Below are 72,089 nucleotides of genomic sequence, written 5' to 3' on the forward strand. Positions count from 1 at the left end.
ATCCTCAATTTTGGCTGTTTTCTCTTACCTTTTATTTAAATGCCATTATATCTTCCAATTAGTAACTATTCACTGTCTATAGTATATAGAATAGTATTTTAATTGTTCACAGCAGCATATTTAAAACTAAGTTGAACGACACTATAATTGCTAAGTGTCTATGTAGGCTATCACATTGGGCTAGCTATGGCCCAGGTTGGTACAAACCTTTTTTTTTTTTTTCCTGGCTTATCACAGCTGTAAGTCTATAGCCAGGCCACAGGTCAGACACAATTCAAAAACATGGAATTTTCTCAGAGACCAAGGCATGGAATTGATATCCATTCTTGGTCATGTCCAGGGTGAATTTGCGCAGAAAGACTAAGGGCATCTTCAGGTCAGTAACTAACAAGTCCCTTGATCCTAATACCAAATGGTTGTACACCTCTGCTGCTGCTGTTGCGAAGTCGCTTCAGTCAAAGTGTCTGATTCTGTGCGACCCCAGAGACGGCAGCCCACCAGGCTCCCAAGTCCCTGGGATTCTCCAGGCAAGAACACTGGAGTGGGTTGCCATTTCCTTTTCCAATGCATGAAAGTGAAAAGTGAAAGTGAAGTCGCTCAGTCGTGTCCGACACATAGCGACCCCATGGACTGCAGCCCACCAGGTTCCTCCGTGCATGGGATTTTCCAGGCAAGAGTACTGGAGTGGGGTGCCCTTGCCTTCTCCTCATACACCTCTGCTAAGTCACTTCAGTCGTGTCCGACTCTGTGCGACCCCAAAGACGGCAGCCCACCAGGCTCCCCCGTCCCTGGGATCCTCCAGGCAAGAACACTGGAGTGGGTTGCCATTTTCTTCTCCATCGTACACCTCTAGGTGTGAGCAAATCTTTCTGACCTGTAGCACATCAGAGACAGAAAAACTTGATGAGAAAGGAAAGAGAAATTATATATAAATAAAGCTAATGTTTTCATTCTAAGCATTTAATCAACTAAGTCCAGCAATAAGTTAGTGACAAAAATAATGAATCTCCAATTTGAATACAATAAATACAGGCATCTAAGGATTTTTCATATCATAGGAAAAACTTACACATTTTGCAACATTTCAAGAGCTTGAATGCCTCTTTTACTCAGTGATATTTAAATTTCTTACAGGACTATGATCATTAACCAAAAATCAGCAAATAAATCAAGGGACAAATGAAAAGACAAGTTCAGCTATCCTTTGATATAATAAAATCAAATAATTATCTGATTTAATAGAGAAGATCAATTATCAGATAAAGATTTGTGTCCCACATTGAGCTTTGTGCTTTGCCAAAGAGCTTACTGTAGGCTACCTTTTTTGGCTACACCACTAGGCACAAAGGATCTTAGTCCTCTGACTAGCGATTGAGCCCGTGCACCCTTCAGTAGAGCATGGAAGTCTTTAACCACTGGACCACCAAGGAAGTCCTGGGCCACATTTCGGTTTTTGTTGTTGTTAAGCAGGTTTACTGAGTCTTGAAATAAAAGTGAAGTCACTCAGTTGTGTCCGACACTTTGCGACCCCATGGACTGTAGCCTACAAGGCTCCTCTGTCCATGGAATTTTCCAGGCAAGAGTACTGGTGTGGGTTGCCATTTCCTTCTCCAGGGGATCTTCCAACCCAGGGATTAAACCTGTTAGTTACATACAATAAGGTCGATAAATTTAATTATATAATTCCATAAGTTTTGGCAAGTGAATTAAATCATGTGCCTACTGTCACTGCCTTGATTTTAATTACACCAAAAATTTCCCTTATGAAGTCATTTTCTCCCCTCTCTGCCTGACCTCTGGCAATCACTTAGTTTGGGACTCCAAAACTGGTGTTTTTTTGTTTGTTTGTTTGTTTTTAAGAATCATACAGTATGTAAACCTTTATGTTCTCTTATTTAGCACAATGTCTTCTGACCTGTAAAGTTTTTGATGGAAAATTTACAGTCATTTTTGTTGTTCTGTATGAATTATGTCTTCTTTAAGCACTTTTAGTATTTTCTCTTTATCACCAGTATTCATCAATTTGATTATATGACTTGAGATAATTTTATTTGTACTTATTTGTTCATGGTCATTTAAGACTCTTAAATCTGTGTGTTTACAGATCTCATCAAATTTGAAGATTTTTTCAGCTATTATTTCTTCAAATATTTTTCCTTTTCCTCTTCTTCTTCGACTCTAGTTACACAAAATCTTGACTGAATGCTATCCTCCTTAGTATTATCCACAGATCACCCTTTTATTTTTCTGTCTTTTCTCTCTGAATCTCTTTTTGGATAGTTTCTATTACTACGCCTTCTGGATCATTGATCCTTTTTTTCTGTAATGTCTAATCTCATGTTTATTTTAATCAGGGTTTAACTTTTTTTAAATTTGGGTAAGTTTAGACGTTCTATTCCATTTTGTTGTTGTTGTTGTCTTCACTTTTTTCTCTTCACCAACACCAACTTTTCCTCTATCACTTAAATATAGGGAGCATATTAAAAAAAAAAAAAACAACTGTTTTTAATAGCTTTTTCTGTTAATTTCACAACCCCTGTCACTTTTGGGTCTGTTTCTATTGATCAGTTATTTTCTTTGTCATGAGTTAAACATTCCTGTTTATTTGAATGTTGAGCAATTTTTATTGGATGCCTGACATTTGTGAATTTTAAGTGGTTATGTTCTGGATTTTGATATATTTCTTTAAATAGTGTTTGACTTTGTTCTGTTATGTGTTGAATTAAAATTGGTTGTATCATTCTGTGGCTTGCTTTATTAGGACAGATTTGGAGTAGCCTTTCAGTAGCTAATACAGCCATAATGTTAAGGTGGCATATTTCTGAGGACTACACCTGAGGTCAAGTGTACACTGAGGAATTTCTATTCTGGCTCATGGAAATGCATACCCATTTTACCCCTGAATGAACTCTGGGAATTGCTTAGCCTATTGCTGAATGCTGCGTCTTTCTCCAGCTGGTAGTCATATGACTCCATGGGGCCCCTGCAGATCTCCACAACATTCTGTCTTTGTAGCCCCTTCCTCTCTTGTACTCTGCCTCACAAGTGTCAGTCATTGTGGTTTCCCTCTTCAGCTTACATCTGTTTCTCTTCAATTCAATGCTGCTACAATGCTCTGCATGTGTTCTTCTCTCTATTCTGTGGCCTAGAAATTGCCCTCAGGCCTTAACTTAAAGTGATCATAAACCCCATCTAGTTTTGTTTTACTTCACTGAAGGATCATTTGTCCTGCACTTCCCATTTTTCAATGTCTGAAAACCAATGCTTTAAATATACCTTCCCAACTTTCTATTTATATAATGTGGGACTGTAAATATGGTCACTGTTCTCCAAACGACCAAAAAAAATTTTTTTAATAAAATTTCATAGACAGAAATTTGAGTTATTTGTAAGCTTTCAGTTTTTTCCTCAGATGTTTCTCCACATAAACGCCATTACTATGGTCAATTTAATCTAGAGAGATTAAGTTTACAGGGCCTGGTGGAAAAGGTAACCAACAGTTACTAATCAAGAGGCATAAAGTTTCAGTTAGGAAAGATGAACTAACTCTTGAGAACTGCTGTACAACAGTGTACCTATAGTCAATAACACTGTATTATACACTTAAAATCTGCTAAGAGAATAAATCTAATATTAACTTATTTTATGACAATAAAATATTTTTAAAGAGTACATTAAAGAGATAGAGGGACCCCACTCTTTTTCTTTTAAGTTGTCTATACACCATTCCTTGCAACCCCTGCTCTCACAGTTTCCTTCCTACTAGAACATCAGGTTCCTAATGTAGCATTTGACGTGAGTATTTCTGCCATCCTATTTAGTATTTTGCAAGGAGTTTTACTCTCTCCATCCTTTGCCACCTTCCACTTTGTGAATGTGAATCACAATTATCCCCTTGACAACCTGTGAGACAGACAGTTATTACAAGTTCAATTTCAACTTACCTCCTGTGCCCTTTTCTTTTCCATGACACTTACACTGACAGTTTCACAAAAAAACATTTCTGTGAGAAGTTATTTCTATTTAGAATAAAAATATTCTTTGTACTTAACTAAAATTTTAAAGTGCTCTGGTATCTGCCCAGTAAATTCTCTCTGAGCTTATTCCTTAAATAGTCATTTTCAAGTGTATTTGCAAAGACGGCATTAATTGATGAATTTATGATATCAATTAGCACTATATTTCTTACATGTTATTTCATTTATTTTTGTTTTCTTCTGAACCATTTGGAACATATACAAATATGAATGTAAGATAATTGCTATTTAAACCCACTCAGTTGATATTTTTTCAATCTAATAGAAAAGCCAAAAGGTCTATGACCTTCATCCTTTCATATACGTTCTTATAAGAGTTACGACTAATATTTGCTTACTTTAAAGGCAAGGATATTATTACAAAGAAATGATAGAAGATAACTTATCTCCTTGAAGACAAAGTCTATTTTATCCGACTATATATTCAGTGCCTGGAACACAATTGGCCCTTGATAAAAGTCTATGAAATTGCTTTTGTTAAATGACTGCTTTAAATCAGGATTTCATAATACTGTAACTATTGATCTTTGGGATCAGATAATGTATTGTTGAATGGAGCTGCCCTAACTGTGCATTGTAGGATGATGAGTAGCATCTGTGGCCTTTTGTTGTTGTTCAGTTGCTAAGTCCTGCTGAGTCTTTGCGACCCCATTGACGGCAGCACACCAGGCTTCCCTGTCATTCTCTATCTCTCAGAGTTTGCTCAAACTCATGTCTATTGTGCCAGTAATGTCATCCACCATCTCATCCTCTGTTGACCCTTCTCCTCCTGCCCTCAGTTTTTCCAGCATCAGGGTCTTTTCTAATGTGTCGACTCTTTGCATCAGGTGGCCAAAGTATTGGAGCTTCAGCTTCAACATCAGTCCTTCCAGTCAATGTTCAGGACTAATTTCCTTTAGGATGGACTGATTTGATCTCCTTGCAGTCCAAGGGACTCTCAAGAGTCTTCATCACCACAGTTCAAAAGCATCATTTCTTCAGAGTTCAGTATTCTTCATGGTCCAACTCTCACATCCATACATGACAATTGGAAGAACCATGACTTTGACTAGACAGACCTTTGTCAGCAAAGTATTGTCTGCTTTTTAATACGCTGTCTAGGTTTGTCATAGCTTTCCTTCCAAGGAGTAAGTGTCTTTTAATTTCACGGCTGCAGTCATCATCTGCAGTGATTTTGGAGCTCAAGAAAACAAAATCTGTCACTGTTACCACTTTTTTCCATCTTCAGTGGCATAGTACCTTCATTCATTCTCAATCTTAATCAAAAATGTCTCCAGACATGGCCAAATGTCTCTGGTAGGGGAAAAAAAATGTTATAATTTGAGAATTGTTACTCTAAATATTTTGATTATGCTCGTGTATCCTATTCACTTCAGAATATTCTAAAGTATAAGTTTTCAATATTTAAAGTTAGTAAGATACATACAAGTGGATTTTGCATTCAACATAATGGCCTTTATAGAATCATATATAATTCATATAGACTTTTACAACTATTTTTTTAATTTAATTTAATTTTATTTTTTAACTTTACAATATTGTATTGGTTTTGCCATATATCAAAATAAATCCACCACAGGTATACATGTGTTCCCCATCCTGAACCCTCCTCCCACCTCCCTCCCCACACCATCTCTCTGGGTCATCCCAGTGCACCAGCCCCAAGCATCCAGTATCGTGCATCGAACCTGGACTGGTGACTCGTTTCATATATGATATTATACATGTTTCAATGTCATTCTCCCAAATCATCCCCCCTTCTCCCTCTCCCACAGAGTCCAAAAGACTGTTCTATACATCAGTGTCTCTTTTGCTATCTCGTACACAGGGTTATTGTTACCATCTTTCTAAATTCCATATACACATGTTAGTATACTGTATTGGTGTTTTTCTTTCCGGCTTACTTCACTCTGTATAATAGGCTCCAGTTTCATCCACCTCATTAGAACTGATTCAAATGTATTCTTCTTAATGGCTGAGTAATACTCCATTGTGTATATGTACCACGGCTTTCTTATCCATTCATCTGCTGATGGACATCTAGGTTGCTTCCATGTCCTGGCTATTATAAACAGTGCTGCGATGAACATTGGGGTACACATGTCTCTTTCAATTCTGGTTTCCTCAGTGTGTATGCCCGGCGGTGGGATTGCTGGGTCATAAGGTAGTTCTATTTCCAGTTTTTTAAGGAATCTCCACACTGTTCTCCATAGTGGCTGTAGTAGTTTGCATTCCCACCAACAGTGTAAGAGAGTTCCCTTTTCTCCACACCCTCTCCAGCATTTATTGCTTGTAGACTTTTGGATCGCAGCCATTCTGACTGGCGTGAAATGGTACCTCATAGTGGTTTTGATTTGCATTTCTCTGATAATAAGTGATGTTGAGCATCTTTTCATGTGTTTGTTAGCCATCTGTATGTCTTCTTTGGAGAAATGTCTGTTCAGTTCTTTGGGCCATTTTTTGATTGGGTCATTTATTTTTCTGGAATTGAGCTGTAGGAGTTGCTTGTATATTTTTGAGATTAGTTGTTTGTCAGTTGCTTCATTTGCTATTATTTTCTCCCATTCTGAAGGCTGTCTTTTCACCTTGCTTATAGTTTCCTTTGTTGTGCAGAAGCTTTTAAGTTTAATTAGGTCCCATTTGTTTATTTTTGCTTTTATTTCCAATATTCTGGGAGGTGGGTCATAGAGGATCCTGCTCTGATGTATGTTGGAGAGTGTTTTACCTATGTTCTCCTCGAGGAGTTTTATAGTTTCTGGTCTTACGTTTAGATCTGTAATCCATTTTGAGTTTATCTTTGTGTATGGTGTTAGAAAGTGCTCTAGTTTCATTCTTTTGCAAGTGGTTGACCAGTTTTCCCAGCACCACTTGTTAAAGAGATTGTCTTTAATCCATTGTATATTTCTGCCTCCTTTGTCAAAGATAAGGTGTCCATATGTGTGTGGATTCATCTCTGGGCTTTCTATTTTGTTCCATTGATCTGTATTTCTGTGTTTGTGCCAGTACCATACTGTCTTGATGACTTTGGCTTTGTAGTAGAGCCTGAAGTCAGGTAGGTTGATTCCTCCAGTTCCATTTTTCTTTCTTAAGATTGCTTTGGCTATTTGAGGTAGCAATTTATAGATTCAGTGCAATCCCTATCAAGCTACCAACAGTATTCTTCACAGAGCTAGAACAAATAATTTCACACTTTGTATGGAAATACAACTATTTTTTTAAAGAGCAGTTAGGAGAAAGAGAGACAATGAGAGAGATTCATTAGCCTACTTCTCTATAACATAGGCAAAACAAAACAATGCAAGAGAAAATAAATTGGGGTTGCAGGAAAACAAAACAAAATAACACAAGAAAGAAACAAAACAAGAAACAAGAACTTTAACTTGAGCTCAAAGAAGTGCTGCAATGAGGGAGACTTGGGTTCAATCCCAGGCTTGGGAAGATCCCCTGGAGAAGGAAATGGCTATCCTCTCTATATTCTGACCTGGAGAATTCCAGGGACAGAGGAACCTGGCAGGCTACAGTCCATGGGGTTGCAAAGAGTTGGACTGGACTGAGTGACTTTCACTTTTACTTTCATTCAGGTTTTTAGTCAACAAAAATGGTTTAGAATCCAGACTTAGTGATTTGTAATCCATTACTATTTCTACCACTGCATTGCTTTGCATACTTCCTTTCCTGTACAACTTGTACTGACAATAATAATGACAATAAAGACTAATATTTATCAAGCTCTTATTATCTTCCAGGCAATTTGCTACATAATTTGCACATATTTTCTGATTAAACTCAATAGCATAGGAGATAGGTGAAATTACCATCTGCACTTTATAAATTAAGAGATTAAATGGTTAGTCCAATGTTACCAATCAGGTAAATGTTATTTAATTTACATTTAGAGGTCTTCAGAGGTATCCCCTGTACCTGTGTCTATAGTATGATCATTGTCATACTTTCCCTAGTACACTTATTCATCTTCTGGTCAATGTTAGCCTAAAATATACAACATGGCCATCATCAGAACAAACTTCATTTCTTTTCAGAAGATTCTGCCTTCACCAGTAACTAACACAGTGTTATATATCTTGATTCTTTTAAGGTTCTCCCAAATGTAAAGAACAGTGAATGGAAATTAATGGAAACTATTTCTGCCAAGTGATTTTTAATGAACCCACTGATCCATATTTCCAGGCACAGAGATTCCCTTCAGTGTCACACAAGTTCTTTGTAATTAAGGCAGACAGCCACAACCTGTTTCAAAAAGCATTGATTCACATTTTGTTTTGCTTGACTCTGAAACACAAATAAGTTCTGCAAAAGTCATAAGTATAGTCAATATCCAGTAATGCTGGATTAATTTTCTCTGAAATGTCATTTCACATTCATCTGAAACTCAAAGAAAACAGGCCGTAGAAACATTGGGTAGGGAGGATGCAATAATTCTTCTGTATTAGTAGAGGACGTGATGCTGAATCACAGCTGCCATACTGGAGGTGGTTCATAAGGAATGTCCTCTCCAACCTACAATTTTAAAAAGGGTGGTGTTCTGATTCCTGCTATTGTTACTGACTCCCTTCCCTTAATAAAAGTTGTTTACTGTGTTCTACATGGTAGTCTCATGAATAATTCAATTGCACTCTCCCTTTTCACATATCAAGCCATGGTCACAATTTTGCATTTGTAGTTTGTATTTTGACAAATGCTGAAAGGGCAAGCTAAAGTATTTGTGGTATGCGGTGTTTTCAAATTTCACATAAAATTTGATTTACATGACTTACATTAAAAACTCTATTATGTCATTAATAACAGCCTACAGTACAGTGTAACTTGTAAAGGAGCTAGAGAAAATAGGCAGAAGAAACCATAAACTCCTATAAAGTGTATAGACTTTGAAAGCCACTCTCCTCCTCCAAGGTCTAGAATACCTACATATTTCCTGTTTTAATATTTCTAGTCACCTAGAAGTTTATAGTTCATTTAATTGTTAAACGACTTTGATTGTTAGGGAAATTTTTATTTAACAATTTTTTATCTTAAGGCACATGAAATTCCATGTGCTTCTTTCCAGTGGAGGGATTGTGCAACTAGGAAGAGGAACAAGAGTGTCTGAAAATTCCTGCTTAATGCTCCTAAGTTTACAAATCACATATGCTTTACTTTTAAGTTCCTGGAAAAGGATAGGAAGCTATATTTCAATGTCCCAAACACTAAATCTTAGAGCCTCTTTCAGCTCTTGGCTTGGATGAAACTCTGAATTTTGCTATCTATTTTTTTTCCAAAGCATAATAAGATTTTCATGAATGGAACTGTAACTGTTTACTAGAAATAAAAAACTGAAACATAAAGAGATTGTGTCATACAGTCAACTTATTATACCTAGCAATTGTGAAGTCAAGAAGACAACTCCAAGTGAAGCAAGAAAGAGACCATGTTCAAAGCTGGTAAAGAAAACTACCCTCATTTCCTTTTTTTTTTTTTTTTTGCCCATTTTTTTCCTTTTGCTGAAATTCTCACAGAAATGCCAGCCAAAGAAAAGTTCCTGCCTCTTTGTACAGAATCTCTTTGTAAAAAGTTGGCACACCCTATCCAAATATAATGACAAGTGTTATAACGACTTCCAAATGCCATAATGTAGTAAAAGGAAAAGGGAAAAGGAAACTTCAGTTTTTTCCTTTATGTTTCTCTTTTACAAGAGACTCTCATTTCTGTGCACATTTTAATGGCAAATAACACATGCTGGAAGATTTCAAAGGAAAGGAGTCAGTTATTTCTCTTTTCATCCATTCAGTGCTAAATAAGGCACAGATTTCTATTCTCCAAAGGTACAATCTTACTTCTCTTTATTTAGAAACCAGGGAAGCATTAAGAACAATGTTTATTTTCTTGATACTAACGACAATGGCATGAAATTGCTTGTGCCAAAAATTAAACTTACTCTCCCCTGCTGCTATTGCTTATGTGACAAAACAGTGTTAATTTAATAAAGTGAGCTTTGCTCTTTTTAAAATTTTTTATTGAAATATAGTTCAATAAAAACAGTAAAAACAGATATCAATTAGGTCTAACTGGTCTATTGTATCATTTAAAGTTTGTGTTTCCTTGTTAATTTTCTGTTTAGTTGATCTATCCATAGGTGTGAGTGGGGTATTAAAGTCTCCCACTATTATTGTGTTATTGTTAATTTCTCCTTTCATACTTGTTAACATTTGTCTTACATACTGTGGTGCTCCCGTGTTGGGTGCATATATATTTATAATTGTTACATCTTCTTCTTGGATTGATCCTTTGATCATTATGTAGTGACCTTCTTTGTCTCTTTTCACAGCCTTTGTTTTAAAGTCTATTTTATCTGATATGAGTATCGCTACTCCTGCTTTCTTTTGGTCCCTATTTGCATGGAAAACCTTTTTCCAGCCCTTCACTTTCAGTCTGTATGTGTCCCCTGTTTTGAGGTGGGTCTCTTGCAGATAGCACATGTAGGGGTTTTGTTTTTGTATCCATTCAGCCAGTCTTTGTCTTTCGGTTGGGGCATTCAACCCATTTATGTTTAAGGTAATTATTGATAAGTATGATCCCGTTGCCATTTACTTTATTGTTTTGAATTTATACACCGTTTTTGTGTTTCCTGTCTAGAGGATATCCTTTAGTATTTGTTGGAGAGCTGGTTTGGTGGTGCTGAATTCTCTCAGGTTTTGCTTGTCTGTAAAGCTTTTGATTTCTCCTTCATATTTGAAGTATTGTTTTAATTTCAGGTGTACAGCAAACTGATTCAGTTTTGTTCTTAATACAAAGTACATCTCAAAAACTGGATAATAAATATTTCTGTCTAATAACCACACTGATAGCTAAAAGGCCATGATTCAGTTCAGTTCAGTTGCTCAGTTGTGCACAAATCTGCGACCCCATGGACTTCAGCAGGCCAGCTTCCCTGTCCTTCACCAACTCCCAGAGCTTACTCAGACTCATGTCCATCGAGTCAGTGATGCCATCCACCCATCTCATCCTCTGTCATCCCTCTCTCCTCTGCCTTCAGTCTTTCCCAGCATCAGGGTCTTTTCCAATGAGTTGGCTCTTCACATCAGGTGGCCAAAGTATTGAACCTGAAGCTTCAGCATCAGTCCTTAAATGAATATTCAGGACTGATTTCCTTTAGGATGCACATCCACACATGATGACTGGAAAAACAATAGCTTTGACTAGAAGGACTTTTGTCAGCAAAGTTATATCTCTTTTTTTTTGGGGGGGGGGGGCAGGTGAGTAGATACTTGACATTTAGGATTCCCTGTTACACAAAGACAGTAATTGGAAAAACTGTATTTTTTTATTATTGGAAAATACATCAAATCTAAATAAAATGAAGTATTTTAATATGTGCAAACCATGAAAATAAACTCTGATAATTGCATTTTTCTGAATCTGCATTTCTGAATTTTCTGAATTGCATTCCAAATTTCTGAAAATTGCATTAATCTGAATTTTAAAATGTTCTTCATCTTCAACATGTTCTATGTGGTGGGTTATAATGATTTAGTTTTTAATGCTTGGCAAGCCTTGCATCAGTTCAGTTCAGTTCAGTCGCTCAGTCGTGTCCAACTCTTTGTGACCCCATGAATCACAGCACGCCAGGCCTCCCTGTCCGTCACCAACTCCTGAAGTTCACCCAGACTCACATCCATCGAGTCAGTGATGCCATCCAGCCATCTCGTCCTCTGTCATCCCCTTCTCCTCCTGCCCACAATCCCTCCCAGCATCAGAGTATTTTCCAGTGAGTCAACTCTTCACATGAGGTGGCCAAAGTACTGGAGTTTCAGCCTTAGCATCATTCCTTCCAAAGAAATCCCAGGGCTGATCTCCTTCAGAATGGACTGGTTGGATCTCCTTGCAGTCCAAGGGACTCTCAAGAGTCTTCTCCAACACCACAGTTCAAAAGCATCAATTCTTCGGCGCTCAGCCTTCTTCACAGTCCAACTCTCACATCCACACATGACCACAGGAAAAACCATAGCCTTGACCAGAAGAACCTTTGTTGGCAAAGTAATGTCTGTGCTTTTGAATATGCTGTCTAGGTTGGTTATAACTTTCCTTCCAAGGAGTAAGCGTCTTTTAATTTCATGGCTGCAGTCACCATCTGCAGTGATTTTGGAGCCCAAAAAAATAAAGTCTGACACTGTTTCCACTGTTTCCCCATCTATTTCCCATGAAGTGATGGGACCAAATGCCATGATAGTTTTCTGAATGTTGAGCTTTAAGCCAACTTTTTCACTCTCCACTTTCACTTTCATCAAAAGGCTTGTTAGTTCCTCTTCACTTTCTGCCATAAGGGTGGTGTCATCTGCATATCTGAGGTTATTGATATTTCTCCCGGCAATCTTGATTCCCACTTGTGTTTCTTCCAGTCCAGTGTTTCTCATGATGTACTCTGCATATAAGTTAAATAAGCAGGGTGACAATATACAGCCTTGACGTATTCCTTTTCCTATTTGGAACCAATCTGTTGTTCCATGTCCAGCCTTGCATACCTAGAATAAATATCTCTTTGTTATGACCTATGTTCCTTTTGTACATTGCTGAATCCAAAATACTACTTTTTTTGAGAGTTAGTGTATCTGTGGTTGGTCATGAGAGATACAGGTTTGCAGTTTTAACAGTTTTGTTTGTTTGTTTGTTTGTTTTGCTATTAAGGAAATGCTGGCCTCACAGAATGAATTAAGAAATAGTTCTTCTGCTCTTATTTTACTGAGAGATAGTATAGAATTGGTAATAATGTTTCCTTAAATGTTTGGTAAAATTCCTCTCAATTTTTGAAATCTGAACCTGCGATTTTTCTCTTTTATAAGATCACTATTGATTAAATTTCTTTAATAGATAAAGACCTATTCAACTTGATTCCTTTTTGTGTAAGGTTTTTTAGTCTGTCTTTCAAGTTGTTGTTCCTTTGCATCTGATTTATATGTGTGCGTAGAGTTGTTTATATTATACCTTTATTTTTAATGCCCATGAAACAAATAATTATATAAAATTTTCAAATTTCAATAGTATAACCTGCAGTTTGACCTCTGGTAATGGGTTTTATGTGCTGGATTTTAATATCCTTGAGCCAGGGCAAGTACACAAGACTTTTCAAAAGAAGCATAGTTTATTTGCACAAAAATGATCAGTTTTGAAAGATCTTGAAGTGGTTTCTGTGGGAGTTATACAAATGGTGAGAATTTTATTCCTTTTAATATAGTATTAAAATTGTCTACTTAATTTTTCAAGTCAGATTCATGCCCTGATTTTATACACTTGTATCTATCAATGAACGCTGTGATAATTGAAAAAAAAAAATAAACTGTATCTCCTCTCTTTTAAAATTTTTATCTGGTCTGATTAGAGACTACTTAATTTTACTTATCTTTTCAAAGATGGAGCTTTTGGTCTGGTTGAAAAACCTATTTTCTCAACTTCATGATTTCTGCTCTAATTTATATTATTTTTTTGTTATGTTAACTTTTTTTTTTCCCTTGGAAAATGTAGTCACTTGAAAGAAGTTCAGATTTCACTAGCCAATCATATCTGCTTTCCTCTTGTATAGCATTACTCTGATTTAGCAATCATTATAAGATTGCTAAAGATTATTTAGCAATCTTATAAGATTGCTCTGAGATTATTAAATACAATAGAAAAATAGTCACAAGTAAGATTTATTTTTAGGAACAAAAATAGTATCTTCTTCCCTAAATTTCTGCCCAAATTTTTGAAGTTGTTGCCATGTCTCTTTGCTTGCATCATACAAGGACTAGCAGGAGAAATTTTACTGACATGTTATTTTACTAAGTTCTACTTCGGTAGAACTGAGTGGTCAATTTCCTGTGTTTCCTTCATGTATTTGTATTTGGATGACTTTATTAGCTATAAAATAATTGATTAACATAATCCTTTGCTAGAACAATATTGACAGTATAGTATACCCAAGCATAAAATATGTTTTTATTTAAAACTGTGGAAGTAACATTAAAGGGAAAAATACTTGTAAGAAAGGGGTAAAAGTCAGTGATTCAGTGATAAAGAATCATCCTGCAATGCAGGAGACACTGGTTCAGTCTCTGGATTAGGAAAATCCCCTGGAGAAAGAAACAGCCACTCACTCCAGTATTCTCACCTGGAAAATACCATGGACAGAGGAGCCTGACAGGCCACAGTCCACGGGGTCACAAAAGAGTTGGGCACAACTTAGCTACTAAACAGCAACAACAAACTATATTTAATTTGCTCTTCTCTCATTAGTTTCCTAAGGGAAATAGATTAGTAATCTTAGACTGTTGATTTTATGTTTTTACCTTCTCTAGTAAATGCATTTAAAATTATATATTTCCCTCTGAATATGAATTTACTGCATCCTGCAAATTTTAATAAATTGTATTTCACTTTCATTAAGTTCAAAAAAATTTTTTTAATCTCTTGAGATTTATTTCTACATGGGTTATTTAGAAATTTTCTGTTTAAACGTCCAACATTTGAGCTTTTTTCAGCTGTCTTCTTGTTGTCGATTTTTAGTTTATTTGCAATATAGTCTAAGACATATTTGAAGTGATTCCTATTTTTAAATCTGTTAATGTATATTTTGAGGCCAAGAATGTGTTCTGTTTTGGCCAATGTTCCATGTAAGTTTGTTTATTTTTTTTTAATTTTATTTTATTTTTAAACTTTACATAATTGTATTAGTTTTGCCAAATATCAAAATGAATCCACCACAGGTGTAACTGTCAGATTAAATTGATTGATAGTGCTATTCAGGTAAACATTAATCTTACTGATTTTCAGACTGCTCAGTTTATCAGTTATGGAAGAGTTTATTGAAATATCCAAATATAACAGTGGATTTGTCTGTTTCTATCAGTCTAACAATTTCTGCCTTATGCACTTGATGTTTGATTGTTAGTTGTGTACATATTAAGGACAGTTATGGTTCCAAATAGGAAAAGGAGTATGTCAAGGCTGTATATTGTCACCCTGCTTATTTAACGTGTATGTAGAGAACATCATGAGAAATGCTTGGCTGGAAGAAGCACAAGCTGGAATCAAGATTGCTGGGAGAAATATCAATAACCTCAGATATGCAGATGACACCACCCTTATGGCAGAAAGTGAAGACAAACTCGAAAGCCTCTTGATGAAAGTGAAAGTGGAGAGTGAAAAAGTTGGCTTAAAGCTCAACATTCAGAAAATGAAGATCATGGCATCTGGTCCCATCACTTCATGGCAAATAGATGGGGAAACAGTGGAAACAGTGTCAGACTTTATTTTTTTGGGCTCCAAAATCACTGCAGATGGTGACTGCAGCCATGAAATTAAAAGACGCTTACTCCTTGGAAGGAAAGTTATGACCAACCTAGATAGCATATTCAAAAGCAGAGACATTGCCAACAAAGGTCCGTCTAGTCAAGGCTATGTTTTTTCCAGTGGTCATGTATGGATGTGAGAATTGGACTGTGAAGAAGGCTGAGTGCCGAAGAATTGATACTTTTGAACTGTGGTGTTGGAGAAGACTCTTGAGAGTCCCTTGGACTGCAAGGAGATCCAACCAGTCCATTCTGAAGGAGATCAGCCCTGGGATTTCTTTGGAAGGAATGATGCTAAGGCTGAAACTCCAGTACTTTGGCCACCTCATACAAAGAGTTGACTCACTGGAAAATACTCTGATGCTGGGAGTGATTGTGGGCAGGAGGAGAACGGGATGACAGAGGATGAGATGGCTGGATGGCATCACTGACTTGATGGACATGAGTCTGCGTGAATTCTGGGAGTTGGTGATGGACAGGGAAGCCTGGAATGCTGCAATTCCTAGGGTTGTAGAGTCGGACACGACTGAGCGACTGAACCGAACTGAACTGATGTCTTCCTTTCTCTTTTTCTTCCTTCTCAGCTTTCAGTAAAACTGAGATTGTATGATACTTATTTATCTTCTGTATGATCACATCAATTATACTTCTTTTGAATTTTTTTTTTATTGTTTGTCTTAAAGTTGGCAATATACATTTGTAACTCATCTGAATTCACATTAAATAATACTACATTTCTTTACTTATAGTATACATAACTTATAATGGAATATTTTCTATTCTCTCTCCTTTCCCTTATGTCACTGACATCATTTATTTCACTTATCCACAGACTACAATCATCCAATATGTGTTACTGCTACTATTAATGCTTTGAATTGTTCTCTTTTATATCAATTCTAAAATATAAAAATGATATTTTACTTTCATTTATTCCTTTTCTGATGTTCTACCTTTCTTTATAGAGATCTTTTATAACCTATATTATTTTACTTTTTTATAAAGAGCTGCTTTTATTTTAATATTTCTTACAGGTTAGGCTTCCTGACAGTGATCCTTTCAGTTGTTCAACTGAGAAAATTTTAATTTCCTTGCCTTGGCTCCAATTTTCAGAATGTTCTTTTGTATGTGTAAACATACATTTTTTTTATTTCAGTGACTTTTTATTTTAGAATCCCTAAAGAATTTTATTCCCCCTTTCCTCATTTCTTTCTCTTGTCTAAATTTTATGTTTTTTTTCATCATTTTATATTGTGTTATTCTTTATTTATATTTGTCATATTCTTTTTTAATCCTTTAAAGTATTTAATTATATTTATTCCTTGGCATTTTTCTGCAGATTATTTCCTCTAGTTTTTGTGACTGTTAATCTCATAATTATTGTGATGAGGCCAACTACTGTGGTCACACTGATCAACAGGTCTGTTCCCCAAACAAGTCCTGCCTTGTGAGTTGCTGCAGTCGTGCTGGTGAGCAGGGCAGGCTCTTGGTGCAACTGGTTGTGATTCCTGGCAGTACAGAAATGTTGTGAGCCAGCTGGTGAGTAGGGCAGCCTTCTAAAGTAGCTGACTTTGTGACCTAGCAGAGTGCTTCTGCTACAGGCTTGCTAGTGAGCAGGATAAGCCTCTGGTGTTAATTGAACAGAGGAAGTATTCTCTGTCCTGCTAAAAGATGGTATTTTCCAATACCAATGTAGTAGTGGTAGAATGCAATCCCCAAAATGGCTGCCACCAGGGTCTATGCCCTCAGGGATAGTTCTAGCTGATTCTTGCCCCTCCAGAAAACCTTTCCAGAAATCTATCTCTATGATCAGCAAGTGACCAAGGAGCTTTTCAAACTACTGCCTCTGTGCTAGGACTTGGAGTATGTAATATTTTGTGCACACTCTTTAAATGCAGAGTCTGTTTCCTATAGCTCTCTGACTCTCTCTGAAGATAAGGGCCATTGGTTTTCAAAACCAGACATTTTGGGGGCTCCTCTTCCTGGTGAAGAACCTCCAGGCTAGGGAGCTTGGTATGGAGTTTGGATGCTTCACTCTTTGGAAAGAACACCTGTGGTTGGAGTCCCACAACATCTGTGGTTGTGTGATCCCTGTTAGTGAGTGGCTGACCTGGGAGTATGAGTCACCTCAATGTAAATAGATGGGGAAACAGTAGAAACAGTGTCAGACTTTATTTTTTGGGCTCCAAAATCACTGCAGATGGTGATTGCAGCCATGAAATTAAAAGACGCTTACTCCTTGGAAGGAAAGTTATGACCAACCTAGATAGCATATTCAAAAGCACAGACATTACTTTGCCAACAAAGGTTCTTCTGGTCAAGGCTATGGTTTTTCCTGTGGTCATGTATGGATGTGAGAGTTGGACTGTGAAGAAAGCTGAGTGCCGAAGAATTGATGCTTTTGAACTGTGGTGTTGGAGAAGATTCTTGAGAGTCCCTTGGACTGCAAGGAGATAAACAAGTCCATTCTAAAGGAGATCAGTCCTGGGTGTTCATTGGAAGGACTAATGCTGAAGCAGAAACTCCAATACTTTGGCCACCTCATGCAAAGAGTTGACTCATTGGAAAAGACTCTGATGCTGGGAGGGATTGGGGGCAGGAGGAGAAGGGAACGACAGAGAATGAGATGGCTGGATGGCATCACCGACTCGATGCACATGAGTTTGAGTAAACTCCGGGAGTTGGTGATTAACAGGGAGGCCTGGCGTGCTGTGATTCATGGGGTCGCAAAGAGTCGGACATGACTGAGCAACTGAAATGACTGACTGACTATCCCTCCTACCATCTCATTGTGGCTCCTTCTTTGTATCTTAGTTGTGGAAAATTTTTGTTTGTCTTCAGGTTGTTCTCATGAATAGTTGCCTAACAAGTAGTTGTGTTCTGCCCATAGGAAGAGGAGAGCTCAGGATTTTTCAAGTCCATCATCTTGATCTAGCCCCCTCCTATTTTTAATTTACTTAAGTAAAGGGCTATCTCTTTCTAGAGGGCTGCTGTGCTCAGGGTTCTAGTAAGAAGGATGAGATGGTTGGATTGCATCACTGACTCAACGGACATGAGTTTGAGTAAACTCTGGGAGTTAGTGATGGACAGGAAGACCTGGTGTGCTGCAGTCCATGGGGTTGCAAAGAGTTGGACACGACTGAGCAACTGAACTGAACTGAAGTAATAAGTATTATCATTTAATCGGTGTTTTTATATGCTAATTAACAACTATTTTTATATTCTTTTAGACTAGGCTCTATTAAATATATTGTTAACAGAGCTCCTGATAATGCCTGAATTCAGAAGTTATAAATGTATACTTTTAATAATCCATATATTGCTCTTTTTAAATTAATTCAGTTTAAACATTACCATTAATCTGAATTAAGGAAAATGTTCCATGCACTGTTACTCTACTCACTCAGAGCTATGGCTTTGGGTAGCACATTAACCAGGATAGAAAAAGTTATTATACAAATAATTAATATTATACAAATTGCTACCTACTACTTCTTTATATCATACACTGAGTTTTACTCTTTAAATGTATTGTATAGCTTAATCCTCTTATAAACCTTATGACTCCACTTCTAATATATCCTCATTTAATAAAGACTCAAGTTAAGTGATTTGCCTGATGTCACTATTTTAAAAGGGGCAGAGCTAGTGTTTAAATGTAGCTCTCACTGGTGGAGATATTAACCACAGCATTCTGCTGATGTGAGATTTCAGTGTGAAGAATAAGGAAAGATTTATAAGTGATATCATTCCTTCCAGGCTCAGTAAATGAGTATATGAAAAATATCTGGCATTTAATCAGTGTCTGGTAAATATGGGTAGGAGACATAAATTGAAAATGGGAGGCATGAAAAAAAATTTCAGAAGTAATGAATATGCTCATTATCCTGAATCTGGTGATGGTTTTACATGATGTAATCAAATTGCACACTTCAAATAGGTGTAGTTTGTCTTATACAATTTATTCTTCCATAAAGCTTTTTTTTTAATGTTTTTTTTTTAAATAGGTGAACATCCCCACTATAAAATTCTTCATATTTAAATTATCTGAAGAATACCTGGTCCTGATAATGTTGAACTTTACATGAGCTTTGTGATCTCAGAAAACAGTGATCGTTATGAAATCCTCTCACCCTTTCAGCTTCATAAGTACCTCCATCTTCTGTGTTCTGTGAGACAGCCAATCTCAGAGGGCCACTTTGTCTTGCATGCTCCAAGAAAATACCATTCCTTCCATTCCTTGTGATGCCTATAAGATGCATGGATGAATCCATCGTTTACCTGACCCTATAAAACCTTTCTTTTCTTTGAGATGTTCCTCACTAATAAGCATTCTCCTTATTACAATAGCCTGAATAAAATCATCTTAATGGTCTAGTGGTTTTGTCTTTCTCAGTATCAAGACAAGTTCACGGTGACTTAAATACATCATATATAATTCTGATATAATACTATGTCTGGGTGGATGCAAAACTGACTTTGCTTCAGGAGACAGTAGTATCAGGGCTCTGGTCAGTTGTTAATTGTTTACAAGTTCCTGTGAACTCCTTCTGTCTGTATTTTCAGACACTGATACAAATATACATATTTTTTAATTTGGAGAGGTCAATATCTTTTAGTCATTCTTTTTTTCATTCTTCTTTTCTCACAGTGCCTACACACTATGTGGAGGGGAGAAATGAAAACAGAATTAGAAAATCCAGTCTGTCTAATGTTCTGTTTTATGTGAGTGAGGTCGAGGAAAAAGCTAAATGTTTGTGCACTAGCTGTGCTAGCTTTGTTGAACTCATACCTAGAAGTCATTTAGTCCAACTACCAAGGAGACAGACTGAGACATTATTTTTTAGGAGAACTAAAATGGCAAGTTGGAGATGAGAGCAATAACTGTTTGTTTGTAGTCTGGTCTATTAAGCTGAACTGAGATTCTTTGTTATAAGAAGCCTCATTTCAGGTCAGAATAGTCTCTGATGTCCTGTTAGCAAAAGAATAAAATGTATCTCTTTTTTGAAAAGTCATCTCTTGTCCTTCCTGTATGACAAGAGAAAATTCCCTGGGATATCCCATGTATAGGCTGTCATTAATTTGAAACTTCTACTCACAAATATACTTAAAGATATTTTATTTACTGCTCTGAGACAAGAATATTAGTGTTATAAAATGCTCCCTCTAATAAAATCACATTGTTTTCTATTAATAATTAACACTTTGGGCACCAAAGACAGTAATTATTGCAACTCTCTTAACTATAAGCACCCTTTTCTATTTTGTGCTGAGGTTGACCCTGATTTAGAATTGACATATTAATATAACTATAAACAAACCGTTCTTAGCAGGGTGAATTCAAAATAAGAGACTTCTTCCTAAGATAACTTCTTGTAATAAAATACAGACTAAACTAAGGAATTATAGATGATTTACAATCTCAGATGTAAACAATGAGAAAGGTTAGAGTAACTCAAAGTCATTGCCTCAAATCACTATTTTTTTATGTGATCTTGGAATAAACAATCAAATCAGAAATAACTAAATATATATATATTAAAAAAAGATGATTTGGCATGAGAACAAATACCATGAATACCCACCAATTATACAGAATAGGAATGAATAATATTTACAAACCAGGTAAGTTGCTTTTATTTAAGTAATGAGCAATTTCATAAATAATTACAAACTATTGCAGAGCTATATGACATACTGGGTGCTAAGAGTTTTAAAAATTAAATTTTAAACCATACTAAATCTCCTTGCTTTCACATACTTTCTAACTCCAAGGCACCATAGAATCTACTGTAGAAAAAGAAAAACCTGGTAATTTGACCTGCTTTTAATATCAATAAATGCAACATCTACCAATGATACATACATATACAAATGTTTTAAAAAATAGAATAAAAATGTGTTTCATCCTGAAATAAAGTGAAAAGCAAGGGAGTAATTAAAAAAAACAATAGCAATTATAATGCCAACAAATACAAGGTTATCCTATTTTTGGCCCTAAAGTAACAGAACCTAAAATATGTCCCATTACTTGGACTTCCACAGAAACAAGAGTTGATTCTGGCTTTGCTAATGTCTAGACAAATTTGATATGACCTTTGTAAATGTGATCTCATGTGGTTGCCCTATCACTGTTTTCTATTATAAACAAGCTAACTGGTTACCTTGGCAACTTCTGAATGTTTTTTCTTTAAATTCTTATATTTTCAACTGGGCTGGCCAGTCAACCTGAAGGGTGACTCACATTCATTTATATTTAATTTAATTAATTTATTTATTAGAGCTTAACAAATTTATTGATATTTTAGTGAAGACATTCATCTCAGTGGTTTCTCTTTCCTGCTTTGACCTTAGGTTAATATCTAATTTGAGTAAGAAAACAAAATGTAGGAGAGGGATGCTATTTCAAGAGAAACATTAAAGTGAACAAAAATGGGTAATATACCTATGTTAAAGCAGTTAAATTCATTATCTTGATATAATTATATCATGAAGTAAGAAAACTAATAGTTGTATATACATTTCATTGTTTTCCTTAGGGATTATTTTAAACTCAAATGCAAGTGAACAAAGTATTAATAATATATACAAGCTGCTTCTCTGGATTTATTACCTATTAAAATAGCTCAGCAAGTAGTTTCCCCCAATCAAACAGTCTGAAGGTGCCTCTGAATCTAACATTGTAGGAGTTTTCAAGGAAATCATTATACTGTAAGTTTCTTTTATGTATGACTCTGCTTTTAAAGATGTAACTGTCACAAAAAATAATTCATATACTGCCGGGGTCCAGCCCCGGTGGATCCAGGGAATTCGAAGAGGGGACAGCGTCGGCGAGGATCAGGAAACAACTGCTTAATTAAACGTTAATTAAGGATATAAAGAGTAATAGAATAAGGATAGCTCAGTAGGAAAATTCAGTGAAGAAAAGAGGCTGAAATAAAGATAGCTCAGTGAGGAAATTCTTTGGAGAAAAGAGGCTGAATAATTCTGCCTGAAGGTGAGAGAAAGAATGACATGGGGAGACCAAGTTTCGGTGAACAAGGCCCGCACTTTATTTTCCAAAGTAGTTTTTATACCTTAAGTTATGCATAGAGAATAATGGGGGAAGGGGTAGAGTCATGTAGTAAGCCAGGCTTTCTTCCTGCAAACTTATCATATGCAAAAGTTTAGGTGATTTGCATCATCTTCTGGCCCAGAGGCCTGTTAACATTTTAAGACCCTTTCTTCAGAAAACTTATTTTTCTCTAAAGGTGACTAGTCAGGCGCCACACTCCAAAAGCATTAAAGTTGCATTCCTAAAGGGCAAAGGTGTGGTGGGCTACAACAAGAAAAAGAATTAACTCAAGGGTCCAAGGTTACAAACATTAAAACTACTACTTACACCAATCATATTAATCAATACACTGCCAGGGACACAGCAGGTAAGGGATATGGAAACTTAGCAGCAAACATTGGCCCAGTAAGTGAAAAACCTTTCACCAATACAATTTCTAATCAATCTTTTAACTACTCAAAGGAATCTGTGTTTAGATAGTTTAGAACATCTCCTGCCTCTCACAGTTGGGAGGCTCTGAACAATCACATGTGGCCAGAAAAACCTATTCAGGCAGGCTAGAGGATTTCCAAAGGAGTTTGTAGGTTGAAACACTGTCACACCCAGGAATTATTAACTGGAGCTGTAAGCTAACTCTTTTTTCAGAGAGAGGTAGTAGGGGACAGCCCTCCTGTGAAGTCAGAGGTGTAGGTGAGAGCACAAAGCAGAAAGTAGGCAGACTCTGGTTTGGGGGTAGATGCTCAACTCCTAAGGCTCGATCCCACCTTTGCGTATGCTGAGCCTCCCTCCTCATGACCTTTGCCACAGGAGGAGTTCCTCACGCTGGCTCCTGGCAGTGATAGACTTCCAGTTGAGCCATTCCAGACCCTGAAAGATGGTGCTGTGGAAAGTGCTGTACTCAATACGCAATATGCAATATGCAATCAATATGCAATAGGCCAGCTCCCGGCAACATACAATACAAAAGAAAATGCAATTCTACAACACATATATTAACAAGGTATATGTAATCAAAGATTCCGTAAAATATGTTTAAAGAAGCATTTTATTTCCTTTTGTTTTCAGTATGTAAAATGTGCTTTTGAGAGGCCACTGGTTAATATATATGCAGTTAAGCCATGTTATTCTGCTAAATTTTGTTGTTCAGTCACTAAGTTGTGTCTGACTCTTTGCGATCACATGGACTGCAGCACGCCAGGCTTCCCTGTCCATCACCAACTCCCAGAGCTTACTAAACTCATGTACATTGGGTCGGTGATGTTATCAACTGTCTCATGCTCTATAATTCTCTTCTCTTGCCCTGAATCTTTCCCAGCATCAGGTTGTTTTACAATGAGTCAGCTCTTTGCATCAGGTGGCCAAAATATTGGAGCTTCAGCTTTAGCATCAGTCATTCCAATGAATATTCAGCGTTGATTTCTTTTAGGATTGACTGGTTTGATCTCCTTCCTGTCCAAGGGTGTCTCAAGAGTTCCCAGCACCACAGTTTGAAAGAACCAATTCTTCAGTGCTCAGCCTTCGTTATGATCCAACTCTCACATCTCACATAAAGTGATGTCTCTGCTTTTTAATACACTGTCTAGGTTTGTCATAGCTTTCCTACTAAGGAGCAAGTGTCCTTTAATTTCATGGCTGCAGTCATTGTCCACAGTGTTTGGAGCTCAAGAAAATAAAATCTATCACTCTTTCCACATTTTCCCCATTTATTTGCCATGAAGTGATGGGACCAGATGTTATGATCTTGGTTTTATGAATGCTGAGTACCTTTGTTTTTTCAATTTTAATTTTTTTAATTGAAGGATAATTGGTTTACAAAATTGTGTTGACTTCTGCCAAACATCAACATGAATCAGCCATATGTATGCATATACCTATACATATGTAAATTATGGGACTAGATGCCATGATATTGGTTTTCTGAATTCTAAGTGTTTTTTTCCCCCATTTTTTAAATTTTATTTTTATTTTTTTTTTAAATTTTATTTTATTTTTAAACTTTACATAATTGTATTAGTTTTGCCAAATATCAAAATGAATCCACCACAGGTATACATGTGTTCCCCATCCTGAACCCTCCTCCCTCCTCCCTCCCCATACCATCCCTCTGGGTCGTCCCAGTGCACTAGCCCCAAGCATCCAGTATCGTGCATCGAACCTGGACTGGCAACTCGTTTCATACATGATATTTTACATGTTTCAATGCCATTCTCCCAAATCTCCCCACCCTCTCCCTCTCCCACAGAGTCCATAAGACTGTTCTATACATCAGTGTCTCTTTTGCTGTCTCATACACAGGGTTATTGTTACCATCTTTGAATCAGTTCTAATGAGGTGGATGAAACTGGAGCCTATTATACAGAGTGAAGTAAGCCAGAAAGAAAAACACCGATACAGTATACTAACACATATATATGAATTCTAAGTTTTAAGCCAGTCTTTTCACTCTCCTGTTTCACCTTTATCAAGAGGCTCTTTAGTTCCTCTTTGCTTTCTGCCCTTAGTGTGCATATGCCCTCTGCATATATGAGGCTGTTGATATTTTTCCCAGTAATCTTGATTCCAGCTTGTGATTCATCCAACCCAGCATTTCACATGATGTACTCTGCATATAAGTTAAGTAAGCCGAGTGACAACATGCAGCTTTGATGTACTTCTTTCCCAATTTTGAACTAGTCCATTGTTCCAGGTCTGGTTCTAACTGTTGCTTCTTGACCTGCACACAGATTTGTCAGGAGGCAGGTAAGCTGGTCTTGTATTTCTATCTCTTTAAGAATTTTCCACAGCTTGTTGTGATCCACACAGTCAAAGGCTTTGTGTTAAATAAGAATTCCTATAAATTAGTTCAGAACAAATTGGATTTCACAAGTTAGTAACATAAATGATTTGATAAATCCACAGATAGTATATCCTTATTTCCCATCTTCATACAATGTTACCTTTTTTTGGTATTTATACCCTTTAAAAAAATAACAGCCAAATATTTAACTAGTATTTACATTTAAATTGCTGATGGTAGCTTCCTTTTTAGAAGAAACAACTTCTTTATAATTTTCCTCGAGAGCTGGTGGAAATGTTAACAGAACTAGATAACAAAAATCTAGAAAAGCACACACAATATAACTATTTAATTTGGTAGCAAATGGCTGTTCTCTGAAGAATAATAAGGGTGGACAAGATCCTTTAAAATGAAGCATGTTATTTTAAATTTTCGACGGTTTATATACATTTTAAAATATTCTTTTTAAAGAGCTTGGTACACATTTGTATCCACTGATAGCAATGCAATAAATAGTCTCTGATGATTTGAAACAAAACAAATGCCATTAGGGGAAAAAAAGAGCTATATTTTAATTTTATCTAATGTATTTTCTCAGTTTAGTACCATTTTCCTCCCAATACAATATTCTCTTCTTTCTGTATTTGTTCCTGGGAGCCAGACAGCATTGGTTAACACAGGAGTTAAGTTAGAGCAATTGCTTACATTTTAAAAAGGCAACTTTTTGCTTCCCTCTTAATGTGCTAATAGTTATGTCTAAAAATATACAATTCTTAGAAAGATAACATTTCTAAGTTTTTAAATTATCTATTAACTTTGGAAACTAATCACATGAAACTACAAAATTAGTAAATGTCTTAAAATTTGTATATAAAACATAAATTACCTCTAATTTCAAATTCTCATTTATTAGTATACCATTCAGTCTTTAAAAAAAAAAAAAAAAACACTGCTCCAAAGAGTCTAATGCCATTCTTTAAAAAAGGAAAGTGTTCCTTTTACCTTTACACCCAGCCCATGCCCCATTTTCAAAACACATGATTTAATCATTTTGATCATGGACATTTCTAAGATGAGATTTTATATTTCACTTCCATATCTTCTAATTATCAGAAAACCCATGTTCTTTATTGATGGAATTTGCTCCTGCTGATGTTCGTGTATCCCATCCAGTAGGCCTCATCCTCATCTTTGCCTCTGGAGGCATTCCCTCTTGTTCGTTATTTTCATCCTCATTTAAGCTGCTGCTACCAAAATAGTTTTTGGAGTAAGTGGGCTTAATTAAACCAAGTTCAATGGATAGGGTTTTCTTTGTCATCTGACTACCTACTAAGTTGGTAGACTGCCAACTACCTCCAAGTTTGGTAAACTCAAACTTGGAAATCTTAGTAGGCTTTGGTGGGAGGTCTTCAGCTTCTTCTGCTTATTGTTTCTCAGCCCTATGGCTGGTATTTCCCCCTCCATTAGTGGAAGAAACAGTCTTAGCTTTCCCAGATTTTCCTGCTTCTTCTTTAGATCCTCTGGTGGCCCCAGTTCACTGCTCTGCCACCTTCCTGTCCTCCATTTTCCCTGCATAGCCTCCAAATTTTTAATGTTTTAGTAAACATTTTTGGGCTTTCCTGGTGGTGCTAGTGATAAAGAACCTGCCTGCCAATGCTGCAGAAGATGTAAGAGAGAAGAGTTTGATCTCTGGTCAAGAAGATCCCCTGGAGGAGACCATGGTAATCTACTCCAGTATTTTTGCCTGAAGAATCCCATGGACAGAGGAGCCTGGCAGGCTATAGTCCATAGAGTCACAAAGAGGTGGACACGACTGAAGTGACTTAGCACACTCACATACAATAAACATTTTAAGAAACTAAATGATCCTGTCTCTAAGATGATCTTTGATACTTCAATGAGCAAAAGCATCTTCCTCTTTCATTTTACCCATTCTTCTCTGAATATCCATTGTATGTCATATATAGAGAATGATGTAGTGGTTATGAGACCAAGGTATCAAGCCAGACTACCGAATTTTTATCTTACCTCCAACACTTAATGAGTTCTAATCCACACAGTTAATAATAATGGTAGCTAATGTTAACTTAAAACATTTCATTTAATTCTTACAACTATAAGATGAGTACTCACTCATTATTCCCAGCTAGCTTTACATGGGAATGGGGCTTCCTCCTGATGTCTCAGCAGGTAAAGAATCCACCTGCAATGCAGGAGACACAGGATATTCAAGTTTGACCCCTGGGTTGGGAAGATCCCCTGGAGGAGAAAATGGTGATTTTCCAGTATTCTTGCCTGGAAAATCCCAAGGACAGAGTAGCTTGGAGGCTATAGTCCATGGGGCTGCAAAGAGTATGACAGGGCTGAGCATGAGCGTACGCATGCACGCACGCACACATACACACACATACATAGGATTCGAATTTCCATCTGCAAATGAGGCCCTAAACAGCTAAGTAAATGGCCTGAAATCACTCAACTAAGGATTTGACTCAGATTTATTGGAATTCAAATGTATTCCCTTGGCCATCATTTTGTATGAATAAAGGAGAAGCTAATCTCTTATGGATTTCCCTGGTGGCTCCATGGTAAAACAAACAAACAACCACACCTGCCAATGCAGGATACATGGGTTTGATCCCTGGGTTGGGAAGATCCCCTGGAGGAGGAAATGACAACCCATCCCAGTATTCTTGCCTTGGGAAATTCTGTAAACAGAGGAGCGTGGGGGGCTACAATCCATGGTGTTGCAAAGAGTTGGACATGACTTAGTGGACTGAGCACGCATGCATATCTCTTATAAATCCACCTGAATGACAAGATGATATATATGTTGTACCAAGTACATGGAGAGAGTGGTAGTTGTGTACAATAATCAAATTTGTTTTTTACAGAAACAGAGCTTTCTACATTTGTTTTTTAAACACAAATCAACTCTGAAAGTAGAGTGTTAAATATTGAAATTAAGCATTTAGTAACAAGGATCGAATATGCCCTTGAAGAAAAACACATTTTCCTTAACTGTGACTTTTCTGAAACTCTCAGGAGTATTTTATAAAACATGCCCTAAATATCAGGACACCTGTTATTTAATCTCCTGGAGGTAAATTACTGACTACAAAATATCACTCTATAGAACCTGGCCTATTAACAAGTTTCTTACTGAAACATTCTTTCAGTTGTTTAATTACTATGGCAAGATTAGCAACTGCAACCCCTCTAGTTCTAATATTTTTCCCTTACTTCAAGCTCTGTATGACGTTCTAGGAGTGATGTTCCATGAGACTAGTCAACAGATAGTCGCTGAATGTCAGAGACAAGTTCTCCCAAGGATGTTTATGCAAGGAGCATCAGGAGATGGGAAATTTCCACGCCCTCCCCAACCACTGCTTTATAATTCTTCTGTGAAAATTCTTGTTTCTGGCCAGCGTTTCTCTCCTCCCTCTTTCTCTTCCCCTTTTCGGAAGAGAGGAGATTCTCATAGTTTTTCCCCCAACCAAGTTGTCTCTAAACTAAACACCTGCAGTGCTTTGTACATTCTATGTCCGAAAATACAAAAATAAGGACATACAACTTCTCTCTATATGTGTCCCCACATTTATGATTTGTCTTTTCTATTCTGTACATCTTGGTAATCATAAATCTGTAGGTTTCTAAAGATCCAAAAATCAGTTAGCACATAAAAAGAAAACAGACTCCAGATATATTGATTTTTTATCACAAAGATAGACTCAAATTCTAAGTTAAAGCCACAGAGCTGGTTCTTGCAGAAAGAAAGGGGGATGGAAATGAAAGTAGGATTCCTGGACCTCTGACTGGGGAGGCCAGTGCTGGGGGTGGGTAATTTGAAGGGTGACCAGAGAAAGGAGTGATTAGAGAATAACCTCCTTTCTTCTTCCTCATCACACTTCCAAACTACTGAAAATTAGAAACAGGTAGACAGTGTTGTGTTTGTGGGCACTATTTGGTCCCCTGAGTTACTAGTAGCCTGATCATTGCCCTGAATTCTCTGAAATCTGTCCTACTTAAAGGACAAACATAGGTAAATAACTGTGGCATATGTGTGAATTTTTTTTCATTCCATGTCAAGTTTAGGTTCAGGGCACCATCTGGTACATTCAACAGTAACCACACCAGGTGAACAAGACTTATTTGATCTCCATTTACTTTTAATTGCACTATTTAAAAAAAATTTGGATTCCTAGAGTTTGGGCTTGTGCTTGGTGCTTCAGTCCCAAATATGAGAGAGTTGGTTGCTGGTTCAAAAGACAGAGAAGTCCCGTTCTGAGCTTTAAAGACCATCTCCTGAGAGAACAAAGGCCAACCCCACAAGACCAGCAAGAAGGTTTTCTATGACATACTCCCTAAGATCTTGTCCAGGTCCAGTAATTCAGATTTAATAATATCACTGACCTAATTCATAAAGGCATTTCTTTATTATTCCTTGCTTATAACAGGTTTTCCATAAAGTTTGCTATTTTGAGTTGACTTTATCAAATTGCAATCATCAAGTAGATAATTGCTTCTAGGCTTAAGCAGAATGATTCTAAAGTTTAACAAGAAACATAAATTTCAAAATTTATTATTCAAAATTCAAAATTCAAAAATAGCATTTCAAAATTAGAAATGCTAATATTCATAGAGGCCAAGAGACCATTTAGTCCAAGACATACATACAAAATGAAGGTCTCAGAGCTACTGAATCTGTCTCTTAAATCTGCATTTTAACCATTTTTTATTGAAAATAATCTACTCTAACACATTTGAAAACTGCAGCTATAGCACCGTTTCCCTGTATTTTCAAAACTATTTCAATCTTACTTGCAATAAGCTTTTCCCTTGAGGTAGAAAATGCATTTTAATACAATAATAAGCAGCTGGGTGCCTGGTCTACTTATTAATAAATAAGTTCAATAAATCTTTGTCTGCACTTCCTAATTTATCAAGTTGTTTATTTTGCTAGCAGTATAGAACAGTGAGAGTAAAGAAAGAATATGGCAAACTTGTCATTTACATAGACAAAACTTATAGCTCTTCTAAAATCTCTCTCATATGGTGGCATTAGAACATGTTCTAAAATGTAGAAAATAATTAAGTGGTAATAATAAAGTTTTTAAATAGTTAGAGCAATTTTGCAAATAATTTGCCCTAAATGTGAAAGTATAGCAAATATTTATTAATGAAAAATGGGAAAGTCAGTGGTGAAATACCAGATGATAAGTGCTATAGTTTAGCCAGCTATTTCACTTCTGGAATCCTGCAAAACTCAAATAAAATTCTACTGCATTTATAAACAATATGCTTTACTAACATGCTTCCAGTAATGAGTATTTCTAATACACTAATATGATCATTGAGAGAAACCTTAAATTAGAAGGAACTGTGTTGACTGTAAATTTATCATTATTACCACCTCCCTTTGCTTGGGTAGAACATCTATGCTATGACTTGTTAAGTGGAGAAGTCTTTGAAAATAAATGTTTATAAATTAATTAATAGAACAATTACAGTAAACAATTCCCTAGAAACTCTTACAGGACCAGCACAGTCATTCTTGAGAAACTGCTAAGAAAATTAATTTTATGTGTTTGCCAAGATGTAATGAAATAAACAAATTACATAATAGTACAAAATAATCCATAATAATAAAATCTTATTACAAAATATTTGCCTCATCAATTTCTGCCTTGACATAACAACTTGTTTCTTATAATTATTAAAACTACAAAAGTACATTACACAAAATTAGATTATCTGTATTGATTTTTGTCAATAAATTCAATATTGTAAACCTAATGCTTCCTCAGAAAGAATTTTATATTGATAATTAACAAATTTAGAAAGAGAAACTATAAAGGAACTGATCCAAACAGATGCAATTTTTTAAGAAAATTAACAGTGGACAATCATTAAGGTTTACTACAATTTATTATTAGAAAACTTCAATGATTCAAAAGTTTTGTGTTGAAAAAAATCACTTCCTATAGAAGGAATTTCTCCCCCATTCCACACACTGCTGTCAAGAAAAAGTGGAAAGAGAAAATAAGAGCTAAAATTTATTGTTATGCAATCTTCCTGCTAACACTTCATAATAATGAGAAAATTAGTTCTGTAAGAGCTTTGTTCCAGGGAGTTATCCACTGGTAGCACACAAGTCTGCTGTCAGTGAATGAATGGGTATTAAACTTCTCAGGCATATGGTGTTTGTTAACTGACATTCTAAAGATATTTCCTTTTCCCATATTTGTTTACTTATTGTTTTATTATATTCACAATGGACTTGTGTATTCCTTTTATTCAGTTTGTGTACTGTAGTATTGTCATTGTTTTTTTCATGTTCTAATTATACTGTATTTGGCCTATGTAAACTATTTCAAGATGGCATCTTTCTAATATGTCTTCACTATATTTTGAATCTGTTCTTAATTTCTATTAAATACCACAAGATATTTCAAGTTCACCTCATTCTTATGAAGTTCAGATATTTCTCCAAGGAGACTTTATTTCATTTGTTAAAAGGTTGTATTTGGAGACTAAGATCTAGGAACTAATTGTGCTTCTTACTCATTTCTAAAGTGAAAACTATCTACACTTGCTCTACCACACACTCTCCAACCACTACAGCATCCTCCAAATTGTTTCACTGCTAGCTTTCTATCTTTCATTCTATACCAATACAAGTGTTCTTATAACAGTCTGAGGAGTCTTTTTTTTTTTTTTTAAACTCCACAATATTGTACTAGCTTTGCCAAACATCGAAATGAATCCACCACAGGCACACCCACACTCCCCATCCTGAACCTCCCTCCCTCCCCTCTCCCCATACCCTCCTTCTGGGTCGTCCCAGTGCACCAGCCCCAAGCATCCAGTATCATGCATCGAGCCTGGACTGGCGACTCGTTTCATACATGATATTATACATGTTTCACTGCTATTCTCCCAAATCTCCCCACCCTCTCCCTCTCCCACAGAGTCCATAAGACTGATCTATACATCAGTGTCTCTTTTGCTGTCTCGTATACAGGGTTATTGTTACCATCTTTCTAAATTCCATATATATGTGTTAGTATACTGTATTGGTGTTTTTCTTTCTGGCTTACTTCACTCTGTATAATAGGCTCCAGTTTCATCTATCTCATTAGAACTTATTCAAATGTATTCTTTTTAATGGCTGAGGAATACTCCATTGTGTATATGCACCACTGCTTTCTTATCCATTCATCTGCTGATGGGTATCTAGGTTGCTTCCATGTCCTGGCTATTATAAACAGTGCTGCGATGAACATTGGGGTACACGTGTCTCTTTCCCTTCTGGTTTCCTCAGTGTGTATGCCCAGCAGTGCGATTGCTGGATCATAAGGCAGTTCTATTTCCAGTTTTTTAAGGAATCTCCACACTGTTCTCCATAGTGGCTGTAGTAGTTTGCATTCCCACCAACAGTGTAAGAGAGTTCTCTTTTCTCCACACCCTCTCCAGCATTTATTGCTTGTAGACTTATGGATCACAGCCATTCTGACTGGCGTGAAATGGTACCTCATAGTGGTTTTGATTTGCATTTCTCTGATAATGAGTGATGTTGAGTATCTTTTCATGTGTTTGTTAGCCATCTGTATGTCTTCTTTGGAGAAATGTCTATTTAGTTCTTTGGCCCATTTTTTGATTGGGTCATTTATTTTTCTGGAGTTGAGCTGTAGGAGTTGCTTGTATATTTTTGAGATTAGTTGTTTGTCTGTTGCTTCATTTGCTATTATTTTCTCCCATTCTGAAGGCTGCCTTTTCACCTTGCTAATAGTAAGTATATTGTATCATTTAATTCATCATCTTACACTCTCTAATGTTTTTATTTTTCATTTTAAACTACCCACAGAGATACACACAGAGAGACACACACATACCCTGATGTTTCTCATGAATTTAGACACAAAATGAAGTGAAAGTCTCTCAGTCATGTCTGACTCTTTGCAATCCCATAGACTATATAGTCCATGGAATTCTCCAGGCCAGAATACTGGTGTGGGTAGCCTTTCCCTTCTCCAGGAGATCTTCCTAACACAGGGACTGAACTCAGGTCTCCTATATTGCAGGTGGATTCTTTACCAGCTGAGCCACCAGGGAAATCCAAGAATACTGGAGTGGGAAACCTATCCCTTCTCCAGCAGATCTTCCTGACCCAAGAATTGAGCTGGGGTCTCCTGTATTGCAGGCAGATTCTTTACCATTTGAGCTATCAGGGAAGCCCAAAAGTACTTAAGAAAATATCAGTATATTTAATTCATTAATATAGAAGAGGAGTTGCATACCATGATCAAGTAGGATTGATTTCATGTATAGAAAGTTAATTAAATATTCCAAAACTAATCAATGTACTTCAGCAAATCAGCAGATTAAAAAAGAAAGACCATATCATCATATCAATAGATGTAGGAAAATAGCTCAATAAAATACAAAATTCATTCATAATAGTTTTCAGGAAATGAGAAATGATAAAGGACTCCCTCAGCTTGATAAAGACCATCTGAAAAAAGAAAAAAAAAACTACTCTTAACATAAAAAACTGTGAGTAAGCGTTTTCTCTGTAAGACAGAATTCGGCAAGGACTTCTATCACTATTCTTACTCAACATAGTACTGGCTATACTAGCCACTACATCAAGGCAAGAAAAAAATAAAAGGCATCAGATAAGAAAGGGAAAAATAAGATTATCTCTTCTCACAGATGAAATAATTGCCTATGTAGAAAATCAAAAGTAATCTATTTAAAATTTCATAGAATTAATGTGAGCTCAGCTAAGTGACAGATACAAGATCAATACACAAAACTCGAGTGCATTTCTGTATTAACAATGAAAATGTGGACTGAATTCAAATCACTGTAATATATACTGAAGGATGTAAAAGAAGCTTTGAACAAGCAAAAATATTTTTTAATGTAAATACAGTATTAGAAAGAAGGCTGTCGTTTACTTGCTAAGTCATGTCTGACTCTTTTGTGACACCATGGATTGTAGCCCTTCAGGCTCCTTCTGTCTATGGGATTTCCAGGCAAGAATACTACAGTGAGTTGCCATTTCCTTCTTAAGGATATCTTCCCAACCCAGGGATCAAACCCATGTCTCTTTTATTGGCAGGTGGGTTCTTTACCACTGAGTCACCAAGAAAGGCCAGAAAGATTATATAAATTTATCTGAAAATGCAATTCCAATCAAAATGTCAACATTTTGCATAAAAGTGTATATGCACGAAAACAGCCAAGGCAATTTTCAAATTATCATGTGATAAATTACAATAATGCAAATAAAATATCTGAATAATGTTAAATAAATAAATATTTAAATAAAACTATGAAACAAGCTAGAGAGTTTAGTATAAAATTGAGCTTCAATTTAGTGTAGAAAAAATGAATATCTCAGGAAGTGTTGAGAAAATTGATTATCCATTCATAAACATAAACTTGAAATTGACTGAGAATTCTGTATGTGTATATTTTGCACATGCTTACCACTAGTGGTATTTATGCATGTGCAAAAGGAGGTACATAGATGGAAAATCATACCATGATTATTTATAATAATGAAAACTCAGAAACAAATTATCCATCAAAGCTAGAATCATGAAACAAATTATGGCATTTCCAAATATGAAATGCTATTTAATAGATAAAAGAATACTGCACTGACATGAAAAATCTCAGAGGCATACTGTTGGGAGTACAAAGCAAGTTATAGAAAATATTCAATGTTGTTGTTGTTAAGTTGTTCAGTATTGTACAACTCTTTGTGACCCCATATGCTGGAGCATGCAAGGCTTTCCTGTCCTTCACCATCTCCTAGAGTTTGCTCAAACTCATTTTATTGAAAATATTCAATAAAAATAGCTAATTTTCTCTTTCTTTAAAAGAGCCAAATACCACATATTGCTATATTTAAAAAAAAAAAAGAATAAATTTCTGGAAGATTACAGAGCCTCTGTCTCTTGATTCCCCAGCTAACTGTGACTTCTCAGAGTCCTTCCATATAAGATTCTCCTTCTTAAACATATTTCAGAACAACCTAGAAAATGTCAGTTCTTCAACATCTGAATCACTCCTTCTGAGGGAGTTCCTTTGAAAGATATCAGGGTAGACATTCAATCATCAGGATCCACTTCAATGATTAAAAAAAAAAATTTAAAAAGACAGTTAGGAACATAGTTTCTACAATGTTAGCAACTCTTTTGAATACTGTATTGATATCTTCTCCCTTGTAGGAAGAAAATTAAATCATAAATGTTGCCTAACATATTTAAGAGAAAAATATAGAAAGAAAGAGTGAGAAAAAGATAGAGCTACAACCTCAGGTCAAGATGAGCAGCAAGTCATTCTGAGCATTGAATTAAGATTCTGACTGCATTAATCATATCTGTTAACCTGCTAGACCGAGGACAAGCTAGTAAAGTATGAATACTGATCGTTAGATATTGTTCTTTTATTTACCAGATTGGATAGATAAATATTCACCTTTTTTTCAGATCCTAAACTCGGGAGAGAATAGCAGTTATTCTTATTTTATCTTGTTTTTTGTTGACTGTAATTTCTAGCTTTATTGTTTACTAAATAACATTTTATTGCTTACTAAATAACACTTGTCTGCAAAACTCAAACCACATCAGGAGTGAAAGAGTGACAGGTATTGCTATGCCCATTTTCAAAAGAGAAAATGTGGAAGCTATTTTAAGTCATGTGGTTGAGGAGGAAAAGTGGTGTCATCATTACCAGTTGTTTTACTGCAGAATAACTATTTTCCTTTCAACTGGCAGAGTAAGTAATATTCTTCTCCCTTCTATACTGTCTAGAGAAGCATCGACCAAGCTCTCTGTCTTCCCCCTGAAGTGGATGAGCACAAGATGTAAGCCAGGCCAATGTGACATTGTTGTTGGATTTTGCATCTTGAATAGAGATATTAAGAGAGCAAAACAAAATTATCATATTCATTCCAGATGCATGCCACTGTTGAGACTGTTGACTAGATTTCACCACCCTGGGGATCATACTGGCCCTTGACTTCTGTGATTCTGAACCCTCTTCTTTAGTGTTTCCTTCACATCTGTGAGTCCCCTCATCCCCACCAATCTCTCTTATCCCCTTTAATTAACAGAATCATTATCTCTTGCTTGCCACCAATAAAGAATCACAGTATACAGTTGGCCATGTGCAGAATTAGACAGGGCTTGAGTTTGGAGGAAACATCATGCCCACATCACACCCCCTCCCCATCCCTGCATAGCTTGTTCCATCCTTCAGTTCAGTTCAGTTCAGTTGCTCAGTCGTGTCCGACTTTTTGCAACCCCATGAATTGCAGCATGCCAGGTCGCCCTGTCCATCACCATCTCCCGGAGTTCACTCAAACTCACGTCAATCGAGTCGGTGATGACATCCAGCCATCTCATCCTCTGTCGTCCCCTTCTCCTCCTGCCCCGAATCCCTCCCAGCATCAGTCTTTTCCAATGAGTCAACTCTTCGCATGAGGTGGCCAAAGTACTGGAGTTTCAGCTTTAGCATCATTCCTTCCAAAGAACACCCAGGGCTGATCTCCTTTAGAATAGACTGGTTGGATCTCCTTGCAGTCCAAGGGACTTAGTCACATGTATTTGCAGTTTCTTCCCACCTTCCATAATGCACACATATACTCAAAGAAGACTTCAATTTCCTACCAAATCTCCTCCATCAAAATCTGCTTTCTGGAAGAAACCTGAACTTTTTTGCACACATATGTAGAAGAGTATTTTGTTTTTTCTTTTATCCAATAAGTTTTATTCAAATCCTCCTACATACATATTATTGTGCTAAGAAAGATAATAGTGTAAATAAGAAAGATTTGCCCCTTGTCTTGTAGCTGATAAATCCATCAAACACTGTAAAGGATATCTAATTACTGGATTCAGAGATCTGGAGGGGAGACAAAGTATCTTCATTCCAACTCTGAAGTCAGATGAAATTTGAAATCGGTAGCTGCTTACTAGTGTTTCCTATTTAGAAAATAAAGCCACATCTAGTTTAACAGTGAATAGAATATCACCAGCAGTATACTGATTTTCCACATAAAGTCAGACAATGGGTTCACTGTCTTCCCCTCACCCTTCATATTTGTATTACCTGTTGACACAGTTAGTGTCTCATTGTAGAATCTTCTACAGTGCTCAGGCTAACACTAAGTCTAGCTGATTACATTTAGAACAACCCTTGACTGAGGGAACTGTTCTCAAACTCTACCTAAAAAAGTAAATAATTAAAAATAAAGAAAATATAATTTACATTATTACTGAACTTATTTTAATAACTAAAAAATATTGGAAATTTTAAATCATCCAAAACGAGGTAAACAAGAGCACCTGTAATTCTAAAACAGAGACTGCCACTATTGACAGTTTAACCTATATATTTTTATTATCTATACTCATACATATATGAGTAATGCACCTTCTTCATATATATTTGCTTCTGAAAAACAGGGATTTTTTTAAAGCACTCTTTTAAACTATGAGTGGATGATATATTTGAAACAGAACAGAATTAAACTTGTTAAGTGTAATCACAATCATGACCCATTTTTATAGTTAGTCATGCCAGATACTGGTTTAGTATATTGAGTACCTGATCTCATTTAATCCTTCCAACAAACTAATGATGTTGGTACTACTGTTATCATCAATTTTACCGATTAAGAAATAGGATTTAACCAGGCAACAGCTCAAGATCCTACAGAAGTAAATTGAATATGAAATATGGATAAAGGGAGATATCCAGAGGAAACTTTGAGCCATGCTGGCCCCCCACAAGAGAGAGTAACGAAGACCAAAGAGGTTATGTCTGGAAGATTTGGAATCTTTCTTTCCAGATTCTCTTGGTGAGGGTACAAACAAAGCATTGCGACTCCCATTCAAAGTGTGTGCTCTGTTGCTATCGTGAGTGTATATTACTCTATCTACCCAATTTAAAAGCTCCTCAAAGGTGCCACAACCAGACATTGGGAGGAAATGGTTTGCTTCCCCTTATAATTTAACTTCTAGCATGAACTACAGGTTGCCCATGCCCCACTAACTCCTTCTCTGGTGGCTCAGCAGTAAAAATCCACCTGCAATGCAGTAGACACTGGAGACACAAGTTTAATCCCTGGGTTGGGAAGACCCCTGGAAGAGGGCATGGCAAGCCACTCCAATATTCTCTCCTGGAGAAACCCATGGACAGAGGAGCCTGGTGGGCTACAGTCCATAGGGTTGCAAAGAGTTGGGCACAACTGAAGAGACTGAGCATGCATGCAGACGTGATCCACTAAACCAGAGAGGGGATGGTGAAATCAAGGCAGCCCTGAAAAGCTGGAAGTCAGCACCTGTGACAGGGATCTTTTCTACAGTTGGGCTTCTGCCCAATTTTGTTCTTCCATGGATAGAATCAGCATACAAAGCTCCCATGTTCCCTTGGCAGAAGTCCCCACAAGGCAGATATGAAAGCAAAACACCATCTACACAAAGACAAAAGCTCTGGAGCAGGAGAGAACCATGTTCCTGACGTTTCTGCAAAGTGGATGCAAGTTCAGGATAGGTGCTGGACAGGTGCTTGTGGTCCTCTCAGGGCAGTACTGACCTCAGAACATGATAGGGCAGATTCTCCCTTTTGACTGTGTATCTTTGTAGTTTACCCTGAAGAAAGGGTGCTGCAAGGCAAAAGGGCCTCCAACAGGCGTACACGCTCCTCAGAGCCAACCCCATAGAGACTTCAGCTCTTGTCAGCTGGACCTGACTCCATCTGCCTCTACAAATTCCTGCCACTCTGAAAGCTGTGAGGGAAACCACTCAACATACTAAAACAATAAAATAAATAAAAATAATAAAATGCTTAGTTCCAGGGAAGAGTCTCAAGATGACAAGCTGATTGCTTACCTCCTAATCACCACTGTCCAGTATCAAAATTAATAGAGAATAATTTCTTGGGGTTTCTCCAATGGCTCAGTGGGTAAAGAACCCACCTGCAGGAGACACAGGAGATGCAGGTTCGGTCTATGAGTCAGGAAGATCCCCTGGAGGAGGAAATGGCAACCCATTCCAGTATTCTTGTCTGGGAAATCCCATGAACAGAGGCCCCTGGCAGGCTACAGTCCGTGGGGTTTCAGAGAGGTGGACATGGCCAAGCAGCAGAGCTAGCACTTCTCTTAGCCTCAAAAGGAAAATATAAAATACTTTATAATCATACAGGATTGGGATCAATTATTGAGTCCTTAGCATCTTTTCTGAAATGACAAAGCCTTTACTGAGACACCCCTCAGCTACACACAAAGGCCTCCAGAGAGACTCCCAGCACCCCAGCTTCAGTTATCAAACCCCCATTCCCACCCTCTACAGTAGGCTTGAGAAGAAGCCTCAACATTAAATGAAAAAAGAGTTCAAAGTATGACTATAACACAAGCAAGAACATTTTGTTTACTGACAAGAATCTCAACTTCTTTTCAAGTGACTAGAATTTAATGGACCATAGGAAGAAATGGCTCAACAGAGAGAACTGTAAAAGTCTCTAGGAGATAAAAATAAATTTCTTTGTTAAGTATATTCCAAGTATATCCCTTGATGTGTCATCCTTGTCCAAAGATGCGGTTATAAATGCACTAAAGGAGTATTGGCTATTTTTATCACCTTTCCCCCATGTTAGTACCACACACATGGGAAGGGCTCATTTGTTCACTTGTTCAGACATTTACTGAGGAGTTCCTTTGTGCCAGATTGTACCACCCCAGAGGATACAGAGTTGACAATAATAGACTGTCCACAAAAGACACAGAAGTTTAATAGATTAGACGACAAGAAAAAATGAGAATAACTTAAGTATGAAGTCCGTCACAGAGTGGTATCACAAATTACCACTGGGCCTAAAGGAACATTGGGGGAACCTCAGAGTGAAAGAATCAATACAGTTGGCCAAGAAATAGTTTTTTCAACTTTATATTATTAAACTTCATACTGTTAAACTTACAAAATTGTTGCTACTTTATGGAGTTATCTGAATTCAAAGGAAGCAACTATTTTGGATAATATTCACAGTGAAGGTAGGAAAAATCCCATGAACAAATATGAATCACTTCCAGCTCTTAGAAGTCAAGTGCAATTCTGGAAGGCAGCTGTTGGCTTCTAAGTGGGAAGCAATATTACTACTGGAGGTTTTCTATGGTGCATCATTTCAGGAACGCCTGGGCAGCACTTTTCATGTGTCCTAAAGTATCTCCTCTAACTACTTCACTGTTGTCTAAAACTATATTGAACAATTTATTCCTTCATTCATCCTAAATTTCTCTCCCATTAATATGAAAATATTTTTGGAAAACAAATAGATCATTACTCTAACATAGACTTTTTTTTTTTTTTTTCTATTTATCAAGAAAAAGCTTTAAAAGAAAAAAGAGGGAAAATTAGTTCCGTATACCAAGGCAACTAAAAGGACACCATTGAGTCTGATAGGAAACAGAAGATCCAGAACATGGGCTAAACACAAATTCTCTGGTTTCATTATTTTCAGTTCAGTTCAGTTCAGTTCAGTTGCTCAGTCATGTCCGACTCTTTGCGACCCCATGAATCGCAGCATGCCAGGCCTACATGTCCATCACCATCTCCCAGAGTTCACTCAGACTCACGTCCATCGAGTTGGTGATGCCATCCAGCCATCTCATCCTCTGTAGTCCCCTTCTCCTCCTGCCCACAACCCCTCCCAGCAGCAGAGTCTTTTCCAATGAGTCAACCCTTCGCATGAGGTGGCCAAAGTACTGGAGTTTCAGCTTTAGCATCATTCCCTCCAAAGAAATCCCAGGGCTGATCTCCTTCAGAATGGACTGGTTGGATCTCCTTGCAGTCCAAGGGACTCTCAAGAGTCTTCTCCAACACCACAGTTCAAAAGCACTTGGGGCTAGTGCACTGGGACGATCCAGAGGGATGGTATGGGGAGGGAGGAGGGAGGAGGGCTCAGGATGGGGAACACATGTATACCTGTGGCAGATTCATTTTGATATTTGGCAAAACTAATACAATTATGTAAAGTTTAAAAATAAAATAAAATTAAAAAAAAAAAAGCATCAATTCTTCGGTGCTCAGCCTTCTTCACAGTCCAACTCTCACACCTATACATGACCACAGGAAAAACCATAGCCTTGACTAGACGGACCTTTGTTGGCAAAGTAATTTACCCTGTTCTAATTTATTTCTTAAACTCCTTTGAACTTTCAACACTAACTATATGCCTTTCTTTCCTCCACATTTCTGAATTCCCAAGCCTCCCTTCAAAAAACAATAAAAAATTCTATTTAAGATTTATGAAACTCCTTTAACCATCTCAGTTTTTCTGTTGAGATCAATCACTGAGAGGTCAAAACAAAATGGTTCACAGACACAAAAGGTCAAAATAAACGCAATGTACATTGGCTGCCTCTGCTCAGAAGTACACCCTAGGCACTGTACCTTTTATAGTAGTGAGCACTTGGGGCTCAAATAAGACACTTTATGTGCAACACATGTACATCACCAGTACGCCTTGGAAGCAATTCTATCTAGTCCTATAAATCCCTGGGCTTTGTTAAGGAGCCAAAAATTCTTTTTTTACATCATAAAATTCTCTAGTGCTAGGGAATTTGCAGCAATCCTCTTAGACTCATATCCAAAACATCCTTTACAGACAAACAATGCACAAACACATTCACCTACTCAAAATACATTTCCTTGGTGCCAGGAAAGCTACTTATCAGTGGAGATGGAAGCATAATCCCAACCTTTGGGAATCTCAAAACATTCTCATTTAAAAGGGGTGGAGGGGACATTTATGTTTTCTTATAGGGCACCATTGACTTACTAGAAAGGAAACTATTCACCTGGTCAGATAATCTGTACTTTCAAAAATGTGAAATATGCCTTGCCAAAATTTCAACAGAAAAATTATCAAAAGTATATTTTCCATTAAATGGGCTTCTATATAAAATTCCTCTAGTAGCACAAGTGTCTTTGAATTATAAAATGGGCTCTTAAGTGATGGTTTCCATTCTCCAAACTACAGAGTAAGTTGTATCTTCAAATCAGGTCCTGGCATCCAAGGCCAGACCAGACAGTTACACATTGTAAACCTGAACAAGAGTTGATCAGAAAACTTTGTTTTACACTATCCAAATTATCCAAGCTAAAAGACTGAATTTCCTCATTTCACATCCTAAGGAGAATTGTTTTAAAATTCTAAAAAAATTTTTTAGCTGTGTGGTAAAGAAATTGTTGAGTAATCTTTGTTAATTAAACCAAACTAGGTTGGTGAGGGCAATGGCAACTCACTCAAGTACTCTTGCCTGGAGGGTCCCATGGACGGAGGGGCCTGGTGGGCTGCAGTCCATGGGATCGCTAAAGAGTCGGATACGACTCAGCGACTTCACTTTCACTCTTCACTTTCATGCATTGGAGAAGGAAATGGCAACCCACTCCAGTGTTCTTGCCTGGAGAATCCCAGGGACTTGGGAGCCTGGTGGGCTGCCGTCTATGGGGTCGCACAGAGTCGGACACGACTGAAGTGACTTAGCAGCAGCAGCAGCAGCAGGTGCATTATAGAAGAAGGCAATGGCACCCCACTCCAGTACTCTTGCCTGGAGGGTCCCATGGACGGAGGAGCCTGGAGGGCTAGAGTCCATGTTGTCGCTAAGAGTCCAACACGACTGAATGACTTCACTTTCACTTTTCACTTTCATGCATTGGAGAAGGAAATGGCAACCCACTTCAGCGTTCTTGCCTGGAGAATCTCAGGGATGGGGGAGCCTGGTGGGCTGCCGTCTTTGGGGTCACACAGAGTCGGACACGACTGAAGCAACATAGCAGCAGCAGCAGGTGCATTACAGCAAATAGAGTTGCTTGTTAAGATGTAGATAAATCAAAAAAGACCTTGGGATTCAGGGTAAGTGCTTTGTAAGTGATTATCTCAGCAAAGGAGAGTAAGTTCTTCTAAGAAAGCAAGAGACTTCCTAACACTGGAGTTTTGGAAAGTACAAACTGTTGACAGTGTAAAATGAATTGGAGATTGGACAAGGAGTCTGAATCAAGGTTATTTCCTTCATGAAAAGTAGATGGAATGGTGTTTAAAAGTGAATAGATGGGGAACACCTGTGGCGGATTCATGTTGATGTATGGCAAAACCAATATAATATTGTAAAGTAATTAACCTCCAATTAAAATAAATAAATTTATATTTTAAAAAATAAAAAAAATAAAATTAAAAGTGAATAGAAAATGAAGGTAGACTATAAGATTCTTTTCAAAGAAACACAATGTATTTGGATTTTTCTACTCTTTGGCAATTTAAACAACTTAAAATTTAAGAACATAACATTAATCCCAGTTGGCTACACTTAGAATATTACTTACCTATAAAACTGAGTTGATAGTAGCACCTACCTCACAAAGTTATTGTGATGATAGAATGACATGAGACATTCTGTATATCAGTAGCAGAATGCCTGCTTCATAACAAGTAACCTATTAGAACCAGTTTTTTCAAGATTACTATAGTATTATTATTATAAGCAATATAAATGAAATTAAATTGTATTTTCATTTTGAATAAAAGAAAAACTTTCTTCCTTCTATATTCACCATGTTCTTTTGACTCTTCCAACGAAAGCTTAAATAAATAGATGTTATCATAAAACATTACTGGATGAAATAGCAATTGAGGCACTGTAAGGATAAGAAACTTACTTTTCACTGTAAATCCTTTAGCATTTTAATTTTAAAATGTATTACCTATTTAAAAATATGTTAAATATAAAACAGAAGCAACAATCTGTGGTCACTTAGGAAATAAAGTACAAAATGATAGATATATGTTTATTAAAACATGAGTATAATACTTATGTTAATATTTATTAAGTACCTATTATATGCTTGTGATTGCTTTAAGCTATTTCATACATGTGTTAATGAATTAAGTGAGTTAAATATCTTTAGTCTCTTGAAGTAAAAGAGTGATAGTATTCCAAGTTATTGATGAACTAGTTACAAAGATGTTTATCTACTTCCCTCAGGTTTACTCCACTTATTAGTAGCTGAACTAAGAAATAAGCCCACACAATGTTGCTATATACATGTACTTACTTGTAAATATATGACTTAACAAAAAAAAAATCAGAAAGCAAGTCTCCATATGATCATTCTTAGCTCTGCCAGCCACAATATAGGGCAGAGTTTCCTGTAGGCAAATACTCCTTGCTTATTCCCATATTTGATAAATCTATATATCCACAGTCCAATGACTGGAGATATCTGAACAACTGTTGATATTCAAGGCATTAAATAAACAACAGGGATAAAGTTATTGGTGGTGGGTGTTTCTTTAAGAATGAAGAATAAAAACTACACAATTAAAATCTCTGTAAACAGTTTGAGACTAGTAAGTCCTCCTCAACATATTTTTCTCTTTCTCCCCAAACTCTTGAGGTTTCTTAAAAATCTGTCTACTTTGCACCTTCCAAATGAATTATTGGATAGATAAATGTGAAGCTAAGCCCAAGCTACTGATCAGTGAAATTGTTTGCAACTGGGTTGAAGAGCTGCAGTGTTGGGAACTCCAAAAAATGGCAATATCACTCAAAGCATGCAATATCCTGCAGTGGAAACAGTACACAGTGGCCTGCCCTTCAATGCCTGGCTCAGGTGAGAAGTCATTTAAGGAGTCTTATGAAACTTCTGAATGGTATTGGGTCCATGGCTTTGCAATTTCACAAGAATTGAGTTTGGAAGGAATGTGGTCTGAATTGGCTTTGCCAAAAGGTTCCATGATAATCCAGTTTATAAAAAACAACCATCCTTTTTTTTTTTTTTTAGTTTTTTTTTACAATTTCTCAGTTTTATACATGAAAGGGAAAGTCACTCAGTTGTGTCCAACTCTTTGTGACCCCACGGACTATACAGTGCATGCAATTCTCTAGGCCAGAATACTGGAGTGGGTAGCCTTTCCCTTCTTCAGAGGATCTTCCCAAACAAGTGATCTAACCCAGGTCTCCCACATTGCAGGAAGATTCTTTACCAGCTGAGCCACAAGGGGAGCCCAAGAATACTGGAGTGGGTAGCCTACCCTTCTCCAGCAAATCTTCTTGACCCAGGAATCGAACTGGGGTCTCCTGCATGGCAGGCAGATTCTTTACCAACTGAGATATAAGAAATATTTGCCATATTTGTGTTAAATTGTCTAACTCTGAGATGACAAATTAAGTCTGTGATCTTTGGCAGAAGTTGGTAAACTTCTACATTAAGGAGTTTATCCCCAGTTAGTTGTAACCTATTGTGCACTGTAGCAATTCTAAGTCCCTAGGAAGACTTTTTGATTCATTTATACATATGGTATTTTCAAATGGAGGGAGCTAAAAACACATTTCAGTGAAAAGGTTCAGGTGATCTGTGAGTTCACTTACTGCAAACCATGATTTTTTCACTTATAAGAAGAACTGAAAGCTACTTATTTGTGACTACTAAGTGAGTAATGAGTCATTACAAAAAGCTTCATGTTGCAAGAGTTACTGAAGAACCTATTTCATTAATCTACTGTTAAATTTTGGCAACATTTAACAATATAACAACATCAGTGTTTGCTTAATGAATGAATAAAGGAGTATACACATCAGTGCATACAAACCTACTAAGAGTCTTGAAGAAGAATGAAAGAGGCCCTCCAAAGAGGATCTTCAATAGGGAACTTTTATTTGGTTGTTCTTTACAGCTTAGAATCTGAGTTCGAAAGAATGTCATGGGCGAGACTGTTGGCCTTTGGTTTTCCCAGTGTGGTTAGTCTAGCTAGTTCCACCAGGCCAGGGCAAATGGAAGGAATTTCTAAGAGGAAGAAAACAGAAAGTCAACTAACCAAACCCAGAGAGAAACTATAGACTCTCTTCCCAATCTGAAAAAAAAAAATAAGAAGAAGAAGAAGAAAGAGAAAGACAAGTTACAAGTGTTTCCAAAGAAAAATTATATAAAAGGGATACTGAATCCAGGAGATTTGGAGTCAGAAGTTTGAAAACTAGAAAGTGAATATACCAGATGTCATATCATCAGTTAATGGAGAGATTTGAAGCTGTAGCCAAAAAACAGGAATCTGATGCTTAAGATTGTGGTCAGGATATAGTCAGAGGTGCATGAAACTGTCTCAAGAAGATTAAGGTTGGCCTCTCCTACCAGAAAGCAGCATTGTGTGGACAGGATTTCTCTCCTGTTGTGTTAAGGCTTTGAGTGATTTAAGAATATTTGGCAGCTGAGGAAAAAAAAAATCACATATCCAGTTTGTACACTCTCGTTTCTTTTAATGGAATATTTTTTCATTTTATTTATCATCATTTAAAAAAATATTTTTAGTATGTAATCCAGTTATTTTCAACCATGACTATATACCAGAATAACCTATGCAGTTTTATAAAAACACAAATAACAACAGTCACCTGGAAAGTACGATTTAGTTAGTTTCTAGGTTAGGCTGCTGTTTGTGTCTTAGTTCCAGTCTTGACTCAAGAGTTAATCAAGTTTGAGAACTGTTCACTTAAACTACATAAGGCTCAAGACCACTCTCTGGTGCCTACACTCAAGTCACATTTCAGAAAACTTGTTGTCTCTGGAGGCTGTAATTGCAGTTGGCATTTTTTTCTTACTACCTGTCTGCCTTTTATAAATGTTCCCCAGCAAACATAGATGAATTTCATAATAAAATAAAATAAATGTTATTTTTTTAAAAGAATGCATGAGTTTGAAATATTTTTTCTTACTCTGCAAGAGAATTCCGGAAAAACATGTACTTCTGCTTCATTGACTATGCTGAAGCCTTTCAGTGTGTGGATCACAAAGAATCGTGGAAAATTCTTAAAGAGATGGAAATACCAGACCAGCTTACCTACCTCCTGAGAAATCTGTATGCAGGTCAAGAAGCAACAGTTAGAACTGGACATGGAACAACAAACTGATTCCAAATTGAGAAAGAAGTACTTCAAGGCTATATATTGTTTCCATGCTTATTTAACTCATATGCAGAGTACATCATGTGAAATGCCGGGCTGGATGAAGCACAAGCTGGAATCAAGATTGCCAGGAAAAATATTAATAACTCCAGTTATGCAGATGACACCACCCTTATGGCAGAAAGTGAAGAGGAACTAAAGAGCCTCTTGATGAGGGTGAAAGAGAGTGAAAAAGCTGGCTTAAAGCTCAACATTCAAAAAATAAAGATCATGGCATCCAGTCCCATCATTTCATGGCAAATAGATGGGGAAACAATGGAGAGAGGGACAGACTTTATTTTCTCGGGCTCCAAAATCACGGCAGATGGTGACTGCAACCATGAAATTAAAAGACACTTGCTCCTTTGAAGAAAAGCTATGAGAAATCTAGACAGCATATTAAAAAGCAGAGAGATTAGTTTGCCAAGAAAGATTGGTATAGTCAAAGCTATGGTTTTTCCAGTAGTCATATATGGATATGAGAGTTGGCCCATAAAGAAGGCTGCGCACTGAGGAATTGATGCTTTTGAACTGTGCTGTTGGAGAAGACTCTTGAGAGTCCCTTGGACTGCAAGGAGATCCAACCAGTCAATCCTAAAGGAAATCAGTCCTGAATATTCATTGGAAGGACTGATGCTGAAGCTGAAGTTCCGATACTTTGGTCACCTGATGTGAAGAGCTGATTCATTAGGAAAACAACCCTGATGCTGGGAAAGATTGAAAGCAGGAGGATAAGGGGATGACAGAGGATGAGATGGTTGGATAGCATCACTGACTCAATGGACATGAGTTTGAGGAAGCTCCAGGAGATGGTGATGGACAGGGAAGCCTGGAATGCTGCAGTCCGTGGATTCGCAAATAGTCAAAAGGACTGAGTGACTGAACAACAACTTTAGTTTGATTCTAAACCAGAGAAATTAACCATATTCCTAACTGCACATGGGTGTTGCTATTTTATTTAAGGACTGATGACAGTTCTGAGTCTTTTTTTTTTTTTTTAATGAATGCTTATTTACAGCATTTCTTAAAATATTTAAACAGATCAATCAGAGATAACTCTCTTTTAAAAAAAAAATAGAAAAATGTCCCTGTTAATTACTTATCTTTCCCCATGTCAAAAATCACTAGTGGATTAACCCTGTAGTATTTATTAGCTATAGAAGTCTACTGCTGAAATGAAATGTATCTCCTTGATAGGCTACAGACAGACTTTACTATGGTCTGTTTACAGTCATTTGATGTTGAGTCACTTTGTCTCTGATATGAGAGACGTTTATAAAATCTGTTATGTCTATTGAATGTTCTAACTGAGATATGCATGTCTGGATATTTAAATTCTTTCAGGGTCAGAATCAAGCAAAAAGATCTTCAGGAAGCCAATATGACCTACAGGCTGCCGCCTTTGAAAGAAAAAATCGAAAACACATGCAGTCTCCACTGCAGTGTTAATATTGGCTCCGTGGACATCTGAGGGCAGTTCAGAAATGAAGCCTCCTAAGAGTGACAGTATGAGTCCTGCCACTGTGAGTTCACAGTGAGACAACAGCAGCTCATAATTACCTGTGTTAGGGGGACCCAGTACTCCCTGGATCCTGTGGGAACTCCTGCTGGAGTACAGTGCAGTAAGCTCTGTGCAGCAGCTCCCCAGGTCTGCTAACAGGTCGCCCATTTAGGTCAGACTGACTCAGGATTCCTGGGATGGTTCCCTTTTCAGTCTCTTTGATTTCCTGTTCATCTCAAACGGGTTCATTTGGCTGGCTCTGTGTTTGTCTCATTTTAAAAATAGTTGCCACAGGGGAATATTTTTGTGTTTGGGAGTGAATTGTTAAGAGGAGCAGGTGCAGATAGAGAGCACCACGCTGGGAAGACAAGCATTCCTACCTCGATCTATTCATTACACACAGTGCAACTGCAGTGAGGGCTAGGGATGCAATGCTAATGAGGGAAAGAACATACTTCTCAGTTCATAAATTTGATGCTAAGGAAACCAAACAGAAAGCAAAGACATGATAATAAAAAGAACTGCTCTAAGGTTGTACAGATCTAATTGCAATATTAGTTTCAAACAGAGATAAATTTTTGCAATGGCAAGCCACTTCAGTACTCTTGCCTAGAAAATCCCATGGATGGAGAGGCCTGGTAGGCTGCAGTCCATGGGGTCGCTAGGAGTCAGACACAACTGAACGACTTCACTTTCACTTTTCGCTTTCACACAATGGAGAAGGCAATGGCAACCCACTCCACTGTTCTTGCCTGGAGAAACCCAGGGACTGCAGAGCCTGGTGGGCTGCCGTCTATGGGGTCGCACAGAGTCGGACACGACTGAAGCGACTTAGCAGCAGCAGCAGCAGATGACTATTATACAATTTTGTAACTGCCACACACACACACACACACACACACACACACACAATATATATATATAGTGTGTGTGTGTGTCTGGGTGTATGTAAAATCTGTACTTAACTATACTTTAGGCTCCTTAAAGTGTAGAACTTTATACACTTACTATTCTTTTGCATGTACTAGTACTCAATAAATTAGAGAAGGAAATTAATGTTTGTTGAGTACCTTATGTATGCTACCCATCATGAATTATTATGTTTAATTTATTTCTGGTAGAACTCTTTTTGCACATATTATATTTTGTGCTTTTCAGATGAGCAAACATACCCAGAATATTTTAGTGACAAGCCCAAGGTCTCAGAGTTACTAACTGGCAGGATCTGCATTCAAATGCATGCTCTCTCAGCTCTACCACCTTGTGAGGAGTCCCACAGTGTTATCTCCTTCCTTTTCTTTCTACTTTTAAGAATTCATGTGATTACAGTAGATCCACCGAACTAGTACAGAATAATCTCTATCTTAAATTCAATCAGTTATTAACCATAATTACATCACTAGTTCCTTTTATGACCAGGCAGTCTATTGGTGATGGGTTAGGGAGTGTAATCATCTTCAGGATCACAATTCTTCCTACAACACCACCTCAGAGAGATATAAATCCCATTGATCATAGCCAACATATTTATCAAAGTTCCTTTTGCATTTGTAAGGGCAGAAAAGACTGTAAGATACATCTCCATTGCTCACATCAGAACCAGTTTTATCCTCTTAATCAAGTTTAAGTCATTTTATGCAGGATCACTGAATACTGAAACTTCCTTAAGCTATTCTGCTCATAACCCTGACACTGAAGACCAATGAAGTGATACATTTAGGCTGCTGTACAAACTGAGAAACTTCTCAGGGGGCTAGGATTAGAATGTGACACAATATCCTGTGTCTAGGGCATAGATCTCATGCAGGAGAGGAAGAGCAACCAAACTTTGATAGTGCCCTTAAGAGATTCAGATTTGTTATTAAACTCTCTCTGGATGGAAAGACCAATGGTAAATTTATCAAGAATTCTGCAAGCATTATTAAAGTGAGTGATTTTTCTGCATTTCAAATAAAAGTCTCATATAGGCATCAAAGGTAGCCAAGATAAAATGTCCAAAATATGAATGTGAGCAATTTATACATGCAAGCAAGTGATGTCATTAACCTGAAAAGATGCCTTTTGACTTAAGATGACCTTCTAACTAGATGATTTTCCTGACCTAGATTTTTCACCTTAACAGTCTCATTTACTTCATACCTGTCTAAATGCTGATTTGGTTTTCATTCATATATGCCAGAAAATAAATCAGAGAAAAATATTTCCTAGCTTCCAGGCATCACCAACAAAGTTATAAAAAACTTTCTCAGTGAGAAGAAACTCCTATTAACTTGTCTTAGAAAGAAAATGGAAAATCATACAAGACAACTAAATTGAAAAGGTCCAAGACTCTTGCCAGGTAACTAGTTCTAGAAATTAGATCTTAGGAGTGAACCAAGACTATTTACTTTACCTATGAACCTAGAAGGGGAGCAGGTTCTTAGAAAGTGCTAAGGGTCCAGCCAAGGAGACTAGCATCAACCAGCTGATATGGCAAGTTTAAGGACCAGGAGCCAGACAGAGGTAAAAACAGAATGTGGATAGGGATGAGGGCCAAGTTTTGAGGGTTGATAGGCAATCAATTTTATGGAAAATAAAATGAATTAAATCCAGGATGGATGGAGCTGGCTTAAAGGAATAAGGCAGGCACCCAAAAACCCTAACAATATCACCAATATTTTTCTTAGGGTACACACTGACTTTATATAAAATAATATGTGCAAGAGGCCTTACAAATAGCTGGGAAAAGAAGAGATGCAAAAAGCAAAGGAGAAAAGGAAAGATATAAGCATCTGAATGTAGAGTTCCAAAGAATAGCAACAAGAGATAAAAAAGCCTTCCTCAGCGATCAATGCAAGATAGAGGAAAACAACAGAATGGGAAAGACTAGAGATCTCTTCAAGAAAATTAGAGATATCAAGGGAACATTTCATGCAAAGATGGGCTTGATAAAGGACAAAAATGGTATGGACCTAACAGAAGCAGAAGATATTAAGAAGAGGTGGCAAGAATACACAGAACTGTACAAAAAAGATCTTCACGACCAAGATAATCAGGATGGTGTGATCACTGACCTAGAGCCAGAAATCCTGGAATGTGAAGTCAGGTGGGCCTTAGAAAGCACCACTACGAATGAAACTAGTAGAGGTGATGGAATTCCAGTTGAGCTATTTCAAATCCTGAAAGACGATGCTCTGAAAGTGCTGCACTCAAAATGCCAGCAAATTTGGAAAACTCAGCAGTGGCCACAGGACTGGAAAAGGTCAGTTTTCATTCCAATCCCAAAGAAAGGCAATGCCAAAGAATGCTCAAACTACTGCACAATTGCACTCATCTCACACAATAGTTGGAGAAAGAAATGGCAACCCACTCCAGGATTCTTGCCTTGAGAATCCCAGGGGCAGGAGAGCCTGGTGGGCTGCAGTTCTCTGGAGTCACACACAGTCAGACATGACTGAAGAGACCTAGTAGTAGTAGTAGTAGTAGTAGTAGTAGTAGTAGAACATGCTAGTAAAGTAATGCTCAAAATTCTCCAAGCCAGGCTTCAGCAATACGTGAACCGTGAACTTCCAGATGTTCAAGCTGGTTTTAGAAAAGGCAGAGGAACCAGAGGTCAAATGCAAACATCTGCTGGATCATGGAAAAAGAAAGAGAGTTCCAGAAAAACATCTATTTCTACTTTATTGACTATGCCAAAGCCTCTGACTGTGTGGATCACAATAAACTGTAGAAAATTCTGAAAGAGATGGGAATACCAGACCACCTGACCTGCCTCTTGAGAAACCTATATCCAGGGCAGGAGGCAACAGTTAGAACTGGACATGGAACAATAGACTGGTTCCAAATAGGATAAGGAGTACGTCAAGGCTGTATATTGTCACCCTGCTTATTTAACTTATATGCAGAGTATATCATAACAAACACTGGGCTGGAAGAAGCACAAGCTGGAATCAAGATTGCCAGCAGAAATATCAATAACCTCAGGTATGCAGATGACACAACCTTTATGGCAGAAAGTGAAGAGGAACTAAAAAGCCTCTTGATGAAAGTGAAAGAGGAGAGTGAAAAAGTTGACTTAAAGCTCAACATTCAGAAAATTAAGATCATGGCATCTGGTCCCATCACTTCATGGGAAATAGATGGGGAAACAGTGGAAACAGTGGTAGACTTTACTTTTTGGGCTCCAAAATCACTGCAGATGGTGACTGCAGCCATGAAATTAAAAGACCCTTACTCCTTGGAAGGAAAGTTATGACCAACCTAGATAGCATATTGAAAAGCAGAGACATTACTTTGCCAACAAAGCTTCATCTAGTCAAGGCTATGGTTTTTCCAGTGGTCATGTATGGATGTGAGAGTTGGACTGTGAAGAAAGCTGAGCATTGAAGAATTGATGCTTTTGAACTGTGGTGTTGGAGAAGACTCTTGAGAGTCCCTTGGACTGTAGGGAGGTCCAATCAGTCCATTCTAAAGAAGGTCAGTCCTGGGTGTTCTTTGGAAGGAATGATGCTAAAGCTGAAGCTCCAGTACTTTGGCCACCTCATGTGAAGATTTGACTCATTTGAAAAGACTCTGATGCTGGGAGGGATTGGGGGCAGGAGGAGAAGGGGACGACAGAGGATGAGATGGCTGGATGGCAAAACTGACTCAATGGACGTGAGTCTGGGTGAACTCCGGGGTGATGGACAGGGAAGCCTGGCTGCAATTCATGGGGTCTCAAAGAGTCGGATACGACTGAGCAACTGAACTGAACTGAATATACTTATCTTCTTAGAAGCACTTAACTTCTTTGCCAGTCATGTTCCTAATACTTCTGTATGCCCTTGTTATATTAGACTGAAAGGTAGGTACGATGTAACACATATAGAGGATCTCATACCTGGACATGGCTGACTTGTCCTGTAGTACATATTGTTGTTGTTGTTGTTTAGTCTGACTCTTTTGGATCCCATGGACTGCAGCATGCCAGGCTCTTCTGTCTATGGGAATTCCTATAGACAGGAGTAGGTTGCCATTTCCTTCTCTAGGGGAGCTTTCCAATCCAGGGATCGATTTCACGTCTCCTGCATTGGAAGGCAGATTCTTTACCACTGAGCCATTAGGGAAGCTTACAGTAGTGCATACGTGATCTGAAACCAGGCAATCCACTGCTCTAGCTAGCAACCGAGGAAAATGTCTTTACATTGGATACATCTCAGCTGTTCTCACTGATTGGAAGGTATTAGATTGGGAGGTATTAGATCTGAAAGTCTATGTAGAACTCTGAGATCTCCATGTTTCTGGTTCATTTGAATAACTAAAGTAGAAGATGCCAATTTTCACATGAGGAAAATGGAATATAAGTAAGAGCCTAGAATTTTAGAAAGAATGAGAGACACAGGAAGGCTGTCTGCCTTGGCAACCAATAGTTTAACAAGTCTCAGCAAAATTTGTATGAAATCTACTTACAAATGCTGTGTTTAGTGAAGTCTCCCTATTCTTACATCAAACCCACTCCTCTTTATTTGCACAAACCACAGTGGACTTTTATCTCTTGTACCTGAGAAGATTTTGGTTAGAGGGCATCATTATTATTGTATCTTCACTGTTTTTGGAAGATCCTGAGTAGACAGAGAAGTCATCTAAAGAGAAGAGTAACTGGAAAGAGAGCAGAGAATGAAAATTAGAGAAGATATTAAGGATAAACTTTGCCAATATCAATATTACTACAAGATTTCAAGAGATCTTCCTTTATACTCAAAAATGTTTGTGCTTGTATATATTCATGTTTGGTAAGATGATATAAAATATCATATATTCATTATATGAGTTAAAGTCATTGTAGTTCTTGATAGTTTTATTTATTTTTTATATTTTAAATTTTATTTTATTTTTAAAATTTACAATATTGTATTGGTTTTGCCAAATATCGAAATGAATCCGCCACAGGCATACATATGTTCCCCATCCTGAACCCTCCTCCCTCTCCATACCATCCTTCTGGGTCGTCCCAGTGCACCAGCCCCAAGCATCCAGTATCATGCATGGAACCTGGACTGGCGACTCCTTTCATATATGACATTATACATATTTCAATGCCATTCTCCCAAATCATCCCACCCTCTCCCTCTCCCACAGAGTCCAAAAGACTGTTCTATATATCAGTGTCTCTTTTGCTGTCTCGTATACAGGGTTATTGTTACCATCTTTCTAAATTCCATATATATGCGTTAATATACTGTATTGGTGTTTTTCTTTCTGGCTTACTTCAGTCTGTATAATAGGCTCCAGTTTCATCCACCTCATTAGAACTGATTCAAATGTATTCTTTTTAATGGCTGAGTAATACTCCATTGTGTATATGTACCACTGCTTTCTTATCCATTCATCTGATGATGGACATCTAGGTTGCTTCCATGTCCTGGCTATTATAAACAGTGCTGCGATGAACATTGGGGTACACGTGTCTCTTTCAATTCTGGTTTCCTCAGTGTGCATGCCCAGCAGTGCGATTGCTGGATCATAAGGCAGTTCTATTTCCAGTTTTTTAAGGAATCTCCACACTGTTCTCCATAGTGGCTGTACTAGTTTGCATTCCCACCAACAGTGTAAGAGGGTTCCATTTTCTCCACATCCTCTCCAGCATTTATTACTTGTAGACTTTTGTATCGCAGCCATTCTGACTGGCGTGAAATGGTACCTCATAGTGGTTTTGATTTGCATTTCTCTGATAATGAGTGATGTTGAGCATCTTTTCATGTGTTTGTTAGCCATCTGTATGTCTTCTTTGGAGAAATGTCTACTTAGTTCTTTGGCCCATTTTCTGATTGGGTCATTTAGTTTTCAGGAATTGAGCTGCAGGAGTTGCTTGTATATTTTTGAGATTAGTTGTTTGTCAGTTGCTTCATTTGCTATTATTTTCTCCCATTCTGACGGCTATCTTTTCACCTTGCTTATAGTTTTCTTTGTTGTGCAGAAGCTTTTAAGTTTCATTAGGTCCCATTTGTTTATTTTTGCTTTTATTTCCAATATTCTGGGAGGTGGGTCATAGAGGATCCTGCTGTGATACATGTCGGAGAGTGTTTTGCCTATGTTCTCCTCTAGGAGTTTTATAGTTTCTGGTCTTATGTTTAGATCTTTAATCCATTTTGAGTTTATCTTTGTGTATGGTGTTAGAAAGTATTCTAGTTTCATTCTTTTACAAGTGCTTGACCAGTTTTCCCAGCACCACTTGTTAACGAGATTGTCTTTAATCCATTGTATATTCTTGCCTCCTTTGTCAAAGATAAGGTGTCCATATGTGTGTGGATTTATCTCTGGGCTTTCTATTTTGTTCCATTGATCAATATTTCTGTCCTTGTGCCAGTACCATACTGTCTTGATGACTGTGGCTTTGTAGTAGAGCCTGAAGTCAGGCAGGTTGATTCCTCCAGTTCCATTCTTCTTTCTCAAGATAGAGTTAACTTCACTCATAACTTATAAATGTTCTAAATGATTTAATACGTGTTCTTTTTCTGCTTATCTTTCTTGTTCTTCAAATTAATAATAATTAGTCTCTATTTTACTCGAGGAGAAAGCTACAGTGTCTATTTCTCTATGCCATAAGACAATTTCTAGCTGAGTTTTAAGAAAAGTTGAGCCAATAAAGTGAAAAAATTATAATTTTATTATTTTCATCATGAAAAAGAGAAAAATGGATAATCCTGCTTTTTAGGGAAGTCCAAAAAGAAAATGTGCTGCTTAAAGGAAAACAACAACAACAATGTTTGTTGGCTACAACATGCAAAATCTTAAATAAGAAAGAATAACCAGCAATTCTATTAATAGTTTATCCACATGCATCTTCAAGTTCACTATAAAGTTCCAAGGTAACTTTTCTAGTAAATGGCATAATTGGTATTTGAAATCCATGTAAGGCATTTTTCCTTTTAAAAAAGAGTAAAGTACAAAGGTTTTTTATGAAGCTGTCTTATTCTATTGTGTACATTTGTTTAATTATGTCTGTATTTTGTTGTTGTTGTTGATTCATTTTTTTCCAAGTATGAAAGGCAAATCTTCATAAATTTCTAAAATTATTCCCTGGTTATCAATTGCAGATTTAATAATGTTCACTTATATTTTCTTAGAAATCATCTACATTATCCAGACTTCCAAAGTTATTTATATATTGAAATTTAATTATTTGGGTGTCTGTTGTTCTTTCCTCTTTTCCTTCAAGCTTTGTAATTTTCATATTGGATAGGTTAGTGACATGTGTATTTTAGTGGTTCATTAAAAATATTAGCTCAGTTCCATATACATGCATTAGTATACTGTATTGGCACTGGGATGACCCAGAGGGATGGTATGGGGAGGGAGGTGGGAGGGAGTTCAGGATGGGGAATACGTGTACACCTGTGGTGGATGCATGTTGATGTATGGCAAAACCAATACAATATTTTAAAGTAAAATAATAATAATAATAAAATTAAAAAAATATTAGCTCAAAAAATAAACAAAAATATAGGCTCTTATAATTACATATCAGTTTTTGTTTTTTGTGCTTATTTTTTTTTTTTTTTTGCTAAATAATCTGTATTTTTATTGTTTCTTCTCTCTCTCTCTCTGTTGCTAGAATCTGAAGTTGCTGAGACATTGGAAAAATAGAAGCACACTTTGTTTAGGAATGCTTGAATGCTATCAGCTCAGTTCAGTTCAGTCGCTCAGTCATGTTCGACTCTTTGCGACCCCATGAACCTCAGCACGCCAGGCCTCCCTGTCCATCACCAACTCCCGGAGTTCACTCAAACTCATGTCCATCGAGTCAGTGATGCCATCCAGCCATCTCATCCTCTGTTGTCCCCTTCTCCTCCTGCCCACAATCACTCCCAGCATCAGAGTCTTTTCCAATGAGTCAACTCTTCACATGAGGTGGCCCAAGTACTGCAGTTTCAGCTTTAGCATTGTTCCTTCCAAAGAACACCCAGGGCTGATCTGCTTCAGAATGGACTGGTTGGATCTCCTTGCAGTCCAAGGGACTCTCAAGAGTCTTCTCCAACACCACAGTTCAAAAGCATCAATTCTTCAGCACTCAGCTTTCTTCACAGTCCAACTCTCACATCCATACATGACCACTGAAAAAACCATAGCCTTGACTAGATGGACCTTTGTTGGCAAAGTAATGTCTCTGCTTTTCAATATGCTGTCTATCTTGGTCATGACTTTCCTTCCAAGGCATAAGCGTCTTTTAAATTCATGGCTGCAATCACCATCTGCAGTGATATAGTATAAGACTATTCTAGTATACAGCCTGAATTTAAACAGAGAGAATTTCATAGTTTTTCCTCAACACTTGTAGAATCCAATGTGTGTAGACTGTGTTTTCACTATCTTCATGCCTTATAGGCAAGCCAGAGACAAAGAAAAGAAAATGTGCTGAGATGATTTTGTCCCTATTCTGTGTGACCACAAGCCTTTTAAGTAATGTACTCTTGACTGAATATATCAGCAACTTTTAAAAATAAACGATTATGTGTATAGTTTCTTATAATCAATTCATAATGAAACTGGATCTACTCTAGTTGAATGTTCGGAGAAGGCAATGGCACCCCACTCCAGTACTCTTGCCTGGAAAATCCCATGGACGGAGGAGCCTGGTAGGCTGCAGTCCATGGGGTCGCTAAGAGTCAGACACGACTCGCGACTTTGCAACTTCACTTTTCACTTTCATGTGTTGGAGAAGGAAATGGCAACCCACTCCGGTGTTCTTGCCTGGAGAATCCCAGGGATGGGGGATCCTGGTGGGCTGCCGTCTATGGGGTCGCACAGAGTTGGACACGACTGAAGCGACTTAGCAGCAGCAGCAGTAGCAGTTGAATGTTTAGTTTTTCCTGTTCTATTTTAATAATGTGTTTAAAATAGATTTCCTCTGTGACATGGCTCTTGGACTTCGATTATGATGTAATTTATTATTTTTACTTCTATATATTCTGTCTTTTGTTTATATCCCTAATGGAGGGGGATAGAGAGACAGAAAGAGAGGGGGTTACTTACATTTTTTCTCTTTTTTTAATTGATTGCTAATTGTACTGCAGCTTGTACAGAAAACTATTCAAAATCACATTTTAAACTTCTCGAGAATAGGATACATCACTGACTACAGGTATTTCAACACAGTTATATCAAGGAAGGAGATCAAATCAGTCAATCCTAAAGGAAATCAATCCTGAATAGTCATTGTTGCCAAAGCTGAAATACTTTGGCCACCTGATGTGAAGAGCCAGAGCTCACTCATTGGAAAAGACCTTGATGCTGGGAAAGATTGAAGGCAAAAGGAGAAGAGGGCAACAGAGGAAGAGATAGATGGCATCAATGACTCAATGGACATGAGTTTGTGCAAACTCTGTGACATAGTGAAGGACAGGGAAGGCTGGCGTGCTTTAGTTCATGGAGTTGCAAATAGTAGGATACGACTTAGTGACTGAACAACAGCAGCAATATGTAAAGCTGACACTGGCAAAATTAGCTAGAATGGATCTTAGCATTTGACTTAAATTCTAATGTCTAAGGATTTCATAATTAATATTTCTTTTTCTGCAGGCAAGACCTAATGATTGTAATAAACCTGTGTGGAAGACATTAACTCATCCTGTAGACTCTAACCAGCATTCTGACTCTCTGGTCCTCAATGTTCTCATACACAAAATGAAATGATGGCTAACAGGATTCCTAAGCTTTCTTCTAGCTGTAATATTTTATGACTCTATTCTTAGAATTTGATAACTTTTGTCTCCTATGCACTTCCACATATGGTAAGGGATTAGATAAATAGAAATTAAAAATCCCAGCTATTAGTTATGCTTATTATACCTAAATTTATTAATAAGATATAATATAATCTCCTGAAGGGTGTGGAGAAAAAATAAGTGGGTGGAAACATACATGAGAAACAATAAATCATCTTCCTATTGCTAGTTAAAGTTGTTTTATCACAAAGACTTTTATAGAGAAAAATGAACAAGTAAAAATAAAAGTCTATTTTTAGCTAGAGCAAAACACTATTATAGTGATCGAATAAATGATTCTTTTCCCAGATGGTGATTTACTGTCTAGTAGACTGCTAGATTGCTTTTAAAAAGTAAACAAAGAAACAACAATAACAATAAAACTTGAGACTCCATTTCAAGTAAGTATTTTTGACTTATAAATTTAACTTATTTATATTTGGGAAAAATAGCTTTGATGCATTCCAAAGAGAAAGAAAAACATATGCAAAGAAAGAATGGTGGGAGAGCAAATTAGAAGTTGGAAACAATGACACAATATTCAAGAAACTCAGAGTGTTGGACATGCTTGTTACATCAGATAAAGGTGAAAGATAGAGAGAGGTGGGCATGGATATGAGGAATTAGGATGGAGTCTTTATATGTCATGGTAAGCCACTAGGGCTAAGGAATAGATACTCAATGTTTACTTAATTTTTATCCACTTAGTTATAAAATGTTGAGTGTGAAAAATCTGAATAGTCTACAATAACGTGCTTTCCTTGTGTGGCCTCAGTTTTCTGCTTTTATTAATGCTATAGTTTTGGTAGACTGTGATTTATGGATTTTTTCCCCTTTAATTATAATTAAATGTCCCTTATAACTGATTTTTCCTTTTTCCTCCTTGATTGTTGTTGTCTTGATATTAATGTAATTGCTCTAACTTTATCTTTATAACATTTTCTGAACAAATGGATAATTCCTTTCCTACTTTAACCAAGACATATATATTTATTTAGAGCTTCAAGGTGGGAGTGGGACTTTAGAAGAGGACAGCTGAGTTGGTGCTTTTGGAAAGTCACAAATAGTGGACCTGACCTCTGCTTTCCGTGATATTATTGTTCAGTTGATAAGTTGCATCTCACTTTTAGTGACCCCGTGGACTGCAGCACACCAGGCTCCCCTGTCCTTCATATCAGTCCTTCCAATGAATATTCATAGTTGATTTCCTTTAGGATTCACTGGTTTGATTTCCATGCTGTCCAAGGGACTCTCAAAAGTCTTCCCCAGCACTACAATTCAAAAGCATCAATTCTTAGGCTCTCAACCTTCTCTATGGTCCAACTTTCACATCTGTACGTGACTCCCGGAAAACCACAGCTTTCGCTATACAGACCTTTGTCGGCTTTACATGATGTCCTTTCGGTAGAGAGAGCAGAGAATACAGCCATCAATCAACAGTTAGACATCTCTGAGAATGCAGTGGATTCTGGCACACAGCAATAGATCTAACCACAGCATCTCCAGCAATTAGGGAGTGCTTTGCAATTGGTGTGATGCTTTCCAAGCCATTCACTCATGTATTCATATTCACTGAGCACCTCCCTGGATGAGGTGTCACATGAGGCTCCAAGGAACTATCAGAAGGTGAACCAGAGAGAAACATTCATTCCAGCCTGGAGCTTATACTCTGTGGGAGAAAGCAGCACATAAACCAGGAAACAAATGCTCAGGTAATTAAGGTATATGATAAGTGCAATGAAGAAAATAGATATGATAATTCTGATGAAAGTATAAGAAGGGTCACTCTGAGGAAGGAAAATTTAAGCTGAGGACTTCTGTAGGAAAAGTTAAAATAAAACTTTTTTTTCCAATCATATTTTTTTAAAATGCCATCTGTTGATGCATTTCAAACCAAAAGCCCAGAAAGTCAAGTTTATTGTAATATGCATTCTGTTTTCTAACAAATAAATGCTTGTTGAAATGCACCAACTAGTTTTTAATATCCCATGTCACTCAAGTAGTTTTTTAATCTCCAACTAATGCATAGAACCAGGGAATTATTATAGAGATGAAAATGGTTGGTAAAAACTAAACACGTTTTCTCTTTGAAAGCTTTTCCCAAGGAATTTCACTGGAACAAACAAGAGTGAAGATGAATGTTAACATTCAAACTATGAACAGATCTCTGCAGCCTCTGTTATTTTTTGTTACCCAGAATAAAACATTACTTCTGCCCCCACTTAACAAATAACAAATTTTTAGAAATTAAAAGAAAGAAAACCCACTTTAGTAAGAGTCTTAAGAAAGTGACTTTAGCTCCCTCAAGCCTACTGTTTATCTTCTGGAAAATGGAATAAATGAATATTTTAAAAAATTATCAATCTGATGCCCATTTTTAACCTTTTATTTTTTTAAGTTCTTGATTTGATCCACACTAAGGTAAATCTTAAACAACATTAATAAATGCCATCCACAAGAAGGATATATAATTGCATTAACTCCTCATCCTATAAAACTGAAAGAACCCAAGCCTAAAGCACAGTCTTATTTGCAAGTAATGTTCTGTATTCAACAGCCACAGAACAATATCTTACTGGTAAGTGAAATTCCTGGTTGCATCTCTAGTGCACGTGTGTGTACTAAGTCACTTCAGTCATGTCCAGCTCTTCGGGACCCTACTCTGGGTCCTCTGTCTATGAGATTCTCCAGATAAGAACACTGGAGTGGGTTGCCATGCCCCTCTCCAGAGGATCTTTCCGACCTGTGGGATCGAACCTTCATCTCTTCATCTCCTGCACTGGCAGGAGGGTTCTTCATCACTAGCGTCACCTGGGAAAACCTTGTATCTGGAGACTCATACAATAACAAAACTATTTATACTGATTAACACGCTAGTGAAGCATAGATACCAGTATCAAATAGATACCAGTGTTTCTAGGTATCTATTTGACAACTAAAATGTTTGCCTTACCTCCTAAATCCTAAACGCTTACCAGTTTTAAGCACAGCCTTTTGTTTCTTGCTACTGCTATTTGATCAGCTACAACCAATTCTTAACGGAATAACTAGCGAGCAGTAGTCACACTTCATTCAAAATGCACTGTGGTAATAAAGCCCTTAGGATGAAAGCAATTGGGAAAATTGTAATTTGCTCATAAAATGGTAAACTGAGTGAAATTACAAAGAGGTGAGTCGAGGGTGTACCTCTGTTTCTGCTAGCAAGACATTGGGGTGATATAGGACTCATAGTTTATTTGTTTACATAAAAAAAAAGAAGAAGAAAAACTACGGATAAATTCAGAAAGCAAAGAGTTAAGACACAATATGATCTGGATGCTAGGTGGAAAATTCCACTGATATTTAGATTATGGATTTGCATCTCACTGTCATCAAAGAAATTAAGGCTCCTTCAGTAATGGGAAGGCCATTAAAAACTTTGATGCATTACCTCCTCTGTCTGAAGAAGCCTTACAAATAGCTGTGAAAGGAAGAGAAGCAAAAAGCAAAGGAGAGAAGGAAAGATATACCCATTTGAATGCAGAGTTCCAAAGAATAGCAAGGAGAGATAAGAAAGCCTTCCTCAGTGATCAATGAAAATAAATAGACAAAAACAATTAAAAGGAAAGACGAGATCTCTTCAAGAAAATTAGAGATATCAAGGGAAATTTTAGGCAAAACTTGACACAATAAAGGACAAAAATGGTATGGACCTAACAGAAGCAGAAAATATTGAGAAGAGGTGACAGGAATACATATAAGAACCATACCAAAAAAGATCTTCACGACCCAGATAATCACGATGGTGTGATCACTCACCTGGAGCCAGACATCCTGGAATGTGAAGTCAAGTGGGCCTTAGGAAGTGTCACTAAAAACAAAGCTAGTGGAGGTGATAGAATTCTAGTTGAGCTATTTCAAATCCTGAAAAATGATGCTGTGAAAGTGCTACACTCAATATGTCAGCAAATTTGGAAAACTCAGCAGTGGCCACAGGACTGGAAAAGGTCAGTTTTAATTCCAATCCCAAAGAAAGGCAATGCCAAAGAATGTTCAAACTACTACACAATTGCACTCATCTCACACGCTAGTAAAGTAATGCTAGTAAAGTCAGGCTTCAGCAATACGAGAACTGTGAACTTCCAGATGTTCAAGCTGGTTTTAGAAAAGGCAGAGGAACCAGAGATCAAATCGCCAACATCTGCTGGATCATCTAAAAGCAAGGGAGTTCCAGGAAAACATCTATTTCTGCTTTATTGACTATGCCAAAGCCTTTGACTGTGTGGATCACAATAAACTGTGGAAAATTCTGAAGGAGATGGGAATACCAGACCACCTGACCTGCCTCTTGAGAAATCTGTATGCAGGTTAGGAAGGAACAGTTAGAACTGGACATGGAACAACAGACTGGTTCCAAATAGGAAAAGGAGTACATCAAGGCTGTATGTTGTCACCCTGCTTGTTTAACTTATATGCAGAGTACATCATGAGAAATTCCCACCACCAGGGGGATCAAGTCCCTTCCTGTTCAGGGACCAGAAGATTTATGTCCTGTCTGTTTTGGAGTACAACCCCTTCCAAGATGTGTTAGCTCTTGAGAGCTGTCCTGAGAAATCTTATCCCCAGAAGCTTAATTTTGGGGGTGTTCATTAGGGGCACTCATTTGTAGTTCTGAATAGGTATCTGAGATCTCCCAGGGGCTCACATGTGTATTGAGTGTCCTCTTCTATTTTCTTCCATGGCATGACTCATCCGTAGTGAATATAGGAATCATGTCCTGGTACCTTGACTGCTGTGGAGGTAGAAAGTATTAAGGGTAGGGGCCCTTCCATGTAGGCTGAAGTTAAGCCTTTGGGGACCCATCTTTCCAGACTTTAATTAGGACTTGCATCCCTGGAGCATATAATGGTGACTCCTTAGAATCTTTTGGGTCCTGGTTGACACCCCACAAGCATATATCCTGTTGGAATTGATCAATGACCATGGTATAAGACCAGGGGGTTCTAAGCCTAGGGTCTCCCATATAGCATCTCATAAGGTCTAAGACCAGCTTGTTCCTTAGGAGCAATACAAGTGTGGAGGAGAGCTATTGATAAAGCCTCCTTCCATCTCAGTGAGGTCTCCTGGGTTATCTTTTTTATCACTGATTTTAAGAATTGGTTGGCTCTTTCTACTTTTCCTGAAGCCTGAGGCCTCCAGGCACAGTGAAGACAATAAGTAATGCCCAATGCTTTAGAGACCCCTTGGGTGACCTTAGAAGTAAATGATGTCCCATTGTCACTTTGTAATGACCTGGGCAGACCAAATCTTGGAATGATTTCAAGGAGCAGTTTTTTTTTTTTTTTCCACCTCCTCAGCCTTCTCAGTCCAGGTGGGAAAGCCTTCTATCCATCCTGTGAATGTATCTATTATGACTAATTCATATTTATACCCTTGAGAAACTGGCATCTGGGTGAAGTCCATCTGCCAGTCCTCTCCTGGGTAGGTCCCATATCATTGGAAAGGCTGGGCCAGTTAGGGTCTTTGAGCTCCTTGGGGGTTGTTTAATTGGTAAGTGGGACAAGAAGAGACCACTTGCCTTATAGTAGTTTGGAGGCCTGTTCCTCTGAAAGACCTTTCTAGTAATCTTTGGAGAGCCTTTTCCCTTAAATGAGCAGTGTCATGTAAGGAGTTAACCAACTTGCATTGGAGATTCCCAGGAAGAAAAAGGAGTCCTTCCTTTTAGAACAACCCCACATGATCTTCTTGAAAGCCCTCAGTCTTAGCTTTAAGAGTCTCATCTTCAGTATAAAAAGGAGTTTTGGCAACTTAGTCTGTGGAACTGAGGTGGCCACCCCTATTAGGTCATTTTTCTGTAATGCTGCTCTCTTAGCTGCCTAATCAGCTGCTTGGTTCCCTTGTGCCACTTCCGGTGTTCCCTTTATGGTGTTCTTTACAATGGGAGACAGAAATCTCAATGGGCAGATGGACTGCCTCCAAGAGTCTAAGGACTTGATCACCATATTTGATTGGGAACCCGCGGGTGGTCAAGTGGCCTCTTTCCAAATAGCAGCATGTGCATGTAGCACAGAAAGGCATATTTGGAATCAGTGTAAATTGCTACACTTTTTTCCTGTCCCCAGCGCTAAAGTTCGAGTCAGAGCTATCAGTTCAGTTCAGTTGCTCAGTCGTGTCCCACTCTTTGCGACCCCATGGACTGCAGCACACCAGGCCTCCTTGTCCATCACCACTCCCAGAGTTTACTCAAATTCATGTCCATTGAGTCGGTGATGTCATCCAACCATCTCATCCTCTGTCATCCCCTTCTCCTGGCTTCAATCTTTCCCAACATCAGGGTCTTTTAAAATGAGTCAGCTCTTCACATCAAGTGGCCAAAGTACTGGAGTTTCAGCTTCAACATCAATCTTTCCAATGAATAGTCAGGACTGATTTCCTTTAGGATGGATTGGTTGGATCTCTTGCAGTCCAAGGGACTCCCAAGAGTCTTCTCCAACACCACAGTTCAAAAGTATTAATTCTTGGTGTCGAGCTTTCTTTATGGTCCAACTCTCACATCTATACATGACTACTGGAAAAACCAGAGCCTTAATTAGATGGACCTTTTTTGACAAATTAATGTCTCTGCTTTTTAACATGCTGTCCAGGTTGATCATAACTTTCCCTCCAAGGGGTCTTTTAATTTCATGGCTGCAGTCACCATCTGCAGTGATTTGGGAGCCCCCCAAAATAAAGTCTGCCACTATTTCCACTGTTTCTTCATTTATTTGCCATGAAGGGACGGGACCAGATGCCAAGATCTTAGTTTTCTGAATGTTGAGCTTTAAGCCAACTTTTTCACTCTCCTCTTTCATTTTCACTGAGAGGCTCTTTAGTTCTTCTTTGCTTTCTGCCATAAGAGTGGTGTCATCTGTGTATCTGAGGTTATTGATACTTCTCCTGGCAATCTTGATTCCAGCTTATGCTTCATCCAGGCCAGTGTTTCTCATGATGTACTCTGCATAGAAGTTAAATAAGCAGGGTGACAATATACAGCCTTGATGTATTTATTTTCTTATTTGGAACAACTCTGTTGTTCCATGTCCAGTTCTAACTGTTACTTCTTGACCTGCATACAGATTTCTCAAAAGCCAGGTCAGGTGGTCAGGTATTCCCATCTCTTTCAGAATTTTCCATAGTTTATTATGATCCACACAGTCAAAGGCTTTGGCATAGTCAATAAAGCAGAAATAGATGTTTTTCTGGAACTCTCTTGTTTTTTCAATGATCCAGTGGATGTTGGCAATTTGACCTCTGGTTCCTCTGCCTTTTCGAAAACCATCCTGAACATCTCAAAGTTCATGGTTCACATATTGCTGCTGCCTGGCTTGGAGAATTTTGAGCATTAATTTACTAGCGTGTGAGATGAGTGCAATTGTGTGGTAGTTTGAACATTATTTGGCACTGCCTTTCTTTGGGATTGGAATGAAAAGTGACCTTTTCCAGTCCTGTGGCCACTGCTGAGTTTTCCAAATTTGCTGGCATACTGAGTGCAGCACTTTCACAGCATCATCTTCCAGGATTTGAAATAGTTCCACTGGAATTCCATCACCTCCACTAGCTTTGTTTTTAGTGACACTTCCTTAGGCCCACTTGACTTCACATTCCAGGATGTCTGGCTCTATGTGAGTGATCACACCATCGTGATTATCTTGATTGTGAAGATCTTTTTTGTACAATTCTTCTGTGTATTCTTGCCACCTCTTCTTAATATCTTCTGCTTCTGTTAGGTCCATACCATTTCCATCCTTTATCAAGCCCATCTTTGCATGAAGTATTCCCTTGGTATCTCTAATTTTCTTGAGATCTCTAGTCTTTCCCATTCTATTGTTTTCCTCTATTTCTTTGCACTGATCACAGAGGAAGGCTTTCTTATCTGTCCTTGCTATTCTTTGGTACTCTGCATTCAAATGGGTATATCTTTCCTTTTCTCCTTTGCTTTTCACTTCTCTTCTTTTCACAGCAATTTGTAAGGCCTCCCCAGACAGCCATTTTGCTTTTTTGCAGTTATTTTTCTTGGGGATGGTCTTGCTCCATGGCTCCTGTACAGTGTCGTGAACCTCTATCCATAGTTCTTCAGACACTCTGTCTATCAGATCTAATCCCTTGAATCTACTTATCACTTTCATTTTATAATCATAAGGGATTTGATTTAGGTCATACCTGAATGGTCTAGTGGTTTTCCTTACTTTCTTCACCTTAGTTATGAATTTGGCAATAAGGAGTTCATGATCTGAGCCACAGTCAGCTTCTGGCCTTGTTTGTGCTGACTCTATAGAGCTTCCCCATCTTTTGCAGCAAAGAATATAATCAATATTATTTTGGTGCTGACCATCTGGTGATGTCCATGTGTAGAGTCTTCTCTTGTGTTGTTGGAAGAGGGTGTTTGCTATGACCAGTGAGTTCTTGAGCAAAACTCTATTAGCCTTTGACCTGCTTCATTCTGTACTCAAAGCCAAATTTGCCTGTTACTCCAGGTGTTTCTTGACTTCTACTTTTGCATTCCTCTCCCTTATAATGAAAAGGACATATTTTGGGGGTGTTAGTTCTAGAAGTTCTTGTAGGTCTTCATAGAATCATTCAACTTTAGCTTCTTCAGCATTACTGGGTGGGGCATAGACTTGGATTACTATGATGTTAATGGTTTGCCTTGGAAACGAGCAGAGATCCTTCTATCATTTTTGAGATTACATCCAAGTACTGCATTTCAGACTCTTTTGTTGACTATGATGGCTACTCCATTTCTTCTAAGGGATTCTCGCCCACAGTAGTAAAGATCATCTGAGTTAAATGTACCCGTTCCAGTCCATTTTAGTTCACTGATTCCTAAAATGTCAACGTTCATTCTTGCCGTCTCCTGTTCGACCACTTCCAATTTGCCTTGATTCATCTAACATTCCTGGTTCCTGGACAACATTGTTCTTTACAGCATTGGACCTTGCTTCCATCACCAGTCACATCCACAGCTGTGTGTTGTTTTTATTTTGGTTCCATCTCTCCATTCTTTCTGGGGTTGTTTCTCTACTGATCTCCAGTAGCATATTGGGCACCTACCGACCTGGGGAGTTCATCTTTCAGTTTCCTATCTTTTTGCCTTTTCATAACATTCATGGGTTCTCAGGGCAAGAATACTGAAGTGGTTTGCCATTCCCTTCTCCAGTTGACCACATTTTGTCAGAACTCTCCACCATGATCTGTCTATCTTGAGTGGCCCTACAGGGCATGGCTCATAGTTTCATTGAGTTAGACAAGGCTGTGGTCCATGTGATTAGATTGGTTATTTTTCTGTGATTGTAGTTTTCAGACTGTTTGCCCTCTGATGGAGAAAGATAAGAGGCTTATGGAAGCTTCCTGATGGGATAGACTGACTGAGGTGGAAACTGGGTGTTGTTCTGATGGGCAGGGCCATGCTCAGTGAATCTTTAATACAATTTTCTATTGATGGGTGGAGCTGTGTTCCCTCCTTGCTATTTGAAAGTGGAGTCACTCAGTCCAACTCTTTGGGATCCTGTGGGCTGTAGCCCATCAGGCTCCTCTGTCCATGGGATTCTCCAGGCAAGAGTACTGGAGTAGGTTGCCATTTCCTCCTCCAGGGGATCTTCCCAACCCAGGGATTGAACCTGTGTCTCCTGCATTGCAGGCAGTCAAACTATGGTGGAGTTAATGAAGATAATGGTGACCTGTCTCAAAAAATCCCATGCATGTACTGCTACACTCAGTGCCTCCAACCCTGCGGCAGGCCACCACCAACCCATGCCTCCACCAGAGACTCTCGGACACACACAAGCAAGTCTGGGACAGTCTCTTTTGGGGTCACGGCTCCTTTCTTCTGGGTCCTGGTGTACACAAGGTTCTGTTGTGCCCTCCAAGGGTCTATTTCCCAGTTCAGTGTAAGTTCTGGCAGCTCTATGATGGGTTAATGGTGACCTCCTCCAAGAGGGCTTATGCCATACCCAAGTCTGCTGTACCCAGAGCCCCTGTCCCTGTGGCAGACCACTGCCAACCTGTATCTCCACAGGGGACACTCTGTCTCAGTCTCTGTGGGGTCCCTGGGTCCTGGTATATGCAAGATTTGTTTGAGCCCTCTGCACATCTCTGGCCGGAACATGAATTCGCCCTTCTTACCATCTTGCTGGGACTTCTCCTTTGCCCTTGGATGTGGGATATCTCCTCCCAGCCATTCCAGCGCCTACTGTCTTACTGGGGTTTCTCTGACTTTGGATGTGGGGTATCTCCGCATGGCTCGTCCAGCAAAGCGCAGCTGCCACTCCTGATCTTGGACATGGGGTATCTATTCACAGCTGCTCCAGCAAAGTGTAGCCACCACTCCTGAGTCAGAGCTATGAGCTCAGCTAATTGGGCTGAAGTAGCTGGTGGCAAAGGTTTAGCCTCTATGGTCTCAAAATTGGAGACTACCACATATCTGGTTCTTCTTTTTTCATCCAAGACAAAGCTGCTTCCATCAGTGTACCAGATTTCCTCAGGATTGGTCAGAGGATCTTCTGACAAGCCCTCTTGTGGTTTTGTCCAGTGGTCCAAGGTTTCTGCCACATCCAGTTGCACCCTTGGCTCCAGCCCCATGATGGTTATCTGTGACAGGCAGGCTGGCTGGAACGGGCTGCTTCAGTCCTGTTGAACCATCTTGAGGGAAGGCTTGGCACTTGACCTTGAGGCTCTAGGGTCCCAAGAGCAGAGTGCTGCCCAATATCCCAATTGATGGTATTTGTAGCAAGCCATTTTAGGAGACTTGTCATGGTTTGGACACTCTTTGGCCTAAAGCCCGCCTGTCTACAGATTAGGCATTTGCCTGGTGCCTTGTCCTTCAAGGACTCAGGGTTTGCCATAGAGCTTCCCTGGAAGGTGGCCAGTATCTGGGCATGCCTTGTGTCTTTCCTTTTCTCCCTTTCCTGGGCCTTGGCCTCCCTGTCCTGTTCTCTGTTATAAAAGGTATTAGTGGCTTTCTGGACCATCTCATCTAAAGAGGCAGCAGGGTCCTGCTACTGAAGCTGTTACAACTTTATCCTGATGTGTGATGCACATTGGGACAGGAATTTGTCCTTTAATATCACTTGTCCCTTGTAAGAAGGAAATGGCAACCCACTCCAGTATTCATGCCTGGAAAATCCCATGGACTGAGGAGCCTAGTAGGCCACAATCCATGGGGTTGCAAAGAGTCTGACACGACTGAGCAACTTCTGTGTGTCTGTGTGTGTCCCTTGTAAGAGTCTAAGTCCAGATTGTTAAACTTTTGGAGGGCCTCTTTTAGCCTTTCCAGAAAGGCAATGGGGTTCTCATTGGGCTCCTGAGTTATTGCTGAGACTGGGCACAGTCCCACCAATAATAGGCTTCCTTCTATTTCTATGGGTGGACTTCCTTAGGGATGATTCTTTTTGAAACTTATCCTACTCAGTACTGTTGCAATCTGAGAGCTAGGTGACCCCAGGTTTGGGTGCAGATCCTCAGGCAAGCTGAGGTGTGACGGCCTCCTGGAGATTGAATCCTTGGGCATGTTGAGGCATGTCGACCTCCTGGGTCCCCTGGACTGGCGGATCCCTGAGCAGGTTGAGGTGTGACAACCTTTTGAGGACCAGATCCCAGGCAGATCGAGGCATGTTGACCTCCTGGGACACCCAGACTGGAGTTGGGCATCCCCAAGGTCTCCAGTGTGACCAGTGCTGGGTAGGATTAAGGGGTTGTAATCTTAACTCATTGCCAGTTTGTTCACTGCAGATGGGAGTAGATATCATGACATAAAGCAATCCAAGCCTGTGCCCTGAAACTGGGAACCTGGTGAAACAGTCATAAACCTTATCCTCTTACTGCTCTAAGGGATTATAAATCACTGATTTCCTCCCCTAGTCCTCCATAAGAGCAGCTTAGGGTGTTTCCAATGGTAAACATTTCATTTTCATAGACCTATTTTAGGCAGTAACAGAAGTAATGACAAAGGAGTGGGTTATCTGGCCCTGTTAAGGGCTTTATGAGTATTTTAATAATAAGCGAGGTGGAGCAATGTTGCCTACAAGGGGGCAGGGTCCTGGCTGTAGGAGTTAGTAATTGACTTAAGGACAAATTGATAAGCAGAGCAAATGTTCCATAAAACTGGAGTGGAGATTTGACCCAGGGGTATGTTTGTAACTTTAGGAGAAGGGCAGTAAGGCTTTGGGCCCAAATGGCCTGCGGGGCTAACTCCCAAAGTGCAAATGTTTTCCCTGGAAGCCCAATTGCCTTTGAAGAGATGCCAACAGATGGACTTCTAGCAGACATTGTGTGCCTGTCCTCCACCTGAGAGGGTTCATTGAGAGATGCTGACGTTGCATATGTTGTAGGAAACATGGAAGGTGAAGGCCTGAATATCTAGAAGGATTGGATATTATACAGTATTTCCCTCCCAATGGCCAGCTATTTTCTGGTTGTCTCTCCAGAAGAATGTAGAGGCAACATTGTAGGCCAGACGGGGCTCAGGAAAAGAGCATGAAACAGGAGGGAAGGGGTCAGGGCACAACTTTTGAAAGAATGACATAGCCCAAGGGCATAACATAAATAAATTAAAATCAAATAGGTCCAAGATGACAAACCAAATTCAACTAAACCTTAATCCCAAATCTGCAAACTAAATTACACACCCAGGTGGCAGGACAGTTCCAAGGCACTA

The 72,089-nt window shown here is 38.1% G+C and overlaps 1 pseudogene; it reads right to left on the minus strand.

Annotated features, from left to right (window-relative positions):
* Nucleotides 1-26,227: 26,227 nt before the first annotated feature.
* On the minus strand, nucleotides 26,228-48,866 carry LOC113884412 (annotated as a pseudogene).
* Nucleotides 48,867-72,089: the final 23,223 nt, after the last annotated feature.

This window comes from Bos indicus x Bos taurus, chromosome 26 (genome assembly GCF_003369695.1).
Source record: "Bos indicus x Bos taurus breed Angus x Brahman F1 hybrid chromosome 26, Bos_hybrid_MaternalHap_v2.0, whole genome shotgun sequence".
Classification (NCBI taxonomy): domain Eukaryota; kingdom Metazoa; phylum Chordata; class Mammalia; order Artiodactyla; family Bovidae; genus Bos; species Bos indicus x Bos taurus.